This window comes from Aulonocara sp. 'chitande type north' Nkhata Bay, linkage group LG5, assembly GCF_057382095.1.
Source record: "Aulonocara sp. 'chitande type north' Nkhata Bay isolate Kocher_YH1m ecotype deep benthic linkage group LG5, A_spYH_male_GT1.1, whole genome shotgun sequence".
Taxonomy (NCBI): Eukaryota; Metazoa; Chordata; class Actinopteri; order Cichliformes; family Cichlidae; genus Aulonocara; species Aulonocara sp. 'chitande type north' Nkhata Bay.
The window spans coordinates 32,010,377-32,082,465 of NC_141348.1; the positions used below are offsets into that span (position 1 = coordinate 32,010,377).

The 72,089-nt window shown below is 40.1% G+C and overlaps 3 protein-coding genes across 3 annotated transcripts; all 3 read right to left on the bottom strand.

The window, feature by feature from the left end:
• Nucleotides 1-11,694: 11,694 nt before the first annotated feature.
• LOC147331030 (zinc finger MYM-type protein 1-like) lies at nucleotides 11,695-15,745 on the bottom strand. The gene is made up of 4 exons (XM_086294275.1): nucleotides 15,697-15,745; nucleotides 15,410-15,497; nucleotides 14,633-14,710; nucleotides 11,695-14,354 (listed from the first exon to the last, which is right to left on the bottom strand). The coding sequence occupies exons 2-4, from the start codon at nucleotides 15,444-15,446 to the stop codon at nucleotides 12,130-12,132; spliced, it is 2,340 nt and encodes a 779-aa protein (XP_086150401.1). The 5' UTR covers nucleotides 15,447-15,497; nucleotides 15,697-15,745; the 3' UTR covers nucleotides 11,695-12,129.
• An 11,397-nt stretch (nucleotides 15,746-27,142) lies between these two features.
• Nucleotides 27,143-31,673, bottom strand: LOC147331031 (zinc finger MYM-type protein 1-like). Its single transcript, XM_086294277.1, has 4 exons — nucleotides 31,625-31,673; nucleotides 31,338-31,425; nucleotides 30,561-30,638; nucleotides 27,143-30,282 (listed from the first exon to the last, which is right to left on the bottom strand). Exons 2-4 carry the CDS (start codon nucleotides 31,372-31,374, stop codon nucleotides 28,058-28,060), a joined length of 2,340 nt encoding a protein of 779 aa, XP_086150403.1. The 5' UTR covers nucleotides 31,375-31,425; nucleotides 31,625-31,673; the 3' UTR covers nucleotides 27,143-28,057.
• Nucleotides 31,674-46,106: 14,433 nt separating this feature from the next.
• Nucleotides 46,107-50,050, bottom strand: LOC147331032 (zinc finger MYM-type protein 1-like). Its single transcript, XM_086294278.1, has 4 exons — nucleotides 50,002-50,050; nucleotides 49,715-49,802; nucleotides 48,938-49,015; nucleotides 46,107-48,659 (listed from the first exon to the last, which is right to left on the bottom strand). Exons 2-4 carry the CDS (start codon nucleotides 49,749-49,751, stop codon nucleotides 46,435-46,437), a joined length of 2,340 nt encoding a protein of 779 aa, XP_086150404.1. The 5' UTR covers nucleotides 49,752-49,802; nucleotides 50,002-50,050; the 3' UTR covers nucleotides 46,107-46,434.
• Between the last annotated feature and the right edge of the window lie 22,039 nt (nucleotides 50,051-72,089).

Consider the following 72,089-nt stretch of genomic DNA (forward strand, 5'->3'; position numbering starts at 1 on the left):
TCCCCTTAATGTGGATGGGTGGATGTGGGTCAGCATTCCTCCTGTAGTCCACGATGAGCTCCTTGGTCTTCTCGGTGTTAAGCAGCAGGTTGTTTGTGTCGCACCACTCAGCCAGACGATCCACCTCCTCCCTGTAGGCGGCCTCATCGTTGTCACTGATGAGGCCAATCACCGTGGTGTCATCTGCAAACTTAATGATGGTGTTGGAACCATCAGCAGGTCTGCAGTCGTGGGTGAAGAGGGAGTAGAGGAAAGGGCTCATCACACAGCCTTGTGGTACACCGGTGTTCATTGTGATGGTAGATGAGCAGCGGTTATCCAGCCGGACATGTTGGGGGCGGTTGGTCAGGAAGTCCAGTAACCATTTGCAGATGAGGGAACTGATACCCAGGTCTGTCAGTTTCCTGATGAGTTGTGAGGGGTGGATTGTATTGAATGCTGAACTGAAGTCTATAAACAGCATTCTGGCGTAGGTGTTGTTGTTGTCCAGGTGTGAGAGGACAGAGTGCATTGCGATGGAGACTGCATCCTCTGTGCTCCTGTTCCGGCGGTATGCGAATTGGTGGGGGTCCAGGGTGGGGGGGAGACAGGATTTGAAGTGTGCTAGGACCAGTCGCTCTAAGCACTTAGTGATGATGGGGGTGAGTGCTACTGGGCGGTAATCATTGAGGCAAGATGGGTTGGAGTTTTTGGGTATCGGGACGATGGAGGTGGATTTGAAGCAGGCCGGTACCACAGCGTGGGCCAAGGACAGATTGAATATGTCTGTGAGCACTCCTGCAAGCTCCCCAGAACACGCTCTGAGAACACGCCCGGGGATGCCATCAGGGCCTGCAGCCTTGTGGACATTGATCCTGCTCAGCACCGCTCCTACATCGGTGGGGGAGAGAGGGGGAGAGAGAATAAAGGCATAAACATTAGATGGATGGGGGGAAGTTGGGCAGTTACAGCCTCATTTAGCACTGTGTTTGTATGTGACATAGTGAGTGACATAGCACTCTCTGCATTGAATCATATCTGTTATTAACCTCTGTCTCTCTTCCACAGCATGTCTTTATCCTGTCTTCCTTCTCTCACCCCAACCGGTCGCAGCAGATGGCCCCGCCCCTCCCTGAGCCTGGTTCTGCCGGAGGTTTCTTCCTGTTAAAAGGGAGTTTTTCCTTTCCACTGTCGCCAAAGTGCCTGCTCATAGGGGGTCATATGATTGTTGGGTTTTTCTCTGTATCTATGAAGCACCTTGAGGTGACTTTTGTTGTGATTTGGCGCTATATAAATAAAATTGAATTGAATTGAATTTGTATGTGCAGATACATTTCAAAACATGGAAGCAAAACTTCATTTATAGAGTTCTTAAAATAGGCAAATAGTGACTTAGCCCTTTGAGTGTTCTTGCAGAGCCTTTTGAATATCTTTTTGGCTCATTGCCTCTGTGGCCTGTTAGTAGCAATAGTTAAATTAAAATTCTTCCTAATTTACACTAATAAAATAGAACACTGCTGCATTCATCACCTGCATGTCCTTTGGAGCTCGGGGGATATATTGACTGGACTAAACCATAAATGTAATTTCATTTTTTTAATGCAATTTTTCACAAGTTTGTGATATTCAGCACATCCCAGTGGCTGACTGACGGGACTGTCCTCAAAAGCTATGTTGTCGAAGTCTTTGATGTGGCTATCAAATAAATACTAAATGACTTCACACTTCAGAAGTCTTTGCACTTGTGTCAGGGATGCTTTCTGAGCTCTAATCACTGGAGCTCTCATGTGATGAGGCCACATAGCTCTGCATTCACACTCAGGCTGAGAATGCCTCTGATGTGGCTCAAGTTATTTAGGTCTGGCCCTGTCACTTTTCCACCAATACTCAGCAACAACAGTGCCTCACAGTCTCATCATTGATGGATTAAAGAGGCAAACTTGTGACTGACCAGTTGGTTTGGATTTCTTAGGTGCTCATAGATTTTTTAAAATGAAAAAAACAACAAAGTTTCTGTTCAACAGAGAGGTACTTTTATAGAAGTTTTCTACTTTAACTGAGCGCTGAGAGTGTTTTATACTACAAGCATCATTCACACACACATTCTTACTACACAGCACACACACTCACACTCCGATGGATACGCTGAAGGCAACTCACAGTTCAGTATCTTGCCCAAGGATACTCATAGGCTGTATCCCAATACAGGGTCTGCAGCCTTAAAGTACGCAGCCTCAACGATCCTCAAGGGCCGCGTACTCAAAGACCACTAAGGCCGGAAGTGCGAGGCTTGTGAAATGGGACGGTCTAGCCTCCGTTGCGCTGCCCAGGTTGCCTAGCAACCATGATACTAACAGCTGGATACGTGTCATACAGCTTTGTTTGACAGAAATGAAGGAGAAAATCTTTTGTTCATTTGTTTGTTTCTACATGAGCTTTGATCATTCTCTGTAAGATTAAGCTCAGCTATTGAACGGCGTATATTTAAAGGCTTTAAAACCAAGTTAGTACAAACGTCACTAATGTCACATAACTTTGCCGACATGTGGCCAACAGTAATGTTTTCATGTTCTTCGTTATTAAACATTTGCACATAAATAAGTGACATCATATTCAGTAATTACTTTTCACAGTTTACTCTTCGGCCGCTCCACTTCTGCCGTCTGCGGCAGAATTCTCCGCACCGACTGCCGCGCTATGAATTGTGGGATATATGGGACCACGAAGTCTACACTGCCACAGCCTTAAAATTCAGGGAAATGAAGGACGCATTTCAGGGCCGCATTTCGAGCAGCCTTTGAATTGGGACAGCCTTCGGCGCGCCACTGTGACGTAATCGGCCTTGAAATACGTACTTTAAGGCTGCAGACCCTGAATTGGGATACAGCCATGGACTGGAATGGCCAGGGATTGAACCATCATCCTTCTGATTGGTTGGGTTGCACTTGTCTCTTAATGCAGTTACCTGTATATTGGGGAAGCATTACTCTTTGCAGTACATGGCAGTTTTAAATCATATGGTTCACAGTATGTACCACTTTAGCCACACTTTACATATATTTATGCATTTACATCACTCAGCTACAATTTATACTCAGACTAGATCGTTTTGTGTTTGACATAATATATAAAATTGCTTGAAAGGAATCTTGCAAATAGGTCAAGGTTAGGATGGCCTTCTAGGCTCTCTCTATGACACAGTATATCTTTTCCAACGTATTTCTCAGAAAACATTTCGATGTAATGATTTTTATTGCATACATCTCCAAGGTCACACTAAAATTTGAACTCAGCTCTCTGGGTTTCAAGGCCAAAGTGCTAATTATTACAGCAGAGAATCACAAAAATGGTTTGATCTAATACAGGGCAAGTCTGTACTGAAGCCTTTCCAGCTCCACTCTGTTTAGCTGACGTTTGGTGTTCATCGACTCCTGCTCAGTTTTTATCTCCAGTTATACAGCGGGTACAGTGGATTTATTACAATATGTACTGTGCGCTAAAGCATACACAAAAAAGAAAAGAGTGTGACGAGCACTATAGAGGTGTAAAGCCGGGTGTTAATTCACTTGATGGCAGCTGCTGCTGACGTGCTGGTGTGATCTTGATGTATTACTTTTACCTAGTGTGTGTGCACTACATGTCAGTACAAAACCAAAGACGTGGTCATGTACTGACAAGTAGCAGCTTTGTAGGAAAAATGGCCATTACGTGGCTAAGCATTGTAGCCAAGCGTAACAGACAGAAGGACATGTAGCACACGTAAGCAAGGCTCCATACAAGTGCTTATTTAAAAAGGCATGTGTCCCACACGCACAAAAATAGACCATTTCAAGGCTTATGAGGGCCTGGATCAATGTGTCCTTGAATGAAAAAAAAAAAACAGCTCTTTTCTTCTCACTGAAGTGCTAGAAATATTACTGACCTCCTACTTTATGTCTCTTTTTTCTGTATTTAACACTAAGCATCTGTCCTCGAATGTAGGTTCATATCCACCTGCTTAGAAAAACTGAGTAAATGGGCAGATATCAGATGTTTATAGCATATTCTCCATACTGCTACCCCAGATTTCTTTATATTTTATATTAAATATTAAAAATATAAATGGGAAATAGCTCAAGACTGCTTTAAAAAGTACAAGAAAGCCTGTCTCCTTGGAAACAAAATAAAAAGAGTTTTGCACAGTCATGTATACTATCTAACCCATCTACAGTTTCTTTTTCCATTCAGATCACTCATGTTGTAACCATGTTACCGTGTTGGTGCTATTATGTACAAAAAACCATCTGCTGACATACACCTCCTGAGGTATGAGGAGGTTGGCGGTGTCACATGCTTGACAGACTGTGAAAGAAAAGCAAGTTTGTGATACTGGCTGGTGAGAAGATGACTGTATAGATGCATGTTCTCCTGTTCCAAGTTAGTAGAGATTTGGACTTGCAAAATGAGTATTGTTAACTGGAGCATGTTTTCATCTGAACACACTGTTCCATGTGTCCTTCTGTTACTGTGGAGCAGAGAGGGAAACAGTGTGGTCTTCACCAGACTGCATATCTGCCTCGGTCCCCTTGGTCATGTTGAACAGTTAGTTATGTTTTGTATTTGGTAGTTTTTGTCTGTGTGTGCGCGCATGTGTGTGTTATAAGTTACATAACATCATGTCAGTGCTGCTTGGCAGAACACACGTGTGATCTCATTACTAAATCCCTGTGGTTCTCTTGTCTGATTGATGTACATGCACAACATTTGTGTTTGTATATGAATTGATAGCTGTTTAAAATATACTTCAGCTTTTAAAGTAATTTATTGTCATTTCATAGAGGTATCTGTAAATAAAAAAATCTCCATTCACATAGAATAGCTGAATCGTGAAAAAAAGGGCTAAATTCCAGTTTGACTAAACTCTGCCAGGTGTTTCAGGAAGACACACCATATTCAGACTACCTGCACTTTCCTTCCACCATTGTAAATAACTCCAATAAGGTAGAAAACCACAAAGACTGTGAATAAGCACAGAAATCCTCTCATAACAGTAGCAAGTATAGCCCTTTGCTTTTACTGATGCTCACAAAAAAGAGCAAATAGTTTACTTTAAGATAACAAACCAAGTGTGTGAGAGGAATAATAATAAGCTTATAGGCCATTTAAACATAAGTTCCTGAAACCGATCCACAACAATAAAAGATGATTTGTGGTTTGAGTGGCACAAAAACGCTAATAAATGAGTGTAAATAACCTAGTTCCTGTTTCTACAAAACATGACAGTATTGGATTAAGATACTTGGCCCACATTATGAATCCTCATTTTTTGTTAGAATCTGCTATTTCCAAAATCAAAAAAAAGTTTTGAATGCTATTAGTTATTTAAATGATCTAAACTATTAGTTTACATCTTGCTAATTTCCTGATATCCACCATTGCAAAGGTCACTGATCAAAACGTTGTAAAAATAGACTCGAACTGACTCAATAATTTGTGACAGCCACGAGAATCATACATGATGCCCTCATTGTTAGAGAAGGTTAAGCAGCATCTTAGGTTCACTGACATGATTCACTTTCAGATTCATTAACTTTATTCATTAATAAGCAGCAGCACAGTGAACCGCAGGGACCAGAGAGCTGCTTACTGAATGTCGAATGTCACCAAGAGCTTTTCACTGACTTTATTGAAATGTCATCATTCATTTGAAACCCATGATATATATCTAATGTTTAATACGCTCTGATAACAGCTAATAACCCAACTGCACAGATTATTAGTGGGATTTGGTAATTTGAAACAAAATAGTCTGCTAGTGGGTGTATGCAAAATAACTTTCCTGACTTACTAGTTAAAAGCAGTTTAACATAAAGATGCTTGAAACTAAATGAGTTACCTACGTTTCAAAGTTTCAAAGCAGCTTTTTTGAAAACTCTTTTGATAGATTTGAATCCTGCTACAATTACAACACACACTGTATGGACAAAAACATTTGTGTTGCATTTTGTGGTAATGTTTTTTTGTTGAATTCACAATTTACTAACATCAGCACAAAAAGTGTGTGCTAGGAGCTTCATCAGATGGGTTTTCCATAACAGCTCCTGTAGGCCAGTACTAAATCAGAATCTTTTAAATCAATCTTTTATTGCCATTATGCCAAAAGCACAACAAAATTACATTATTATCTTATACTACTTAGACTCCATCCCCCATGTGACCCTGAAAAGGAAAAGCGGTAGAGAATGGATGGATATTATAATACTGACCCGGTATTTTATTATCAGCATGTCTAAAATGTTCCTATAGTTCACATTATGTTGTCCTCTGTAACCTTTAACTTTAAATTGATGTGTTTGTCAAGAACCAGGGGAAAAACAAATGCTTTCTGTGGGTGTTTCCTTGAATACTTTAAATGCTGCTGTGCTACCAGTGTTTATGTGGTAATAGCCTGCTGGGAACCATAACTCTTCTCTTATTCACCATAGAGCTGATGATGACTGCTTATTTCTTACAGCATAAACAGATGTTAGATGTACAGAAAGGAACATCTACATTACCAGCTTATCTGTTTGCAATTCGACTGAGATGCTAACTAAAAATTACAATTATTAAGCGAAGACACACTAATATGCTGTGTTTCCATCTGCCACAAATGACCCATTGTATGAGCTGAAAAATAACAGCCCTGAGGGATCTGTTACACAAGATATCAGGACAAAATGCCAGAAAATACCAAGATGCCATGACCGTTTTATGATGACAAGGCAGTTCTGCCTGCCGAGCCCGAGAGCAGAGACCCAGGCGCTACTGTGCATGTGTGCGTGTGTGCATGCATGTGTTTATGAATGTGAATTAGAGGTGCCACTTTGTCTTAAAATTGAGATCAAAATATCATAAAAGGAACTGATGTCTGTCCCTAGTAATTTGGTCATTATGCAACCGAAAATATCTATTACAATATTCCTTGCATGCACTTGTGTTTTTCACGTTTTTTCTTTCTCATTTCTGGTCACACGCTAGAAATACTGGAATCAACCACAGGCCAGACACCATGTTGCCATAATGAGTTGGTTATTGCAAAACCAGACTGTTAGCAAACCTTTTCATGTAACAAACATGTGAAAGTAGTGTGTGGTTTGTGGTTTTATCACAATCTTCCCATGACAGAGGAATGAAGAACATTATAAACAACATTATATAATCATATGAAAAATAAAATCTTTGTGTAAATTCGGCGCCCACAACACGTAACCTGAGTTCTTTCTCATTTCACAACAGTATATAAAAAATAATTCAGGAGGTTTTTGTGGTGACTGCAGACATTCATACCTGGGAGCTGCCAGCACGACCACAGTCTTCTGCAGCAGCTTTAGTGAAGTATTTAGGAGGTACATCTCTTTACTTCTCTGGCTTCCAAACAAACAACCCACTGGTCAGACTCTTCTTAGACTTCTGCTGCTGTTTCTTCTCTCTGTTTTTGGGCTGTAATGAAGGCTTCAGAGGGTAATGAGGGTAAATTCCTCTGAAATTGACTACTGGCACATACAGCAGGAGGCACAGGACACAGCAGCCTCCTTTTTGTATTGTTTTTCCTCTGACTTTCACCAGTCAAACAGAGCTTCAAGCCATGTATTTTTGTTAAACTTTCCACTATTTCTTCTTGAATGTATTTAGCATTCTTATTATAATTTCAGAATATGATGTATAAGTTGTGACTTTTACAGAAACATGAATAATCATATCTCTTAAGTTTCTCTCAGTTGCACTGGAAAGCTATATACACTGCTCCAAAATATTAAAGGAACACTGAAAACACATCAGATCTCAATGGAAAAAAAATATGCTGGACAGCTACACAGCAAAATCTCCAGTGTTAAATTAACACTGGAGAGTGTCTATATGGGTCCACACCTCTGAGTGTTAAATACAACACTGTTGAGTGTTAAATTAACACTTTTGACAGTGTTATATGTTTAAAAGTAACCTAGTCAGTTTTGAAGATTAACAAAGACTAACACTGAGCAGTGCTGATTTTCTAACACTGGAAAATAACTCAAAATGTTAGAAATATTCCAGTGTTAGAAAATCAGCACTGCTCAGTGTTAGCCATTGTTAATCTTCAAAACTGACTAGGTTACTTTTAAACATATAACACTGTCAAAAGTGTTAATTTAACACTCAACAGTGTTGTATTTAACACTCAGAGGTGTGGACCCATATATAGACACTCTCCCGTGTTAATTTAACACTGGAGATTTTGCTGTGTATGTTGGCATAGAGTGGGTAATGTGTTATCAACGAAAGGACACCATATCATTTAAGGAAATGAAAATTATTAACCTACAGAATGCTGGATTCAAAGATACCCCAAACATAAAAGTAAAAGAAATGAGGCAAAATTTCCTTCCAGCAATCAAAAATGGTAATCAATTATTGTTATGGTCCCCATGTGCCTGTATGCATGCCTCGGGGCGTGCTCCTAATGAGAAAATGGATGGTGTCCTGGGGAATGTCCTCCCAGATCGCCACCAGTGCAACACTGAGCTCCTCGGCAGTCTAAAGTGCAACCTGGCAACATCGAATGGACCTAAACATAATGTACCAGAGGTGTTCTTTTGGATTTAGGTCAGGAGAGCATCGAGGCCAGACAGTGGAATCAATTCCATCATTCTCCAAGAACTGCCTGCATACTCCAGTCACATGAGGCCAGACATTGTTGTGCATTAGGAGACACAGCAAACCTTCTGGCAATGGCACATACTGATTTGCTTTCTTCGAGGAGTTGGAAGTTGGACAATCTATGTAACCTCTGTAGGGTCTAGGTATCACCTAATGCTATCAATGACTCTAGCAAAATGCTGAAATAGTAAAAGAAAAGAAAAAACACTCAGAAACTATAAAGAGGAAAAAAATAGCAGTGGCCTCTACCTGTAAAACCATTCCTGTTTTGAGGGTTGTCCCATTGTTGCTTCTCTAGTAGGTGTGTTGTTAATTTCATTAACACCAAAGCAGCTGGAGCTGATTCACAATCTGCTTCGCTACTTAACTGGCCAGATTAATATCCCAGACGTTTAATTGATGTGATGCCATACTTAAATTAAAAATCTTTCTATTAATTTTTTTGAGCAGTGTATATATCTACAGAACTCTTTATACATTCCTTTATATCTCTCCAGTAACGGTGAATGCATAAGATGATACTTCATGGACCATCATAATATGAGTCACATTGTTTGCAGGATTTTATTGGGACCGAGGATATGAGTCAGTACCTCTTTTTTACATGTGCCTTTAATAACGTGACTTCATATAGCCATGTGAGTGCATTTATTTTGATGTGATCACATAGACATCCTTTTATTCAGCTGAAGGGCAGCACTGACTCATGGGAGGGAAAATGTTCTAAAAATGTTTCAGAAGTGGTCAGAACTGTTTGTGCGTTACTGCGCACCCAGTGGTGAAATTATCATACACTTGTATTCTTAGAGATTAAGAGATTACGATTTCAGTTTAATGGCTTCTCTATAGAATTGTTTTACCTGTTTGGTTTTTATCAGTATTTTACTCTTATAATTTTGAATCTAATTATCCAGCAGCCTCAAGGTAAGAAAATAAACTTGATGCTGGCTGCAAAAATGGTACAGTCCCCAATGTTAGAATTTTATAGGAAAAAAAATGTTTATTCTTAAAGTCACTGTGGATACACCTTGCTAACCATTCTTGCATTCTTGTCCAAATATAGTAACTTCTGGTTCCAAAAGATGAAGACGGCTACAGGCAAAATCTTCAAGTCCATAAAATAAAATGTGGCTTCATGGTGCCTGCTGTCACTGCAGTCTGTGGGTCTCATTGCACTTTTAAATCATTAGTTACTAAAGCTACTTTGACCAGCATCAGTCGAGATCATCATTTAAAATGGAAAATGACCTACATGCTACTACACAGACAATTTGTCCATATAAGGTAAGGTCTAAATGATAAACAAATCTGCACAAACAAATTTTACATTTGCATCTTATTTTCCTAGCAAAATCGATTGTGTCTTCAGCACTTACTAATAAGTTCCCAGAATTGTTTACATCTATGTCTTGCAGACAATTTTGATTGGTGCCTTACAAAACAGCATAGAACCAAAGTACATGTGAACACACTGGTGGTCAAAAAAAAATCTTACTTTGGCCATAACCAGCCATCGACTGCTTGGATGCCAGCTTAAATGCCACAAATCTGCAAATTAGTTTTTTTTAAAGTAAGCCATGATTTTTAAGTTATAATGATAAACTGTAATAATAGTAAGATTTTCCAACACCGGCTCAGCTTCAAGAGAGCTCACTGTAGCAAAAGATTCTACCTGTGTCCAATCAGTAACCCATGAGCTTTTGGTTATTCATTAGTGGGCAGAGCTATTAATCTTTATCAACCCTATTTGTTTGCATTTTTCTCTTTGATCCTGTCAAGGGACCAAACAAGTGTGCTTTAAGACCTCAAGGAAACTGTGTATTTTTAAATTATTAATTAAAGAATCATGCTAAAAGTTGTAAACATTTTTACAACGGTACTATGTCATTGCATGAAGTATACCAACCTTACAGTTATGATAAATAATAAGCACATAACATTAATAAGGTTAACAATAAGGTTGCAACACTTGAAAGTAAACTTTTATACTTGATTTTGTGATAGCTGTAACTACACATTATAGCGTGCAGTTTAATGGAAAACAAGCTGTTACATTTTAATTAGGACGTCTGTGAGCACCTTATCAACCTTGTTAACCTTATTAACAGCCAGTGTTGGGAAGGTTACTTTTAAAATGTATTCCATTACAGAATACAGAATACATGCCCCAAAATGTATTCTGTAACGTATTCCGTTACGTTACTCAATGACAGTAACGTATTCTGAATACTTTGGATTACCTAATATATTATCATGCTTTTTACAACAACGTGAATGTACTATTGCTGTGTGATTTATTACTATTACTGAAGGTCCGCGTCTCCGAACTGTAGTAAAGGGACCTCTGACTAATACGGCGGGGTCCCTGTCGGCTTGTAGCCGAAAAATAGCTCTACTTTGTTGTGTGGGTCAACTTTTCTTGCGAGAGACAGAGAGAGGCGTTGAAAGGCTGCTCCAACGGAACTTATTGTTTTCGGAGGAAAACACGAACACGGTGTACAGTCGAGTCTTAATAGCTTACTTACAACTGGGCTCGTCAGGCACTCTTCTTGGCTGCAGTGGTTATTATTATATTTACATGCTTCCAGCTCCCGTTTTTGCTCGATGACAACTCGTACCTTTCCACTCCCCTTTTTCTCCCTCCTCGCTCACAGACACATAACGTGTATGGCAGTGCATTCTCCCTGCAACACGGACTACACTGCCCATGATGCTACATTCTTTAGAGCTATGCTTGTAGCATTCTGCCTGTTAGCTTAGCACAACAACAACAACAACGAAAAGGCGCTCTCTCACCCAGGAAACACACAGTCGCTGAGAGAGAGAGAGCGTCGCCCTGTAACCATGGCAACCGTAACGCTGCCGCCTGGAACAACAGAACGTAGCTGTCAAACAAAACCCAAACAGTCCTGACCCGCGCCAAAATTAAACAGGAAAGTACCGCAGTGTAATCCATTTATTTCAACAAAGTAACTGTATTCTAAATACCACCTTTTTAAACGGTAACTGTAACGGAATACAGTTACTCATATTTTGAATTTTAAATACGTAACGGCGGTACATGTATTCTGTTCCCCCCAGAGGCGGAGCCAGACATTGTAAACACCCGGGGCTTAGCCCTAAAGGGTAATATGCGTGCGGGGGGGGGGTGGAAATGACAAAAAAAACCTGCTGTGAAGTTGAAGATTTATTAGGCTGTGTTGTAAGCTTAAAAAAAAAAAACATAATATGAGAAAAAAAAATATCACATATGTAGCTTAAAAACAGTTTTTTACTTAAACAGCAAGGCAGAACAAAATTAGGGCTGTTTCAAGATACGGGGACTAAACCCCATTTCAACCACACGCAGAACTGATCCAGAATGAAAACAGTAGAATAACAGTTCAAAATCAAGACTACTTCAGGACTTAACCAACAAAGAACCAAAATCAAAACTAGAAGACGGTAGCACTGAAAATCATCACAGATCTGCACTACACTGACAACACCTCTTTATTGTGGTAACATGAGATTGTATCTGCGAGGCTTGAGTTTTGCAAACCTATCAATGACATTTTCAGGGTCAACATTATCCAAGTACTCCTTTTCAATAGATAATATGGCCAAATCATTCAGCCTCTCTTGTCCCATGGTTCTCCTTAGCCACATGTGGAGACGACGCAAGGCACTAAAAGAGCGCTCACAGCTGCAGCTACTGACAGGAATGGTTAGTGCAATTCTAAAGATGACCTTCAGAGTTGGGAACATGTCCTCGTCAAGCAAGTGGAAGGCAGTTGTGATGTCGCAAATGTCCTCTTTTTCCATTTTTCTTTTCATGAAGTTTTTTGCCACAACAAGTTCTTCAGGCTTTATTGTCACATGGTAGTGTGCCGCAATGGGTTTTAAGGCATCTTCGGAAAGGAATGTTGGGGAGGATGGATTGCATGCCTGAATGCCCTCCATTATTTTCTGTCCTGCCCCAGAAAATCTGTCTGCTAGCTCCTGCAACATTCGGTCCAAACAAGGAAAGAATATCTCGTACCTAAACTCTGCTGAGCTTGTGAGATTTGGTGTTGCACCACAGCTGGACTCAAGTACAAATCCTTCAAGTCTTTTCTGTTTGTGTCTTGCCCCCTGAGGAATCTGGATGTTGTAGCTTCCACAAATGTCCATGGCCTTCTCAAATATTTCCTCAGCAGCAGCCTCTGTGCGCAGTTTACTCAGTGTATCAACTACCGACATCTTGTACTCCACAGCTTTGCCCATGTCTAGCCTTTCTCCCTGCAGGTAGCGGTGCAGGCCTTCAGTGGTGCCAAGCAGCTGTGAGAACATGATTAACATGTACACAGTCTTGGGTTTTGACAGCTTGGACAAGATCCCTTTAGCAATAGGAGTGTTTGTGGCTTCGAGAGTTGCTAAAACTGCAGAAATGTTGTTGAGAAGGGCTTTGATGGAATTTACTTGGCAGGCCCATCTTGTGTTAGAGAGCTGAACAAGCTCAGATGCAAACAGTCCAAGGTCCTTTTGCAGTTCCTTAAACTTTGTGTGGTTTACCAGGGAGGTGTTAAAAAATGTGTAGACATTTTCCAAAAGTCCAAAGAAGTCAGAAGCAGCTGGAATAGCCTTGCATGTATGGCAAAGGACAAGGTTGAGCTCATGTGCATAGCAGTGCACATATACTGCTTCAGGGTGTCTCTGTCTGAAACGGGCCTGCACACCACCCACAGCACCACTCATGACAGATGCCCCATCATAGGATTGAGCAACACAAATTAAGTCACTGAGCGTGTGATACTGCAACAGCTCCTCAATAGTGTCTGTAATGCACTGTGCATCAAACCTTTCTAGTTTCCGTAGACCAAGAAAACATTCTTTGACATGGCCTTTACATGACACAAAACGTACACACACTGCAAGCTGCTCCGTGTGCCCATCTCTAGCCTCATCAGCCATAACAGAGTACATCTTAGCTTCCTTCATCTCTTTAACTATATTTCCAGTTATTTCATGTGAAATACTGGTTATCATATCATTTTGTGAAAAATGAGACACATAGGTAGTATGTGAGACAGGACTGTAATTTTTCAAAAATGGATCAAATGTTTTCAGCAGCTTCATGCACTCAAGGAAGTTCCCTTGATTATGACTGGTGGATTCCTGCTCATCGTGGCCACGGAATGGTATTCCTTGTTTTCCAAGGAAACTTGTTACAGCTAAGATCCTGTGGAGATACTGTCGTCTCTCTGAAATCTGTGCTGCGCTTGCTGATCTAAGTTGCTCAACAACGTCACCTTGGTTTTTTGTGGTCTTACAGCTGTGCCAGCAGATCATAGAAGACGAATGGCTAGAACTCTTTTCGTGCTCCCTAAAGGCATTTAAAGCCCTCTTCCAATTGCAGAACCCTGAATGACTGAGGCCATCTTTTTTTAAAGTATTCTGCTTCCCAAAAATGCGACATGAAAAACAGAAAGCCAAGTTCCTCACAACAGAATACTCCAGCCATGTAAACTGTTCAAACCAACTCTTATTAAACGCCCTCTGCTGACCTCCAAACTGGCTCAGCGGATATTGTGGGAGGACATTTTGTCTTGGACCACTTTCTAGAGTTCCTAAATCATCTCCTGCTGCTCCTTCCAGTAAACCTCCTTCAGCTGTCCTTAACGATCCACCTGCTGCTTCCTGCTGTGATGCTGTTGTGTTTTGGTTTTCTCTTGCTTTCCTGATTTCCCCTGACCTCTCTGAATGATCAGAAAGAGAATCATTACTAATTAATGATCCCTCTGTATTTGTCTTTGTGAGTCACAAGTTTGTGCCATATTATTTTTAATTCTACCAAAGTACTCTATTTAGATTCAGAAAAGTTTATATAACTAATTAGCCTTGTTGTGCAAATAAGTTTGCATAACTTAATAAATATAGAATTTGAAAAATAACAAACCTAAAAAGATACACTAGGTACTAGATATGTGTTCTGATGTTTTGGCAAACAACCATTTGACTAACATGTCTGTCTCACCTGGTTCTTGTTCCATTTCTCTTCTGTCCTCATTCTCCTCTCCATCTCCCTCTCTCACCCTCTCTCTCCCTCTTTGTGCTGACAATCAAACCAAACACCAACATCATCAAATATACAGTTGAAACCAGATATTTACATGCTCTTCAGATAAAAACACAAACACTTATTTAAGGTAAAACCTCAAATTAGACTAAATGTTTAATTTATATTTGTTAACTTTAAGAGTAAAGAGAGAAACTATCTGTATTTCTTAATTGCAAATGACACCCAAATTGTATTCAAAATTGAGCCACACTTATGGAGCTCCACAGTTCTTTTCCTGGTGTTTTGTTGACATCTCTTGATTTTCCCATGTCACAGAAACAGGCTCTGTGTTTTGCCTTATATGCAGCTGTGCCACCAATTTACTCACATGGACTCTACTAACCTATCAGAAGCTTCTTCAGCTCAGAATGGAATCGTCTGGAGTTTTCTTATTATTTAACAATAAACTTAGTGTACATGTACTCCTAAATTTGATGAAAGTGATAATAAATAGACAGATCTCTCTCTCTTTATTCTGACATTTAACTAATTCAGAATATATTTCAATATTTATCTAAAACAAAAGTTTACTCTAAATTGATGTTGTACAGTAAAAATGTTTTATGTTTTCTCCCTAAAGTGTAAATATCTGGTTACAAATGTGAATATCCTGCTGTGTACTGAAATCCCTCTTGTTTTGCATAGAAATATACTGAACAACATACAAAGCATAATATATAAAATAACATTTACCTGAGTTTTTTCTTTGAAAGAACCCTCGAATGTCCATTTTTATATTTCAGTGCATTACTGAAACCGAATTAGTCGGGGAGGGTAAGAACTGAAAATATGAAATAAACACACGTAAGCTAAGACTCTCTAAAAAATAGCATTTGTTCGGCTTTTCATTTCACCGTGTGTTGATTCACTTGAAGAGCAAATAACGTAATATTGGTCAAGTGATCAGTTTCATATCAATCTTTCGTGATGCACCGTCATATTTACATTATTTGTACGGTACGAATGATTTGCTTTGGTACCTGGTCAAACTTAAGCTCTCCTCTGTCTGCCTGGCTCCGTCTCTCAGCGCACTCACGAGCAGCAGCTGCCCCGCCCCCTCGCTCAGTCGCTTAGTGCCTGAGCTTGGATCATACCAATATCAGGGGGGGGGGATTCACGCACAGTCGTAAATTCCCACAGTGTGCACTATGTGCTTCGAATATTGTGTGTACTTTTTGTTTTATACAGTTGTCAGCCAGGCATCTAACTATGAAAAAATTACACTCCAAAATACCCCGGGCTTCTGACAAAACAACCCGGGCTTAAGCCCCGTAAGCCACCCCCCCGCTCCGCCCCTGGTTCCCCCCCAACACTGTTAACAGCAGGGTATAGTCAAAATACTGGTTACCTGGCAGAAAAGCTGGAGATTTGCAGGATGTTGCCTGCAACTCTTTAACACCTTACTGTCGCTACTACTTATTCCACAACTTGCAGTACTTTAAACTGATCTGCTTATAATTTATTTCTTTGTACTACTTCAAAATAAGCACTGAAGTGATTTTAAAGTAACACAGCAGCAGATTGAACAGCTTGGGTAAGAACTGATTTATCACAGCATGTTTTTTTGGGTATAATCGGCATGGCTGCTTTGATTGGCCTGAATGCTTGCACATGAAGCTACAGCTGACTGCTGTTGGGTAAAGTCCTTATAAGAAAAATGTGTTCTTCAGATCGGGGGATGAAATTCTAGTATTTATCTTCAATCTGATACTTAGTACTAACTAGCTGGTGTGCATTTTTACTAACTGCACTTATGAATACAGCTTGGTAATTAAACTTGCTATGGTTTAGCTGATAGTATAGCACTCACCCAAGCACATCCAAATATTGTTATATCATTTGGCTCCCAAACATCCCAAACATCTAATTGGCTACATTTTTTTACATTTTTATACACTTTACACTGTCTATACAACGTATTCAAAAAAAAGAAAAGAAAAAAAAAGACTGGAACTGATTTGTCTCTCCTGAAAAATTAGCTAAATATACCACAAAACACTTTAGTGTTACTGTGACAGCTGCCTTAGGGCATTGCAGATGGAGTTTATAGAGGTGCAGTGTGAACAGATGCATTCTGTCACTGGATTATAATCATGATAAAGCTGCTTTATGGCTCCTGTCTCTGGTCATATTGCACACCTGAGTCTAGTGTTGGTGTGTGATACTTTAGCTACTTGTATCCATGGACATGAAGTATGATAAGGTTGCAGAGCCAGGCGGAGACCTCAGAGAAATTAAAAAGGCAGGTCACATGGCAGAAAGGGCGAGTCCACGTGGCAGCACATGAATGCAAAACTGGAGATACTGCTGGCCTGGAGGTGTTTGGTTACATCACTAATTTCTGAGCAACCTCTCTCATCATGTAGTATCATCAGAGAATTAGATGAGAGCAGCTGAAAACATCCTATAAACAGATACAAGCACTTACCAATTGAATTTTGCCTCTTAAGTAGGATGCTTTCTATAGAACTTTGCGTTGATTTTTATCTTCAAGACACTTTATTGTCTTTTTTTTTTTTTTTTTTTTTTTTTTTTTGGCCTGTCCCGTTTGGCTCTTTTGCCCTCAGAATTGTTGTCTAAAGGCAAAGAAAGATGCCCAACGGATTTACTTTACCAAACTGACCATCCCAGCCTTGCCGTAATGGTCCATTTGATTCACCTTTTATTGTTTATTTTATTTTCACTTACTGAATACGGGACAGACTTGACTGGGGGAAAGAAGGGGAGAAAGAAAGAGGGAAAGAGAAACAGCTGAGAAGAGGGACGGGGGAGAAGGGCAAAAGACAAAAACCAACAGAACGGGCAGAGAAAAAAAAATGCATATATCAATCACCTGGGTCACCTGCTGAGAAAGAAAAAAGAAAGCAAGCAGAAGAGAACAAGAGTAATAGAATAAACAACATCACAATGATATATGGAAATATGACAGTAAATACTAAATGTTAAACATTATTGTGCAGCACATAAGATCAACAGAACACAGTGTGCTTTGAGGTAGGAGCCAAAAAGGGTGTAGTTTGTGGGTGTGATCACCCGTGTGTACACCTGTGAGCATGGACGCGCTTGTTTTTTGTTTTTTTTAAAAGGTTCCTTCATGTAATGATCTGCTAGAGGGTGTGGGGGGGCCACAGCCCCGTCCTCCAGGGCATGAAGCAGGTGTGGAGGAGATCAAAACTCCAGACATCCAGAGGCCCCCAGAACACAAGAGACCAAGGAAGACCAACAGAGGGGCAGCTGCGCCACTGTCCCGGAAAGAGCTGAGGAGAGTCCCAGATGAGGGCTCACTCAGCAGCCGCGGAGCAGAAGCCAGGGGGAGTTGCAGTGACGCGCCCGTGAGCTCCGCCGGCAGCCAGCTGCGCCTGAGTGACCGAGCCCCAGGCCGAGAGGCCGGGGGCACCCCACCTCCGAAGTGGCCCGAGCGAGCCCCAGGCTCCAGGCCCCGATAAGCGGCCGCCAAGGAGTGAGCCGGTGTGTACCTGGACGCCCACCCCCGGACACAAAGAACCACCAACGCACCGATATCTGAGGGGGTCCGCCACTGGCAGGGGAAGTGGTGGTAGGGGGAGATAGGCCTCCAAACCTTGGAGGTCCTGAGATGTCCCCAGAGAGGTGGCGCCTGACACCCAACCTGACATATAGACACAGACATACAGGCACACACAGATACAAACATCCATTCCCACCCTCATGCTCTCATATGCACTTACTCCACACTCAACCAACGTGGAGACAGACATAAAGAGACGTTGTACACACGATCACACTCCCCAAGAGTACTCTACAAACCGGGTCTAGGTGCCCCCGCCCCTGGAGGGGGGAACTGCACCCAGACCCAGGTGGTGTTTCCCTTTTCCCTGCGGTGGGGGGAGGCAGACCGCCCCGACTCCGCAGCAGCAGGAAGGCTCCACACTCCAGACCGCAGTCGGACGGCCAACTCCTCCTCCTAGCCCCCCTGCTCCAGCAGGTCGCAGAGAATGGGGGTGAGAGAAAACTCCAAACCTCCCTCCAGCCGCTCATTGTAGTGTTGATGCATGTGTGTTTTAAGGTGCATTTAAAACCCAGGAGGGCTTGGAGCTACCTGCCAGAGAGCAGCAGGTAAGCGCATGGTCCCTCCTGCTAGCCCTCAATGTCTATGTGTATTTAAAATTGAGAGGTGGGCAACGATGCCAGGGGTGGGGTGTACACCCTGATGGTACTTTGGACTCCGTGTATCGTGCCCACCCCCAAGATCCTATATGTATGTGTAATGAGAGTGTGAGTAATGTGAATGTCTAAGTTGTGGGATAAAATTGAGGCAGAGGCAGCCAGAAGGGGACAGGGGGGGGGGTAGCCTCCTCTGCACCCTGGTGACATACCCCTACTCCAAGGCGGTGCATGTGTGGGTGGTTGTGGTGGAGCGGGAAGAGGGAGGCAGCTGGAGATGGGGAGGGAAGGAAGGGAGGGGCAAGTGACCCCTCCCTGGGGCCAGCTCCCCCGCTGACCCCAGTAGGCACCCCCATACTCCGCGACCCGCCAGGGAAAGGGGGCCCAGGCCCATCCAGACCGGGGCCCAGTGCAGCAGCGCCGCCCAGCCCCACAGAGCCCGGGACAGTCCACCCAACCCCACCACAGAGAAAACTGCACCCACCCCACCATCCACTCATCTTCCAGACTACATAAGACAATAAACACCCAGGCTGAGATCTTCCTCCACCTCTCCTGTATCTCCCCCTCCTGCAGAGGGAGCTCCTGAGGAGAGGAAAGCTCCTGCAAGATGTGACAATCTCCCCCACCAGTTGAAGAGCCCCCCAGGTGGCTCGATGCACCGGCGGCACCCTGCTCCAGGGCTGGGCCCCCATGCACCCACCCGCCCACAACCCCGGCAACACACCAACCAGGACCCAAGCCCCCGAGGCCCGGTCCGGGTCCCAGCCCAGAGACGGAGCGCCCCCAGAACCTCACGCCCATCCCGGACCCACCCAGGGGCAGCCAGGCTACCAGGTCAGTAACCCACGTCCGTCAGCACAGACCCTCCCCTAGCCCCGCTGCACGCAGCCGCGAGGAAACAGTCACCTGAGAGCCAACAGAGCCCCTAACCGGACATGACACTTTATTGTCAGTATACAAGCATAACAAGCAGTCATTACATGCAATTCTTTATTTTATACACTTTATATGTATAGAATAATGAAACACTGATCAAGCGTAGGTAGTAAGCCTTTCTTTTGTGTGAGTGGAAGCATGCCTCTTATAGTGCTAACCCCAACCCCATTATTTATTAATTATTTCTAAACAAAACCAATTTTAATCAGGTACTGTTAACATTTTCAGCACTGAGTCAAGTTTTCATTTCATGTGTCTTTATTGTGGTGAACTTTTTTAAGAATAAAATGCTTCTCATTTACTGTTGCAGCTTCAACTTCAAATTATGTCATGTAAAGTAAATAGTAACCAAGATTGCAAATATTCTTTTTTTTAATACTTATTCTATGGATCAAGTGGACATAAACTCTTGTCCACCAGTATGGTCATGGTAATTTTTTCAAAGTGCTAGCTTACATAGTGGAAACATGATCTGTGGACTGCATTGTATTTAGTAAATCTCTTTATAGTTGTTAATTTCAGTGGCTCCAACTTTGGACCCAGCCTTTTTGTGGTGCTAACAGCCAAGTAGGTGCACCAGCATCTATTTATTTTGGGTGGAAATGTGTGGAACTGGGGGCAGCACGGTGGCACGGTGGTTAGCACTGTTGCCGCACAGCAAGAAGGTCCTGAGTTCAATTCCAACATCAGGCCGGGGGCTTTCTGTGTGGAGTTTGCATGTTCTCCCCGTGTTTGCGTGGGTTCCCTCCGGGTACTCCGGCTTCCTCCCACTGTCCAAAGACATGCAGCTTGAGGGGATAGGTTAATTGGATAATCCAAATTACCACTAGGTATGAATGTGCGAATGAATGTGAGTGCGAATGGTTGTCTGTCCCTGTGTGTTGGCCCTGCGACGGACTGGCGACCTGTCCAGGGTGTACCCTGCCTCTCGCCCTATGACAGCTGGGATAGGCTCCAGCGCCCCCCGCGACCCTGAAAAGGATAAGCGGAAGCGAATGGATGGATGGATGGATGTGTGGAACTGGTTGTAGGTTCCAGTGGAAAGGAGGTATGTGCGAGATATATGTATTATGTGACAGAGTGCTGTGTCAGGAGTAATGTCTGCAATTAAAACCTTTAATGGTATCCTCAATAAACTTTGAACTTTTGACCTTTAGAGGCAGTTCACTGAAATCTGTTTAGAGCAAACAAAAACGGGATTCTGACCCAGAAACACTAATCCTGTGTGGGTGGAGGTTTTAAAAATGTTTGTGCATTTAGAAAACAAAAAGCAATAGCAGAAGAGAAAAAGAAGAGAAAACATTTACTTTAGCAGTCGGGCAATGAACTGATTAGCTGCACAGCCCCATTTGCAGAAGCACACAGTGTACTAAGGATTCATTGGTTTTCCTGTCTGACCACATTTCCCCTATCTGTTTATTATTGTCTGGTAAAAAATGTATTATTTGCAAAATATATGAAATTATAGACTTATAACTGCACTTACAGTCATCAGCAGACTTCGAAAACATGTGCTGCTCTAGAGTTGTAGACAAGGTTTTTGCATGACAATGGCATGAGCCAGAGGCTGGAGCAGCATGTGGTGTAGTAAATATGTCAAAGCTTGTTAATATTTGCAGGTCTTGGCTTGTTATGACCACTGCAACAATACTGTACATGTCTGATGGTGTTAGTTTCAAACTGCTTGCTTCCTATTCAAGCCTTTGTCAAAGTCTGCAACAGCACAGTGCTCTGGGTTAATGGCATGTATGCTGCAATTATCAGAGACAAGTTGACAGGAGTTATTTCCGCTTGAAAAATATGAAAAAAAAACAACATGTTTTTCATTGGCACTAATGCCTTGTAATTGCTACTTGCTGACATCAACCTCATGCGGATAGACATCTTAATACTAGGATCGTCTAGAAATACTAGAATACCATTTGTTGCTTCTATACGTAACAGTTTGCATTTTCCATACAAGCCCACTGACAATTGTTCTATGTGTTGTTCTATAAATTCTATGTGCTGGAACTATTTCTGGTCATTAGGTTACCTCCTCAAGGTTTAAAATGGGCTGAATTATTTTGCCTTTGTAGAAATCAAGTAAATGATGTGATCACCATAGAGATGAAACACTACACATATAATGGTGGATTTACACCATTGAGCCTTGCTCTCAAAAACTGACATAAATGTAACATTGTCTGTGAAGTTGGATTTAAGAAATAAATGCTGAAAGTTAAAATTTTCAAACATGTTTAGCGCCATCGTCTGTCGTTACGGAACATGACATCATGTGGTTGTTTGGTTGGTTGCTTCTAATAGACTTATATTCATTTATGTTAGTTAACTAAGAGAATCAATAACTCAGAGAAAGAGAATGACACTAAAACTAAAAATCAGTCTAAGTGGATCATAGGGCTGCATCGACACCGATCTAATGAAGGCAATCCAGGACCGCTGGGAGACGACCTTACCTGCTGCAGCTCCGCTCCGGACACGAAAGGAGGAAAACAACAACAACTGACCAGCACCAGTCTGTCCATACCCTAACAGTTGTGACAACAGTGTATGTGAAAAATAAATAATAAATCCATTTAAAACTAATTTAAATCCATTTACATGCAGCTAGTTTCTGTTTTTCATCATCACAAAAGAAAAAGTCACTCAAGTAATTCTTTCTTGCTTTTCCTCTTGCGAGAATAAATACTAAACATAGAACTAGTTACGTCTGATAAGATGAAAGTGGTATATTGTACATTTTTCTAGGAAAACTGATGGACTAATTTAACTAGTAAAATACATGTGTCCCAGCCCTTAATAAAAAAGGGTGGAAGTAGAGCCTGAAAATATGGTATGGGTGAACACCGGCATTGGATAATCATGGCTTATCACCGTCTGTTTCTTCAGCACCTGTGGGAGTTTAAATGGACAGCAGTACTACAGCCTCAGGAGATATAACAGCAGTGTGATATTTTTATCTAGTCTCATACGCTTGCATTTAGAGGCAAATCAGTTTTAATTTCATTTTCTTAGAGCAACCCTGCTGAAAACATATATATGTTTAAACAAAGCTATAGTAAATGGCAAATAGGCTGGAGTCTTGCCAGAGGATAGTTCAGCATGAAGATTAGAGGACCCAGGGACTGAAGCACTCACTTTATAAACCCGAAATGATAGTTAAAACTGAACAGTGCCTGTGGTTAGGCCTAAATGCTATTTTCAAAAAGAAAAGAAAAACACATCTGCAGAGTAAATAGGGCATGCACTACAGCTTAGGCAAGTCGTGGTAGAATATTTTGTTCATTTTAGAGGACTGGCTTGCCTCTAGTCTGCACCCATTTTTCCCAGTTCCCAGAAGAAGAGACCACACACTGTAGGCACATTGTGTACCAAACCAGAAACCCACCAAAGTGAAATATGCCAATGTTTTGCTTTTCATCCAAAAATAAAAATAAAAAAATTGAAAGAAATTTAGATTCAGATGTTACATAGTTGTCAGTTAAAAGCTGTTTACATAATTTGCTGGTTCTGATATCATGTGGCTTCTTAATATTTGCAGCCTGGTAATACATGTATAATCCTGGCAATAAATTTGTTTAAATCTATAGTTTTTAGTTTGAATTTGTTTTTGTTTTTTACCAGTTGTGGTGCACGGGTGGTCACCATGACAACTAATTTTATGGATGATATTCTTTTTTACTAAATTGACCGTAATTAACTTGATTTTGGTCATTTAACACAAAACACAGCATTTACAGTAAAAGTTGGTAAGCCAAAAATGAACAGTGAACTTAAAAACAGTTGAAGAATGTTGATTAAAGTGGGAAGCTTTGGCAGATGAATTCATATATTTGTATGATTAAGGAGCTAGTAATATATTTTCTTTTCATGACTTTGAAAAAAAAGGAGTGGTTTTATGGGACTGAATCTTAAACAAATATTTCTTGGGAACTCAACCACTTGTTTTTTATGGGCGAGTGTGTTTTTTCTTGTTAAATTGACGTGGTCGCACAATTTTCTGAAATTTTCAGCAGCTGCTTGATGGAGCTGTTTTGACTGTGCAGCTTTATGGCAACTGGCTGCCCAGAGTGTCATTGTGCCGCCACAAGGTCTATGTGAAACAGGGATTAAAGTATGCACTGCAGTTAGCCATGTGGTCTGCCACATGGAAGGAGTGAAGAAAATCCAAAAATGTAGCTGTAAGCTAAGCTTTAAATTGGCTCTCTTTTCTTCCTTACATTAATGATTCTTCTCCTTGACTTTAATCCTTACCTTGGGTGCCTCAATTGTTCTAACTGCTGATGCAATTGTTGATATCATGTTTCATAATATAAATTTATTAGATTTAGGTTGGCACAAAAGTAAACATCCTTAACAGTTGGGATTGGAATTGATAAGAATTTAAGGATGCCTATTCTGTTATTGATATCATGTATCGATTAAATTCTTCATTGGGTCCCCATTGCCTCACTCAACAATAAAACAACATCACATTCATGCAGATTAGGTGCATGTTGTGGGTCAAATGTTTGTGCATGTTGGAGGTATTTCCCTCTTGGTTGTGATCAGTGTTGGGGTCGTTATTCAAAAAAGTAATTATTACACATATTGCACAGAACAATAAAAGTAATCAAGTACATTACCTAATTACTCCAAGGAGAGAGTAATTCATTATACTACTTGTTACATTACGTTCATGTTATTCTGTAAAATAATTGAAACACACTAACTATCATTTAACGATATAAACAGGCCACACACCAACACAAATCCCTACAGCTATCCCGACAACGTGATCCTATGCATTCATTTCCCTTTAAGCAAAACAATCTGACCATCCTGGGCAAATAGTAAACAAAATTTTCAACCATCTTGGCTGAGGTATCATGTGAGCGTCTCCTGACATTAGCATAGCCATAGTCATTTGCATTACACTTTTAGTATGAAACAAATAACAAAGAGCAGCTTTGCAAGAAATTTGTGAAATAAAAAACCTCAAGTTGCACACATGGAAAAAAAAAAGTTGCGCACATAGAACCAGGCAGTACACAAACCAATAAACAAGTCTGCGTTTCTACAACAACATCAAACTGTAAGCTGATTTAAACACAACTTCTGTATTTAGTTTTTAAGTCTCATACGTTGGTCAATCCAATTGCCACAAAGTCTGTTCCACAAAACACCTTAATTATAATTATGATGATTATAAATCTACCTTTGTATATTTGGGTACTGTGCAATAAGAGCATATATTTTCAAATGAGTAATGACGGTATGTTTCTGTCATTGTGACTGATTCTGCTACATATTGGTGGATATGCTGGCTGATCTTCATGGTGGCACACCGGGGGCATAGATTGGATGTGTTTCTAGAGCCAGAACTTTTTTGACATCTCAAATCTTTCAGGAAAGCACTTGTTGTTACTGTGCTCAGCAGCCCACCCACTGAAAATTCTAGTTTTTAAACTTTGTCTTAACTCATACAACACATTCCAAGTGTCTGGATGTGTTGCAAGTGGATTTTGTTACCTTTGGAAGGAGACAGATTAGCCCACAGACTGCTAACTGTAGTCTCCAGAGGAATCAAATGATACATGATGTAGCTGATATGCTCTACTCCTTAGTAGTTTCCTAGAATTGGCCTTCCTGGTAAGCCCCCAGAGAAGTTACCAAGAAGGCTCCCATTCTGACTTTCTCAGTGTTGTAGGTAAAAGAGCACTGTTTACTTTTTAATGAATACTAAATCATGTGTAGAGTCAAAGTAGAGATGATTTATCTCTGCAGGGAAAGCTAATTTCTCTCAGGGAACAATAACAGAAATTATATGATTGTAAGGAGCATACTTGATATATCTAAAAGCAAAACAAAACAAAAACAAAAAAAACACATCACCTGGCAATAAAAACATTAAAAAAACATGATCAGTTTCATAAAATCATTGCTTGTTTTTTTCTTATCACCTCTATCTTAATAATAATTGGAGGATTAAGAAATAAAAAGCACTAAGCAGTCACAGCTGTTATTTTGTTGACCCTTAATATTCTCCTAGTGCAGAGGCCACCAGCAGACAGGCTGAAAGTTATTGGTAGTGTAATGTATTTATGCTGGGGAGAATGAAGGTATATGAATTTAATCTTGTTTCAGTGTTGTGTTCCACATATTAACTCAACACCCACTTGACAAATAACTTCTGCAGTTCACAAATAAAACTGATTAGACTCAGATTTCTCCATCGACATTGTCTGTGACCAACAATGTAAAATATGCACTTGATATCACAAGCTCATGTACACAACACTGAGACGCAAATAAGAAACAACAAAATCATTTACAGGAATGCCAGGAAGGTTAATGAAACAAGGAACTTTCTGTTATGTAACCGAGCTCTTGTGTAGCCGCAGGCATTTGTTTACTTGAAATTCTGGCAGGAGCAATATGTTGATGCAGAACTTTATTTTGATACATACATACAACAAGCAGAGCCTGATGGTTGAGGTCATAAGCATAAACTCAATCCAATCAAACCTTTAACCATATGCACTTGAAGTATTTGAATATAAAAATGTAAATAAATTCACACATATAATATTTATGAATGTCGTCACATTATCATGTCTGGATAAAACATAAAACAACATTTTATTGAAAACAAAGCATAAACGAACGAAAAACCAATCTTTTGGTAGGTTAAGACTTCAGTACAGTATTTATATTTGGCTTGTGCACAGGTCGTAGAGTCAGATTTAGCATTAGCTGTTGAGGATTGTACCTTATTATACCTTTATGTGCAGAAACAATGTCACATTGGTGTCAATAATTACTGTTATGGTAAACTGAGTGGTACTTGTATAGCAAGTTTCTACTCCAAGAATCCAAAACACAAGCCTCAATCATCTGATCACAGACATTCGTACAAGTGCTTTTTCTAAGTGCTTTTAATCTAACATTCACACAGACACACACACTGATGGATGCTTTGGTTTCAGTATTGTACACAAGGATACTTTGACTTGGTGATTGGAGGTGCCACGGCGCAAACCACTGACCTTCCAATTGGTGGACACCTTGTGCTACTTTCTGCCACCTGTGACAGCTCTCCACCTAATTTGCAACCAGAAAATCAGAACACTAAGTAATATGCTAATACTAGGAACTTTGTCAGGAAACAACATCCTCAGTCTGTGGATGCATTGCACAGACAGGGTGACTGTGGCTAGTGTTATGTAATATACAAATGAGTTACAAGAACTTTACTTAACCAAAACTGGAGCGCAGACTTCCTGTTAACTGCATAATAATAGAAATCATTTGTTAGATAAAAGCTCCTCCTTGAATCGCTACCTTATCGTGGTGGAGGGGTTTGTGTGTCCCAGGGATCCCAGGGGCTATGTTGTCTGGGGGCTTTTTTTGAAAACCTGTGCAAGTTATTGTAAGGAGTTTATGATTGAGGCAGTCTAACTATAGACAAAACAGCTTACATGTGAAAAAGAAATTTTAACGTGTGTGTGTGGATTGTGGTTTGGGACAGTCATTTTTCCACCCTGCTGATATAAAACCAAATGAAAATTCAGTAAACAGGAGTGGGGGGAAAAAAGCAGTTCAGAAATGTTTTTATCTTCAGGCGGCAATAAAGCTCCACTGTGGGAAAGAGACCTGAAATGTGAGTGGTTAGGTTTGGAAGCTACGGATGTTTTTGTAGAACTAATAAGACCACAAACACCAAGACAAACAAATCATTGACAACAGGATGGTTTGGGATGACTAATTGCAGTGTTACTCGAATATAACGTTAACGTTACTTTTCAGGCGAAGATTTTTTTTATTACATAAGGAAGTAAAAGTAAAAATAAGTCTTTCAAGCAGAGGCGGAGCCAGACATTGTAAACACCCGGGGCTTAGCCCTAAAGGGTAATATGCGTGCGGGGGGGGGGTGGAAATGACAAAAAAAACCTGCTGTGAAGTTGAAGATTTATTAGGCTGTGTTGTAAGCTTAAAAAAAAAAAACATAATATGAGAAAAAAAAATATCACATATGTAGCTTAAAAACAGTTTTTTACTTAAACAGCAAGGCAGAACAAAATTAGGGCTGTTTCAAGATACGGGGACTAAACCCCATTTCAACCACACGCAGAACTGATCCAGAATGAAAACAGTAGAATAACAGTTCAAAATCAAGACTACTTCAGGACTTAACCAACAAAGAACCAAAATCAAAACTAGAAGACGGTAGCACTGAAAATCATCACAGATCTGCACTACACTGACAACACCTCTTTATTGTGGTAACATGAGATTGTATCTGCGAGGCTTGAGTTTTGCAAACCTATCAATGACATTTTCAGGGTCAACATTATCCAAGTACTCCTTTTCAATAGATAATATGGCCAAATCATTCAGCCTCTCTTGTCCCATGGTTCTCCTTAGCCACATGTGGAGACGACGCAAGGCACTAAAAGAGCGCTCACAGCTGCAGCTACTGACAGGAATGGTTAGTGCAATTCTAAAGATGACCTTCAGAGTTGGGAACATGTCCTCGTCAAGCAAGTGGAAGGCAGTTGTGATGTCGCAAATGTCCTCTTTTTCCATTTTTCTTTTCATGAAGTTTTTTGCCACAACAAGTTCTTCAGGCTTTATTGTCACATGGTAGTGTGCCGCAATGGGTTTTAAGGCATCTTCGGAAAGGAATGTTGGGGAGGATGGATTGCATGCCTGAATGCCCTCCATTATTTTCTGTCCTGCCCCAGAAAATCTGTCTGCTAGCTCCTGCAACATTCGGTCCAAACAAGGAAAGAATATCTCGTACCTAAACTCTGCTGAGCTTGTGAGATTTGGTGTTGCACCACAGCTGGACTCAAGTACAAATCCTTCAAGTCTTTTCTGTTTGTGTCTTGCCCCCTGAGGAATCTGGATGTTGTAGCTTCCACAAATGTCCATGGCCTTCTCAAATATTTCCTCAGCAGCAGCCTCTGTGCGCAGTTTACTCAGTGTATCAACTACCGACATCTTGTACTCCACAGCTTTGCCCATGTCTAGCCTTTCTCCCTGCAGGTAGCGGTGCAGGCCTTCAGTGGTGCCAAGCAGCTGTGAGAACATGATTAACATGTACACAGTCTTGGGTTTTGACAGCTTGGACAAGATCCCTTTAGCAATAGGAGTGTTTGTGGCTTCGAGAGTTGCTAAAACTGCAGAAATGTTGTTGAGAAGGGCTTTGATGGAATTTACTTGGCAGGCCCATCTTGTGTTAGAGAGCTGAACAAGCTCAGATGCAAACAGTCCAAGGTCCTTTTGCAGTTCCTTAAACTTTGTGTGGTTTACCAGGGAGGTGTTAAAAAATGTGTAGACATTTTCCAAAAGTCCAAAGAAGTCAGAAGCAGCTGGAATAGCCTTGCATGTATGGCAAAGGACAAGGTTGAGCTCATGTGCATAGCAGTGCACATATACTGCTTCAGGGTGTCTCTGTCTGAAACGGGCCTGCACACCACCCACAGCACCACTCATGACAGATGCCCCATCATAGGATTGAGCAACACAAATTAAGTCACTGAGCGTGTGATACTGCAACAGCTCCTCAATAGTGTCTGTAATGCACTGTGCATCAAACCTTTCTAGTTTCCGTAGACCAAGAAAACATTCTTTGACATGGCCTTTACATGACACAAAACGTACACACACTGCAAGCTGCTCCGTGTGCCCATCTCTAGCCTCATCAGCCATAACAGAGTACATCTTAGCTTCCTTCATCTCTTTAACTATATTTCCAGTTATTTCATGTGAAATACTGGTTATCATATCATTTTGTGAAAAATGAGACACATAGGTAGTATGTGAGACAGGACTGTAATTTTTCAAAAATGGATCAAATGTTTTCAGCAGCTTCATGCACTCAAGGAAGTTCCCTTGATTATGACTGGTGGATTCCTGCTCATCGTGGCCACGGAATGGTATTCCTTGTTTTCCAAGGAAACTTGTTACAGCTAAGATCCTGTGGAGATACTGTCGTCTCTCTGAAATCTGTGCTGCGCTTGCTGATCTAAGTTGCTCAACAACGTCACCTTGGTTTTTTGTGGTCTTACAGCTGTGCCAGCAGATCATAGAAGACGAATGGCTAGAACTCTTTTCGTGCTCCCTAAAGGCATTTAAAGCCCTCTTCCAATTGCAGAACCCTGAATGACTGAGGCCATCTTTTTTTAAAGTATTCTGCTTCCCAAAAATGCGACATGAAAAACAGAAAGCCAAGTTCCTCACAACAGAATACTCCAGCCATGTAAACTGTTCAAACCAACTCTTATTAAACGCCCTCTGCTGACCTCCAAACTGGCTCAGCGGATATTGTGGGAGGACATTTTGTCTTGGACCACTTTCTAGAGTTCCTAAATCATCTCCTGCTGCTCCTTCCAGTAAACCTCCTTCAGCTGTCCTTAACGATCCACCTGCTGCTTCCTGCTGTGATGCTGTTGTGTTTTGGTTTTCTCTTGCTTTCCTGATTTCCCCTGACCTCTCTGAATGATCAGAAAGAGAATCATTACTAATTAATGATCCCTCTGTATTTGTCTTTGTGAGTCACAAGTTTGTGCCATATTATTTTTAATTCTACCAAAGTACTCTATTTAGATTCAGAAAAGTTTATATAACTAATTAGCCTTGTTGTGCAAATAAGTTTGCATAACTTAATAAATATAGAATTTGAAAAATAACAAACCTAAAAAGATACACTAGGTACTAGATATGTGTTCTGATGTTTTGGCAAACAACCATTTGACTAACATGTCTGTCTCACCTGGTTCTTGTTCCATTTCTCTTCTGTCCTCATTCTCCTCTCCATCTCCCTCTCTCACCCTCTCTCTCCCTCTTTGTGCTGACAATCAAACCAAACACCAACATCATCAAATATACAGTTGAAACCAGATATTTACATGCTCTTCAGATAAAAACACAAACACTTATTTAAGGTAAAACCTCAAATTAGACTAAATGTTTAATTTATATTTGTTAACTTTAAGAGTAAAGAGAGAAACTATCTGTATTTCTTAATTGCAAATGACACCCAAATTGTATTCAAAATTGAGCCACACTTATGGAGCTCCACAGTTCTTTTCCTGGTGTTTTGTTGACATCTCTTGATTTTCCCATGTCACAGAAACAGGCTCTGTGTTTTGCCTTATATGCAGCTGTGCCACCAATTTACTCACATGGACTCTACTAACCTATCAGAAGCTTCTTCAGCTCAGAATGGAATCGTCTGGAGTTTTCTTATTATTTAACAATAAACTTAGTGTACATGTACTCCTAAATTTGATGAAAGTGATAATAAATAGACAGATCTCTCTCTCTTTATTCTGACATTTAACTAATTCAGAATATATTTCAATATTTATCTAAAACAAAAGTTTACTCTAAATTGATGTTGTACAGTAAAAATGTTTTATGTTTTCTCCCTAAAGTGTAAATATCTGGTTACAAATGTGAATATCCTGCTGTGTACTGAAATCCCTCTTGTTTTGCATAGAAATATACTGAACAACATACAAAGCATAATATATAAAATAACATTTACCTGAGTTTTTTCTTTGAAAGAACCCTCGAATGTCCATTTTTATATTTCAGTGCATTACTGAAACCGAATTAGTCGGGGAGGGTAAGAACTGAAAATATGAAATAAACACACGTAAGCTAAGACTCTCTAAAAAATAGCATTTGTTCGGCTTTTCATTTCACCGTGTGTTGATTCACTTGAAGAGCAAATAACGTAATATTGGTCAAGTGATCAGTTTCATATCAATCTTTCGTGATGCACCGTCATATTTACATTATTTGTACGGTACGAATGATTTGCTTTGGTACCTGGTCAAACTTAAGCTCTCCTCTGTCTGCCTGGCTCCGTCTCTCAGCGCACTCACGAGCAGCAGCTGCCCCGCCCCCTCGCTCAGTCGCTTAGTGCCTGAGCTTGGATCATACCAATATCAGGGGGGGGGGATTCACGCACAGTCGTAAATTCCCACAGTGTGCACTATGTGCTTCGAATATTGTGTGTACTTTTTGTTTTATACAGTTGTCAGCCAGGCATCTAACTATGAAAAAATTACACTCCAAAATACCCCGGGCTTCTGACAAAACAACCCGGGCTTAAGCCCCGTAAGCCACCCCCCCGCTCCGCCCCTGCTTTCAAGTACTGCCAGCCTTAGTGTTGGTTGTCAGTATGGGAAACCGAGCGTATGACTCAAATTGTCAAACTGAACAGCAAGTGGTCTGGAATGTTAATTGGGTTAGTGTTTGGCCTCTCCTTCTTCTTATGATGTGTATAATCAGCTATCTGTTGCAAATGGCAGCTTGATTTGATTTAAATTGATATGAGAGTGTAAAGTGTCTTGTTGGTCTGTTATAATGAAGCTGGTTAAGGATTGTTTTAGGTCTTTAATCTATTGTCACAGTCCTGGCTGTATGCAAGTCTGAATGCTTGTGGTGGATTTGGCTTGCTTCTTGGACGATTCATTATTTTCTGTCTTCTGGTTACAGTGTAATGGCACTGACAAAGTGTTTAGGTCAAGAGCTGTAATTGGCTTTATGCACGAAACTATCCATTATACAACTCTCTAACCACAGTATTTACTGCTTTCTAGGCAGTAAAACTGAAATCCTCACTGAGACAGAGGAAAAAAAAGATGTATACACACAAACAGGTCAGCTCAGTTATGCTGGTGGATGGCTTTGTGGATAAGCCTCTTGAAATGAAAAAGCTAAACGTGCCCTCAAAACTTTGATTAATTTCAGACTAAAATTAAATGACAGCTGCAAATTAATAATTATGTTGTTGTTCAGAATACAGCATTTATTTAACTTGCTTCAAACTACTATTTATTAGAGCAATTTATGTAATGAGCAATTTATGTCTAATCTCTTGGGTTAGGATTAGCAATTTTTAATCATAAATATTTTACGTACTGAACCAAGTGAAAAGTGTTTGACTCACAGCTAGCAACATGAAATTTCAATTTAACTTCAGGGAGATTTGAAGTTGATATGCTTAAACGACACTCATTTGTAGGTACCGTTCTGCACTGTGAAGGAATTACAAACACACTTAAGCTCTAGCTAGCAGGTATACCATGTTTCTATTCCCATTCTCCTATTTTCCTTTCTTTTGTAATCCACATCTCCCTGATATGTGATGATCCTTTCCCCCTCAACAGGTTAGTAGGTCAGAACACTCATCACATCAGAGTGCACCCATTCTGTGCAGTTGTGTATGCACACACAAACACACACACACAGATGTCTGGTCTGATTACAGGTGACCTATATTGCTCTCTGTGATTCAGGGTGATGCTGTGATTTTCAGCACTCTCACAGAAAACAACTTCCTCTTGTCTTTTTTCAAGCACAAAATGATGAATTGCCCAAACTCTTACATATATATATTTGAACCAGAAAAGACTGAACATCTGTCTAAGTGTTTTGTCAAGCTTTGTTGAATCTGACAGGTTTTATAAAACTGAACCTAGATAACTACACAAACATGATTGTGTCACATGATAATCTGATAATTAAGACCTATTTAAAACATTGTTTATTATTTTTAATGCACTGATATAAATCTCTTTCTAGCTTAGCAAAACAACACCTTTCTTGCATTTTCTTTTCCAATTGCTCAGCCAAGTAAAATGTGGCTTTCCTGCAGAGTTCTTTGTGGACCTAACCTCCTCATCCTAACTTCAGTAATACTTAAACAAACAAGTTATTGCCATCTAATATCTTGTTCGCAGCAGGGAGTAGGCAGAGGAGAGGGAGATTTTGCATGAGGGATTATGTATCCGGGGAGAAGCAAAGCAATTCTTTCTTCCTGTTTAGGCTGTTGTCATATCATATTAGCTCTTTAAGAAATAAAAATATTGACTCACTCTCCTTTTAAAAATGGCTTCTTTTTTTTAAAAAAAAGCTCTCTCAGTTATCTCTAGAAAATTCCTGCAGTAAAGTAAGCAAACAAAACCTCTTATTGACACATACAGCGATGCTAAACTTCAACACTAGACACCAGCAGGTCCAGAGCAACATATCGTTCCAGAGAGAGTAGTGGTTCCACTGAGTTGAGCCTGTCTCTAAAGGGGGGCTTTGTACAGTAAAGGTACAGTAAAGGCTACTTGAGAAGCAGGCATGCTTCTCATTGAACACTTGCTTTGGTTTCTACTTTGGAAGAATCTTGCAAAAGTTATGTAATGAACCTGGAAGACAAACACTGCTTGTTTACACTGCAGACACTAAGCAATATACCCTTCAGGCTTCAGTCTGTCTTTAGTTGTTACTGGGTTAGTCACCCAAAATAATGAAGCACCATACACTGAATATGAATATTTGAAAGATGCCAAAGTTCTTTATGGGGCTGCAAAGTCTGGTGTATAATTAATTGTTTGTGCATTTGGTAAAAATTGTTGTTTTAATTGGTGTTTAATAGTCTGAGCATGTGGTTATAGCCACAGTGGAATACAGACCACTGCTGTTAATCAGTTTCTAGCAGAGTGCAGAATAAAAGGCTAATTTGTTATGTTTACTTCCACTGTGCAAAAATTTGTTTACACATAAAAATGTCTTTGTTATTGAGTTGATGTAGGCATTATGCATTATGCAAAGCTAAATATATACATTGCACAGTAAGTTCTCAAAGCTATCCCTAGTGAGGTGTATGTCTTATACAGATTACAATAATGCTGCATTTGCATGGCTATGAAACACAATATGGTTTGTGTGTGTGTGTCTGTTTATTTCTTATATTTGGCTGATATTGGAAGTACATCTATTTTGACACTGCTCACTCAAACTGAACAGTTGATTGAATGTTTTACAGCCAGCACTCATATCATAGAGGCCCTGTTTACCCAGCGCATTCTTCCACCCACCTCAGCTGTCAGCAGACCAGCCGCACTGGTATAACTTTACACTCAGCTGACTGATGGCAAAATGAAACTGCCCATTTACTGCTCTCCTCCCTTCTCTTATTCATGTAGTTACACTGTTGAGGTGGATCATTTTCCTCAGCACACCCCTTCTCTTGTCCTCTTTGGCCTGTCAACTTCTGTTAAGGATAGCAAGTAACTGAAACTGTCTGAAAATGTGACAGTGTGGTTACAGGCCTCCAGCTCCTGTTTCTAAAAAATGCTGAATAATGATTTTCAAATGGGAAATTTTTGTTTTGACTTTGTTTCAAACTGACTAGGGTTGGCATTCACTTAGCTTTAGCATCACTTTGGGTTCTTGGCTAGCTTAGCTTTAGCATGCTATCTGTGCAGATACTTGCAAACAGCTAAAGTTGTGTTAACAGCATAATGCAGTTGTTTCTGTCCTGGATGTTGTTTCCACTTTACCATCCCACTATTGATCTTTTGTGCAGTAAAAATAAAAGTAATGTCTTTATCGACACTATAAACTGCACCACTATTTTGCCCCTACTTTCTAGTAGTTAAATTACTGCATTACTAAAAAAATGTAATGTGATAACAATAAGTGTTACTTATATAAGTAAGTGGTACTTATTAAGTAACCTCTACAAGCTCTCTTCCACAAGCTCTCTACTCTTACTGTAGATCACAATGTCATCCGCAAACATCAAAGTCCATAGAGACTACTGACTGACCTCATTTGTCAACCTCTCCATCACCACTGCAAACAAGAAGGGGCTCAGAGCAGATCCCTGCTGTAACCACAGCCCTACCTTGAACCCTTATGTCATTCCTACCACAAACCTCATCACTGCCTTGCCTACATGTCCTGCTCCACCCTCACATGCTTCTCCCCCAGTCCTGGCTTCTTCATGCAGTACCACTTTCTCCAAGACATCTTAATTTCTAGGGGAGAAAGCCTGTATGTCATGCTGACTTAATGCCTTTTGCAGCTATTGTGTTATAGTTGAAGACAGAGCTTTTTTATTTATTGTTTACATTAATTACTTTTTTAGATTGACACTGTTGTTTTTCTTTTGTTTTTGTGTTTTTTGTGGACAAGTGTAACAACAGTCTGTGTCTTTTGTTTAAACATGTTCCTCATCAAAAGTAATTTCTCTCTTACGGTGTCAAATTGCTGAACTGCTCTTTCTGGCTCTTTTGTATTTCCTCTGCCTGATAAGAATTTCAGCAAAACTGTTTATACCTCATATGGATATGGATGTTTGGCTATTTACACAGCTTTGTATACTTGATTCTTCTAATATCAAGGCTGAGAAATAAAAGCCTTGTAGCATTTTTCCATACGGTCCGTCTCACATGTATTATTACCCTGTTGCTGTTCATCATATCTTTTTTCACTGCTTTAGGGGATAATAAAATGTTAAATGTAATAAAATTAAACTGAAACCAGTTGTTGAATCAGTGTCTTTGAGGCACATTTGTACTGTTCCATCCATAAAATCATAAATATTCTAATAACAACTAGATGAAGTGTGAAATGCTGTAAAATGTAAAAAAGCAAAGCTAAGAAGGGGTAAGCATTTTTTACATTCATTACATCTTCTATCCAGTTGCACTCACAGTTACGCTATGTTGTATTTGCAACTAACAGTAAATCTACAGCCATACATTTTTGTTGACTGGAGAGCCTCTTTTCAGCCACAACATCAACAGCATATACCTAATATTGTCTTGGAAACACTTTGGTAAGAGGCTGCAGATCTTTTGGGCTGACTTTGCCCTGACTTTGTGTTAAACTAATCCTAAAGTAATAATGGTATTTCTAACTACTGATATACCACAACTTTATCCTTTCAACAGCTGCTGAAAGTTAGGGAACCTAGCTGCTATCGGATATTTATATAGAGATCCTCCAGCTTCAAACTGTATCACCCTTCAAGGACCTGCAGTTCAAAAAAGCACCCCTCCGACAGCCAAACCCATCTGTCCTCTGATTGGATTGTTACATTTGTGATTGACATGACATTCACCAATCAGATGAAAGGACGAAAAATAGGGTCAAAGTTCGTACTTGTAACTTGTAGGGTTTATTTTGGCTAAGTCCACACACAAATTCTTTTTACACATACAAATCTTTTTTACACACACACACACACACACACACAAATTCTTTTTACACATACAAATCCTGATTTACAAGTATAAAACTGATTTACAAGTACAAAATATTTATGACCACATTTTGAGCCCATAAAAATGTCCTTGTCTTTGGGAAGTGTAGTTACCTTGGGAGTAGACTGGACAGAGGTACCTGTTCTGGAGTTTGGTGCGTGATACATTGAAAACATACACAGGTATGATGGGACCCAAGGCTTTAAAACTGAAGACTTTATCATATTGAGACAATAAATGTTACTCAATTCACTTGTCTGTTGGTTTTTAATGTTGTGGCTTATTAGTGTAAATGCAACATCAAAGTGTTCAGGGCTCTAAAATATCACTAATTCTACTTCTTTTTAGACAGCAGCTGCAACAGCTACTGCATATCCTGCCCCATTGACTTCAACCATGTATCACTGGACAATACACTACCAACATTCAAACAATATGTGGACTGTCCCACCAGGGGAGAGAAAACTTTAGACTTACTGTATGCTAACGTCAAGGATGCATACAGCTCCTCCTCCCTCCCCCCACTTGGTAGGTCAGATCATAACCTGATTCACCTCACCCCCCGCTATGTGCCAATTGTGAGGAGGGAACCTGTGACCACCAGGACTGTTAGGAGGTGGTCAGAGGAGGCAATAGCGGAACTACAGGGCTGTTTCGAGGTGACCGACTGGGAAACACTCTGTGAGCCTCACGCCGAGGACATCAATGGGCTTACTGAGTGTATCACAGACTACATAACTTTCTGCACCGACTCCATTGTTCCAGCTCAGACTGTTCATTGTTACCCAAATAACAAGCCGTGGGTGACTAAGGACATCAAAGCCCTCCTCAACAACAAGAAGAGGGCTTTCAGAGGGGGCAACAAAGAGGAGGTGAGGAAGGTCCAGGTGTTACTAAAGGACAAGATCAGAGAGGCTAAGGACAATTACAGGAGGAAGCTGGAGTGGAAACTCCAGCAGAACAGCATGAGAGAGGTGTGGAGGGGCATGAAGACCATCACTGGATTCAGGCCAACCAACAGCAGGGGAGCTGAGGGAGGTGAGAATAGAGCCGACGAGTTGAATCTGTTTTTCAATAGATTCGACACCACAGTGTCTGCTCCCACCCCCACAACCTCACCTGCAGTCAGCCTGGAATCCAGAGCCACACCACTGTGCCAGCCTCTCTCTTCACATGTTGCCTCCTGTGAGATTCCTGACACCCCTCCCCCACCCATCACCTTCACTCAATACCAGGTTGAGATGCAAATGAGGAGACTTCACTCAGGCAAGTCTGCTGGACCAGACGGAGTGAGTCCCCTTGTCCTCAAGGCCTGTGCCCCCCAGCTGTGTGGAGTCTTTCATAAACTGTTTATGCTGAGTCTGAGTCTGCAGAGGGTCCCGGTGATGTGGAAGACATCATGCCTCGTCCCTGTACCAAAGACGCCTCGTCCCAGTGGCCCCCAGGATTACAGGCCCGTGGCACTGACCTCCCACATCATGAAGACCCTGGAAAGGCTCATCCTGGACCAGCTGCGACCCATAGTAAGACCACATCTGGATCCCCTTCAGTTCGCTTATCAGCCTCGTCTCGGAACAGAGGACGCCATCATCTACCTGCTCAATCGTGTCTACACCCATCTGGACCAGCCGGCGAGCACTGTGAGGGTCATGTTTTTTGACTTTTCCAGTGCTTTCAACACCATCAGGCCGACCCTCCTGGGTGATAAGTTAGCAGCGATGCAGGTGGATGCTTCTCTGGTGTCCTGGATTGTTGATTACCTGACAGGAAGACCACAATATGTACGTCTCCCACAGTGTGTGACTGACAAGGTGATTAGCAACACAGGGGCACCACAGGGGACTGTCCTCTCCCCCTTCCTCTTCACCCTCTACACCACAGACTTCAGCCACTGCACAGAGACCTGCCATCTTCAGAAGTTTTCTGATGACTCTGCGGTGGTTGGATGCATCAGCAGGGATGATGAGACAGAGTACCGGGCTGTGGTCGACTCCTTTGTCACGTGGTGTGAGCAGAATCATCTGCAGCTCAACGTGGCAAAGACCAAGGAACTGATCGTGGACTTCAGGAAGACCAGGAAACACTTGACCCCTGTTTCAATCCAGGGGGTCAGTGTTGACATTGTGGAGGACTATAAATACCTTGGAGTACACATTGACAATAAACTGGACTGGGCTAAAAACACCACAGCACTTTACAGGAAGGGCCAGAGTCGTCTCTATTTTTTGAGGCGACTGAGGTCCTTCAACATCTGCCAGAAAATGCTGAGGATTTTCTATGAGTCTGTGGTGGCCAGTGCGATCCTCTATGCTGTTGCATGCTGGGGGAGCAGGCTGAGGGTCGCAGATGCCAACAGACTTAATAAACTGATCCGTAAGGCCAGCAATGTTGTGGGGATGGAGCTGGACTCCCTCAAGGTGGTGTCGGAGAGGCGGATGCTGTCCAAGATAAAGACAATGTTGGATAACACCTCCCACCCACTCCATGACATGTTGGTCAGTCACAGGAGCTCGTTCAGTGAGAGACTGAGATTACCGAAAAGCACCACTGAACGACACAGGAAATCATTCCTGCCTGTGGCCATCTCCCTGTACAACGCATCCACTTAACACACTGTTTGCTGCTACAACTACACATGTTTCTTTTCCAAATATTTATTTATAAGTGACTTATGTATGTATGTATGTATATATATGTATATATTGTACTATTCTTAGTTAGTGTATTGTCTGTCTTGTCTTAATGTTGGTTTAAAATGGAGCACTGTAACAAAAAATAATTTCCCCCAGGGATCAATAAAGTATTCTGATTCTGATTCTGATTGATTCTGATAAGATTAAACCCAGCCGAGATGCTGCAACACAGCTGGATGAAAAGATGTAAAGACACACTACAGTACTTTTTTGCCATCTGTTTTGCTAATACATTATACTTATGCATTTATTTATGGATTCCTGTTGTGGAATGTATGAGACATATTCCTGTGCTCTTTAGTTACCATGCAGGATTTTACTTTTTACTTATTGGTGCTGTCTTTGAGCTCGAGTCTTAAATTTATATCTTGGGTTAGTTGGCTGCATTCTGTGACTTTGCTGATTCAGGAAGACAGAACACAGTGACCTGGCACATGGTTGGTGTAACTCTTTGGCTCTTAATTTTGCTCCATGAAGGCTTATAGTTGTGACACTTTTGTTGTGTCCGCAAATAATACTGAGTTGAAGTGTTTTGTTTGCTAAAGTTGTAATCTATTCTGTTCATTATATCTGCAATTAAAAACATGAAAAATAGATGTTTAGACAAATTAGACTAAATTAGACAAAATGTGTTTGGATGAACAAGAGTAAGTTGTGTGTGGAATGTAGATGGACTTAGATGCAGACCACTGCAGGCAAAACTTTAGACAAAAAGTGAGCCATGAGCAAAAAACACAAACACAACACACTGGGACACATCGCTGGGCTGATGTGTCGATATAATTCTATTTTATTATCATAATTATTTTCTTTTTGACACTATAATTATGCTGGCCATGGGCCAAGTTGAAGGGCTGTTGTGCATGTCTCTGAAAAAGCTGGGGCAGAAAAGCTAAGAGAGAAAATGAAAAAGAAACTAGAAACAAATGCAGCAAAATGTGTCAAATTAACCAATATGTCGGAGCAGCTGCAGCTTCTGCTGATCCATGAACAATAGTACCTGCAAAACCTAGTAAAATTAGTGAAATTATTCCTATTATATAATGCGATTATGTGACTTATTATTGCTATATTTCTGTGTTTTCCATATAGTACTGCACTGTTTTGACCAATCATTGTGGGCCATTTGGACAAGAAATGCCAGAGCTGACTGTTTTGTCCTGGTCCGGACCTGATGCAATGCAACACCTTAACAAAGTACACAGGGCGTACTGACTATATAAGCAGCAGAAGGGTACAAGACATCGGTACAGAGAATCAGGAAAATACAATGGTAAAGAAAGGAAGCATCGAAACAAGAAGGATGTACAACCAGAAACGGCTTAACAGGTCTGAAAGAAAGTGACTGGACTTCCTTTTTTTTTTCTTTCATGAAGACCATTCACCTCTCATCCCGAGCCTTTTTATTTAAAAATTTGCCATGGAAAAAAATAAAGAGTGCTAAAGAAAACAGGTCAGGGAGTTCAACATGATATTATGCTTTGTATGTTTAAATAAGAAATGCAGATTTGTCCTTAATGCCAGTGCACTTTTTTTTCTCCACACATTCTTTCCCACTCTCTTCAGGATGCATTCTCACCCCCCAGCTGTGGTCAGTACCGATCAGTTACACTGATGTTTGTGTCTGTGCGTGTTCTGTGTTGTGAAGCTTGACTCACATATCTTTAATACATTTAAAGACATGACATTGTGACTGTCAGCTTGACCTAAAACTCGTATATGATTGTAATTCCCATGTCCCCAAGAGATGACTGAACAAAGAGAGGATCCAATTTCTGTATGTTATCTCAGAACCTGAACTGTCTCCAAGACCAGTAGACTACATTAAGACCCGCAGCACCATTCTATGGATTTAGACCACTGTGCTACTTCAAATGTTTTGAATAAAATAAAGGAGAATATAACTGAACTTCAACACTAGAGTAACAAATTTCACCTGAGGATTTACTTTAGGTGATGCACAGTATGGGTATTTCTGAGACAAAAACAAAGCAATTTTCACCTCAGCAGGGGTGATTCATGAGGACAGAAATTCATCTGCAGCTGTTCCAAGCTGAAGTGTAATGTATTGTCCTCTACTACAGAACATGCCACCTCAAACAGTGCATCACACAGTCACATTATAACAAGTCAAAGAAGAAAGAGTCATATATGCGTGCGTGTGTGTGTGCGTGCGTGCGATCCTCAAACTCAGGTTGTCATGGCCGTTTGAGAGTTTTGTGCAGTCTTTTGGTTGATCCTAGGAGGGCACTGGTCTGAACAGAGACCTCTGATATGGTTCTCTTCTGCACTTTGTCATCCACTATATCTGGTTGGTTGGCCAACAGCTGCTTGTCTGTCTGGAACTGGAAGTTCCACAGGTGCTTCCCTGTTGCTCTCAGCCACCTTTGGTGGTATCTTTTCTGTCACTTCTAAACTATATGCGGCACAGATGTTTCTGTATTCTAAGTGCATTATTCCCATATGCTTCAATAAGACAGTCATAGTCCATGTTCCACAGAAACACCAGCTCATCAGCTTTAATGACTATCAGCCCATAGCCCTTATTCATCAAAACTTTCATCACATCCTCCCTGCCTGTCACCATGGACCGTCTACTATTTGCACACCGCCCCAGCAAATCCACAGATGACACCATTGTCCACTTGCTCCTCTCCATTTTTGCCCACTTGGACACAATGAAAGGGGCTTATTCTAGACTGCTATTTATAGATTACAGTTCAGTATTTAACATGATATTTCCCTTCAGGCTGGCAAATAACTGAGTGACCTTAGCTTGGAGATCCCATGTAGTTGGATCCTAAGTTTCCAGACTTGGTGATCATACTGGCTGACCACCAAGTGGCTTCTCACCTTCAGCACTGTACTCCCCCAAGATTTTGAGTTGAGCCTTCTTCTCTACTCCCTCTCCCTATGACTGTGTGGCTGCGTCATCACCATCTGAAAGGGCAGCTGCACCTGATGGACCACTTGACCTTCAGCAGGATAGTCCATTCACCTGAGAGAAGTGCCAACCCCAGCCGTCACATTGAGCAGGTCATAATCATCCAGGCGGATCATAAGGGATTCCAGTCACTCTAACAGAAGACTGTTCTCTATGCTCCCATCAGGGAGACACTACCATGTGCTCTGATTGATTGATTGATTAGCATTCAAATATCTCAGTGAATACAGAATAAAGATTACCACAAAGCAAGAAAGCACGAGAAAAGGCTAATCAAAAGGTATTGGCTGAAGCATATGCTTATTACGCCAACCCTTTTAACAAAAGATTTTTTAGCATGCAGCTCATATACATAGGGCTCGAAGCAAAGAGTAAAAGAAAACAAAGCAAACAAACAAACAAACAAAAACAAAACAAACAGACATCAAAAAAAACTTTCCACCTCAGATGAGTAACTACATTAACTTAAATTTCATTAAAATAATCAAAGCAAAATAAGCAAGAGTTTCAGTATTATTATTTTGGCTCCTTTCATTCTTGATTTATATATTTTTCTAATACTCTATTTTTAAACACATTTTTAAACAAGGAAAATGAACTACAACTTTTTAATCACTGTCATAACTACTCACAAGTTAACTCCTCTAACAGAAACACATCTCTGCTTTATGTTTGTACTTATCTTGTTTTTCTAAAGAAATCTGTTCCCCTTAAGTCATATTGACTCTCTGTGACTTTAAACAGCTTCTGAGTACTGCGGCAAAGCAAGTTATTTTGTGCTTTATACATTACCTGTGCCATTTTATATTCAACTAAATCATAAAATTTCAGGGTATTCAGATTAATAAACAAAATGTTAGTTGGTTCTATGTACTTTGATTGATTTATAATTCTTATAGCTCTTTTGTAACTTGAAACTAGGAAGAGTATTTGTTTTATATGCATTACCCCATATCTCTAGACAATAAGTCATATATGGAAGCAACAGTGCTGGCTATGAAGACAGTAAGAAGGAAGTAATGAGGAGGGGCTTATACTCCTAGACCATCAGGGCAAGTTCACCTGACCCACTATCTACCACTAGTCAACTAAGTCCTTGACTATAGTTGTGATACTAGTTAGGTAAGTTAGTGAATATTTGAATAAATAACTAAATAAATGAAATTCATCTCCATTTGTCTTCTTCAGTGTCTTCTTTATTTGTGTACAGGTGGACTTTTACATATGCATTTAAATGCACTTTATATTTATACAATGATATATGTGGCAAATAAATCTGAATTTGAAAAAAAAATGTTGAAAAAGAATAACATGGTCTCTATTTACATCCTTTATATAAAATCTATGGTTTCATCCCAAGAAAGCTGTGTTCAATGCATTTTGACAAACACTTCACGAGGTACCTCGAGAACAATGAAAACTGTCATCTGAGCAGAATTTTCACTAGATCCCACAAAAGTAGTCGAGTCAGGAACACCTTTTTTAGCTTGAGGTGGTCTCTGCACAGTTTTTACAACACACACTGTGTTCTTTCAAACATGATGTTGGACAACAGAATGAATGTATAAGTATTATCTTCCCTCATACTTCAAAAAAGAGCTCAGCCTTAGGGAATAACCCACACTTGGTATCATGGGAAAAGCAAAATGTAAGGGCTCTGATACCCTCAACTGAAACTTGAGGATGGTATTCCTTCACCTCCATTGCATGCATGTTAGTCTTTTATTGCAGTATAAAAGGCAACAGGTACGATGCAAACTAATTTCCCATGCAATCCACTAGAGAAGCAATGAATGTTGCCATATTGCCTGAAAGAGTAAATGAAAGTATTTTTGGTTGTTTTGTTTTGTCTTCTCTTGCAAGTTTTAGTCTAACCTATAGGTGAAATAAACAAAAAAGCTTTGAATCCAGTAAGGCAACTGAAAGATAGCTCTAAATCAGCTCTAAGTTCATCTTGCACTGTACCAAGAACCTAAGGGCATTGGGTTGAACATTCTGTAAAGGTTCTGATGAAAGGTTGCTCTGCTGTGAGATTAATGGCTTTTATGGTCAGCCCATATTATTCTGCCTCAGCAAGAGCTAGGCTATTTAAAAAAATGTTTTTTTTTTTTTTTACTGAAACCCCCCCACCCCTCCAAAAAAAACCCAAATAAACTGGAAAGTGTTAGTTCAATTCTGGCAATTAGAGAGGTCAGGATTTATCCTGGGCAATAAAATCTGGCTCACAGCCAATTTTACCAGTTTTTACAAGAGTTTGGGTTTAGGTCAGAGGAAGCCAGGTCAGCACAAACCTCTTTTAGCAATACTTTTTCACAATTATTTTCAAATAACTTGGTAGATATGCTATTCTCTTGAGATTCAGTGTTACTCGAAAAAACAATCAAACAATGCAAAATGGAACGACTTTATGCCCTTTCTACATGTAGATGCACGACCTTGTATGAACTGAGGATGAGAGATGTGTGAAGGTTTTGGCCTTACTACTGTAGAATGTTGTTGACTCTTGTGAAAGCACAATGGGACACAGTACTGTGCCAGCTTGGCAACCTGCTATTTTGATCAGACTTCGGTAGGTGTTAAATTATATGACAGTCATGTGTGGGGGTGAGATTGTGTGAAATAAACTTTCAGAGTGAGCTAGAGGTGAAAAAAAAGAGAAAAAAACGGACGAAATGCTGACAAGTGCTAGTTGTTTCTAAGTGATCCAAATGGCTGTGATGATGTGATCTCATATTCTGTTCCAAGGACGGTCATAGAAACACACGGCAGTAACGAGTAATATGATCTTCCAGAATGCTAGTTAAATAGTTCACTCATTTGTTATTTAGTTCTGAGAAGCAGCTATGTCATGTGGCTGTTGTATAGAAAAAGCCCAATGAATGAAAAACTAGAATAAAAAGGATTTTACATGCTGCAACAAACATGAATCAATTTTATTGGAATTCCATGTGAAAGACCAATACAAAGTGTTGTACACGTGAGAAGTGGAACGAAAATCATACATGATTCCAAACATTTCTTACAAATAGATAACTGCAAAGTGGGATGACAGAAGTTGGAGTCACTTGATTTAAATTTTAACTGGCACAATTTGCTTCTGGCATAATTGTCAGTCAGCATGGAAGCTGAGGTTGCAGAGGTTTAAAATGTTATGTTTTAGTTAATCTATTATATCTAATAATCTTTTTCCCCCCCTCAAGGAGATAGTGACTATTAACAAAAACAAAACATTTGAGCACTTTAAAGCTTCAGAAAACATATATATATATATATGTGTGTGTATATGTATATATATATATGTATATATATATATATATATATATATATATATATATATATGTATGTATATATATATATATATATATATATATATATATATACACATATATATATATATATATATGTGTGTATATATTAGGAGTGCAACAATACTCGTATCGATATTGAACCGTTCGATACAGTGCTTTCGGTTTGGTACGATATGTATGAATAATATATAATATTTTTAATTTATTTATTATCAACTTTCCTTCTGACCAGAGGCGGAGCCAGACATTGTAAACACCCGGGGCTTAGCCCTAAAGGGTAATATGCGTGCGGGGGGGGGGTGGAAATGACAAAAAAAACCTGCTGTGAAGTTGAAGATTTATTAGGCTGTGTTGTAAGCTTAAAAAAAAAAAACATAATATGAGAAAAAAAAATATCACATATGTAGCTTAAAAACAGTTTTTTACTTAAACAGCAAGGCAGAACAAAATTAGGGCTGTTTCAAGATACGGGGACTAAACCCCATTTCAACCACACGCAGAACTGATCCAGAATGAAAACAGTAGAATAACAGTTCAAAATCAAGACTACTTCAGGACTTAACCAACAAAGAACCAAAATCAAAACTAGAAGACGGTAGCACTGAAAATCATCACAGATCTGCACTACACTGACAACACCTCTTTATTGTGGTAACATGAGATTGTATCTGCGAGGCTTGAGTTTTGCAAACCTATCAATGACATTTTCAGGGTCAACATTATCCAAGTACTCCTTTTCAATAGATAATATGGCCAAATCATTCAGCCTCTCTTGTCCCATGGTTCTCCTTAGCCACATGTGGAGACGACGCAAGGCACTAAAAGAGCGCTCACAGCTGCAGCTACTGACAGGAATGGTTAGTGCAATTCTAAAGATGACCTTCAGAGTTGGGAACATGTCCTCGTCAAGCAAGTGGAAGGCAGTTGTGATGTCGCAAATGTCCTCTTTTTCCATTTTTCTTTTCATGAAGTTTTTTGCCACAACAAGTTCTTCAGGCTTTATTGTCACATGGTAGTGTGCCGCAATGGGTTTTAAGGCATCTTCGGAAAGGAATGTTGGGGAGGATGGATTGCATGCCTGAATGCCCTCCATTATTTTCTGTCCTGCCCCAGAAAATCTGTCTGCTAGCTCCTGCAACATTCGGTCCAAACAAGGAAAGAATATCTCGTACCTAAACTCTGCTGAGCTTGTGAGATTTGGTGTTGCACCACAGCTGGACTCAAGTACAAATCCTTCAAGTCTTTTCTGTTTGTGTCTTGCCCCCTGAGGAATCTGGATGTTGTAGCTTCCACAAATGTCCATGGCCTTCTCAAATATTTCCTCAGCAGCAGCCTCTGTGCGCAGTTTACTCAGTGTATCAACTACCGACATCTTGTACTCCACAGCTTTGCCCATGTCTAGCCTTTCTCCCTGCAGGTAGCGGTGCAGGCCTTCAGTGGTGCCAAGCAGCTGTGAGAACATGATTAACATGTACACAGTCTTGGGTTTTGACAGCTTGGACAAGATCCCTTTAGCAATAGGAGTGTTTGTGGCTTCGAGAGTTGCTAAAACTGCAGAAATGTTGTTGAGAAGGGCTTTGATGGAATTTACTTGGCAGGCCCATCTTGTGTTAGAGAGCTGAACAAGCTCAGATGCAAACAGTCCAAGGTCCTTTTGCAGTTCCTTAAACTTTGTGTGGTTTACCAGGGAGGTGTTAAAAAATGTGTAGACATTTTCCAAAAGTCCAAAGAAGTCAGAAGCAGCTGGAATAGCCTTGCATGTATGGCAAAGGACAAGGTTGAGCTCATGTGCATAGCAGTGCACATATACTGCTTCAGGGTGTCTCTGTCTGAAACGGGCCTGCACACCACCCACAGCACCACTCATGACAGATGCCCCATCATAGGATTGAGCAACACAAATTAAGTCACTGAGCGTGTGATACTGCAACAGCTCCTCAATAGTGTCTGTAATGCACTGTGCATCAAACCTTTCTAGTTTCCGTAGACCAAGAAAACATTCTTTGACATGGCCTTTACATGACACAAAACGTACACACACTGCAAGCTGCTCCGTGTGCCCATCTCTAGCCTCATCAGCCATAACAGAGTACATCTTAGCTTCCTTCATCTCTTTAACTATATTTCCAGTTATTTCATGTGAAATACTGGTTATCATATCATTTTGTGAAAAATGAGACACATAGGTAGTATGTGAGACAGGACTGTAATTTTTCAAAAATGGATCAAATGTTTTCAGCAGCTTCATGCACTCAAGGAAGTTCCCTTGATTATGACTGGTGGATTCCTGCTCATCGTGGCCACGGAATGGTATTCCTTGTTTTCCAAGGAAACTTGTTACAGCTAAGATCCTGTGGAGATACTGTCGTCTCTCTGAAATCTGTGCTGCGCTTGCTGATCTAAGTTGCTCAACAACGTCACCTTGGTTTTTTGTGGTCTTACAGCTGTGCCAGCAGATCATAGAAGACGAATGGCTAGAACTCTTTTCGTGCTCCCTAAAGGCATTTAAAGCCCTCTTCCAATTGCAGAACCCTGAATGACTGAGGCCATCTTTTTTTAAAGTATTCTGCTTCCCAAAAATGCGACATGAAAAACAGAAAGCCAAGTTCCTCACAACAGAATACTCCAGCCATGTAAACTGTTCAAACCAACTCTTATTAAACGCCCTCTGCTGACCTCCAAACTGGCTCAGCGGATATTGTGGGAGGACATTTTGTCTTGGACCACTTTCTAGAGTTCCTAAATCATCTCCTGCTGCTCCTTCCAGTAAACCTCCTTCAGCTGTCCTTAACGATCCACCTGCTGCTTCCTGCTGTGATGCTGTTGTGTTTTGGTTTTCTCTTGCTTTCCTGATTTCCCCTGACCTCTCTGAATGATCAGAAAGAGAATCATTACTAATTAATGATCCCTCTGTATTTGTCTTTGTGAGTCACAAGTTTGTGCCATATTATTTTTAATTCTACCAAAGTACTCTATTTAGATTCAGAAAAGTTTATATAACTAATTAGCCTTGTTGTGCAAATAAGTTTGCATAACTTAATAAATATAGAATTTGAAAAATAACAAACCTAAAAAGATACACTAGGTACTAGATATGTGTTCTGATGTTTTGGCAAACAACCATTTGACTAACATGTCTGTCTCACCTGGTTCTTGTTCCATTTCTCTTCTGTCCTCATTCTCCTCTCCATCTCCCTCTCTCACCCTCTCTCTCCCTCTTTGTGCTGACAATCAAACCAAACACCAACATCATCAAATATACAGTTGAAACCAGATATTTACATGCTCTTCAGATAAAAACACAAACACTTATTTAAGGTAAAACCTCAAATTAGACTAAATGTTTAATTTATATTTGTTAACTTTAAGAGTAAAGAGAGAAACTATCTGTATTTCTTAATTGCAAATGACACCCAAATTGTATTCAAAATTGAGCCACACTTATGGAGCTCCACAGTTCTTTTCCTGGTGTTTTGTTGACATCTCTTGATTTTCCCATGTCACAGAAACAGGCTCTGTGTTTTGCCTTATATGCAGCTGTGCCACCAATTTACTCACATGGACTCTACTAACCTATCAGAAGCTTCTTCAGCTCAGAATGGAATCGTCTGGAGTTTTCTTATTATTTAACAATAAACTTAGTGTACATGTACTCCTAAATTTGATGAAAGTGATAATAAATAGACAGATCTCTCTCTCTTTATTCTGACATTTAACTAATTCAGAATATATTTCAATATTTATCTAAAACAAAAGTTTACTCTAAATTGATGTTGTACAGTAAAAATGTTTTATGTTTTCTCCCTAAAGTGTAAATATCTGGTTACAAATGTGAATATCCTGCTGTGTACTGAAATCCCTCTTGTTTTGCATAGAAATATACTGAACAACATACAAAGCATAATATATAAAATAACATTTACCTGAGTTTTTTCTTTGAAAGAACCCTCGAATGTCCATTTTTATATTTCAGTGCATTACTGAAACCGAATTAGTCGGGGAGGGTAAGAACTGAAAATATGAAATAAACACACGTAAGCTAAGACTCTCTAAAAAATAGCATTTGTTCGGCTTTTCATTTCACCGTGTGTTGATTCACTTGAAGAGCAAATAACGTAATATTGGTCAAGTGATCAGTTTCATATCAATCTTTCGTGATGCACCGTCATATTTACATTATTTGTACGGTACGAATGATTTGCTTTGGTACCTGGTCAAACTTAAGCTCTCCTCTGTCTGCCTGGCTCCGTCTCTCAGCGCACTCACGAGCAGCAGCTGCCCCGCCCCCTCGCTCAGTCGCTTAGTGCCTGAGCTTGGATCATACCAATATCAGGGGGGGGGGATTCACGCACAGTCGTAAATTCCCACAGTGTGCACTATGTGCTTCGAATATTGTGTGTACTTTTTGTTTTATACAGTTGTCAGCCAGGCATCTAACTATGAAAAAATTACACTCCAAAATACCCCGGGCTTCTGACAAAACAACCCGGGCTTAAGCCCCGTAAGCCACCCCCCCGCTCCGCCCCTGCTTCTGACGATGCTGTCTGTGTTGAGCGCTCAGTGGATCTGCGCTCGACAGTGCAGCCTAGGCGGAATAGTCCAACGCAGATTCACTGAGCGCAGGGCAAGCTAGCGAAACAGAAGTTAAGCTCTCCTTGCAACATGGCAAATTGAACCTCCCCCACCCTCATTCAGATCTGGCGTTTGAAACTAGACAAAGAAAAAAAAGAACAGCAACAAAACTCCAAACCCAGATTGTAGCTGTTTTTTTCCCCCCTTCCTGCTAACTGTACACTTTTGGTTTTCATGTGACATATGACCCTGAAGGTGTACAGTGGACTAAAGTAAAACAGTATGTATGTTGGATGTGCCACACAATGCTCAATTACATGGGTGGGAACTAGTGCGTTAGCGCAGTTAGCTCGTTAACGTGTTGGCCGTCCAGCCCCACGCACGGGGCGATCCCCGGTAGCTCGTTAACGGAGATTTGCCGTGTTGTGGCGTTAACGTCATTTCAGATTAACGCTGACAGCACTAGTGGGAACACAACAAATATGACTGCACATTTATACCGACATCATCCTAGTGCAAAGACAAGTGGAAGCAGACAAAAACAACAAGCATGCATGCTACAAACTTTACCCGAGTCATTTAGACATCCGTTAGCACGTGATTCTCCTTATGGGGACCTGATATGTTTAATATGCTGCTGAGAATATAGCCCAGAAGAAGTGTATAGTATAGCTTTTATTTTGGAAAGAGCCATTTCTCTGTAATAAACTCTCTTTTCCAAAGATGAGTGATTTCTCAATCAGATATATATATATTTTTTATTACTTTGTTGTTTCAGCAACATTAAATTTAAAAACTGTACTTTTGAGTTAAAATATATATTTATAATTTTAATAAATGACAAATTAAAAAAGCATGAACATTTTTTTTTGTATCGAAAAAATATTGACACCAAAGTATCGAACTGAACCGAACCGTGAATTTTGTGTATCGTTGCACCCCTAATATATATGTATGTATATATATATATATATATATATATATATATATATATATATATATATATATATATATATTAACGACATTAACGACTTTATATATGTATGTAATGATAGTAAAGGGGAAAAGCAATTAAATTTGCGAAACAGATTTAAATAAATAAAGGAATTAAATAATAATGACGACATGTTGAGTGACAGGGAGTGAAAAGAGGTGACTGGAGAAGTGCTCAGTGCATCACAGTGTATCACATGATGTCCTGCAGTAGTCTGAGCTGGTAACACTAGATCTAAGAGATGGTTCAGGGTCACCTTATCCAGTCCTAACTATAAGCCTTATTGAAAAGGAAAGTTTTGAGTCTAATCTTAAAAGTAGAGCGGGTGCCTGTTTCCTAAATCCAAACTGGGTGCTGGTTGCACAGAAGAAGGGCCTAAAAGCTGAAGGTTCTGCTTCCCATTCTATTTTTAGAAACTCTAGAAACCACAGGTCTTCAAGTGAAGTGCTCTTTCAGGATAATATGGTACTACGAGGTCTTAAAAGTATGATGGGGTCTGATTATTCAAGACTTTGTATGTGAGGAGAAAGATTATAGATTTGATTCTGGATTTAACAATCAACTGGAGACTTTTCAAGGAACTTTCAAAGCAGCCTGATAATAATAAATTACAATAGTTCAACCTAAAAGTAATAAATACATTGCGCAGATAAAAGAAAGCACCCGTGTCTGTTTATGTATTCTATTTAGATGTCATTTGGTACAATAATAATCTGAATGAAATAGAATGAAATAGAAATTATGTTACAGCACTTTCAGAAAGACACCTGGTGTGCTGGAATTGTTTTTCCAGTGTTTCCACTGTGTCATCCAATACTGGAAAATCAAATGCTAAGAAATGGTCAGGAATAGGGATGGGTACCGGTTCTGACATAAACGGTAGTAACCAGACCGAAAAGCAGCGCACATTTCGGTGCTTTTTTTCCCTGAGCTGTGATACACTTCTAGCCAATCATTTTGCGTTTCCGAGGATAGTAGGTGGGTCCAGGTACGTACGTTCTTTTAGAGCAGAGCTACAGATTAAAAATGCCCAAGGCGAAGTGGTCAAAAGTCTGGCTGTACTTCACAGCAAAATATGCAAACTCAGCAGCCTGCAACAAGTGCTTTAAGCTGATACTGTGATACTGTCAAAGGAGGTAACACCTCAAATCCGATGAAATACCTGGCGACGCATAGCGGGCTTTTTTTTAAAAGCCGAAAAATGCGCCGCATTTCATAGCTTGCTGCGAGACCTCACACTGTGCACATCTACTGCGGGTGTGGTGCCTGTTATCAGACCCGGAGTTAGCAACATCCCCAAAAACACGAAGAGGAGAGTCCTGACCCCTAGCTCTGCCAGTGTAGCAGAAATGATGAGGATGATGATGGCAGCAGCAGCCGTTCTTCTCTGCGTGAGTAGCTTAATGTTGTTCGTGTGTAATTTACGTTGAGTAGGCTAACCACGTTATTACATTAATGCATGTAAGGTGAACTAGCAAACATCATCATAGCTACATGCGGCTGTCTTCTTGTTTGATGGCAGATACTCCCTTCACCCTGACCAAAAAGGCTAAAATGACCAAAGAAAAAGAGGGAAACGGCTAAACATGAGAGGTTTTTGGATAAAGTTTGTGTTTTTTCCATTGTTTAAGCACTGCTTCCAGCCAAGAATGATACCATATATGCCCCATAGCTGCAGAAAAGGTTAACATTGTTATCTTTTTACAAAAAACCAGCTGAACATGAGAGGTTTTTGGACCAATTTTGTGTTCTCCATTCTTTAAGCACCGGTTTGAGCACCGTTTGAGCACCGGCACCGTTTCAAAAGTACCGATTTGGCACCGGTATCAGATAAAACCTAAACGATACCCATCCCTAGTCAGGAAAAAACAAATGTTCAGGAAAGTCTTCAGTCTTCAGTTTCTATGCCACCTATCCGGACAAGATCCCCCAATGAGGCTGTAACTCTTCTACTTCCTCCTGAAGTGTGCAAACAGTATAGTGAAGGATTCATCTGTTAAGAGGAAGAACTAAAATTAAAAAGTTTATAAAAAATCCAAGTCACATAACAGTTTGGTTCTAGAGAAAAGGTCACTCAGGTATGATAAAGTATCATAACAAGCCTTTAAATTCATTGTAATGGTTGGGCTGGGTCCTATCTCAGCTGTCACAGGGCAAGAGGCAGGGTACACCCTGGTCACCATTCGAATATTAAACATTATATTAAACATAAACTTTATATTCCAGACAACGCCCTATGATGTACCACAGTCAGGGCATTTCCACTGGCAACATCTTTACTGAAATATGCTGTTTGTCTTCTCTTCATTCCTGTATTGACATCGCCCTGGGAGCATATACAAACCTTAGCAGAAATTATGGAATCCCCACACTTGGAGGATGTTCATTTAGCTGTTTTGCTTCGAAGCAAAAAAATAAGAAATCATAGACATTACACTAAACAGTTTTTACTTCTATGCTTTTCTTTTCTAAGCATGTTTTGTTTGAACTTGCTTCAAACAGCTGAGAAAGAAAAAAAACACCTTTTGCCAAACTTCAATTTCCTTTGTGAAGGATTGAACAGATTTCTATAATCCTTTCAATCCGTTCAATTGTATAATCCTTTGTTTTAACTGACAGCTGTCTTGTTCCTTTTAGTCAGCCAGGTCTAAGATCTCATTATGGCCTGGAAACAGTCTTTTAAAGACAGACTATTTTGTGGGTAAAATTAATGTATTTTAAAATGCTAGAAAATATATATGTATATCATTTAAATGACAAGCTATGCGTTTCCAAGATCAAAACTTGATTCCACTGTTTACAATCAATGTTATTGCTGGGTGTTACTGAAGATCTGAAGCTTGTCTGGGGTGGGCACAAAGCCTGCTAAACCCCCTGCCTGCTGCAAATCATCTGTGGAATGCTATGGTGACAGACGGCACCATATGCTAGTCAGAAGGTTACCTAAACCACAGTCTATAGTAAGTAGCAAATTTCAGTACTAAGCACCATGTGGTATATTTGCACTTTAAAACTGGTAATTTATTTATAGTTAAATATATACATTATATTATATTGTTATAATATATGTTGTTTCTTTTCATCAGTGGCTTCAGGCAACTGTTGTTGTGACGTGGCACTATATAAATAAAATTGAAGTAACTTGAATTAACATACAAACAAAAGGAAATATCTGACTTTGAAGTACTCAAAGGTTTTGAGATATACAATAACAATACAATTCATTCATTGTGCGCTGATTCTGAGCAGCTGGTTATTAGTTTCAAAGCAAGAAAAGTGGGAAGATATAAAAACAACAGAAAATATGCATTACTTGTTTTGAAATGTGGTACTTTCCTTCAGCAGTGCAGTGGAGAAAACCTCAGCAGCAAAACATCAGCGGTCTCAGACGAGAGTTGATCCAATTCTCCTGGCTGAACAAAAGTTCTGTAAAGGAGGAACTAGCTACATATATATTAACTACCTACATTACTGTTTACGCAAATGACTTGGTCTGCACTGAAAGCCAGTCCTGAAATTTTTGGGGGTAGTAATCAGTGGTTCCCAACCACAGACTGGAAACAGTGAGACAGAGACCAGGAAACAATATCACCACAAGCTCAATTCTGAGGTTTTCTTTCTTTTCAGCTACTGTAATTTGTAACCTACAGATTATATCAATAGGGTCATGAAGGACAGTTTCATTAGTTCACACACAAAAAACTCAGCTTTAAATATCAGCGATATGAACAAGGGTATATTGTATTGATTTTTTTTCTTTCATACTATTCTGTTATATCAAAACGCGAAGCAATGGCTCCTTTTGGGGATTGTTCTCTGCAGGGTAAACACACTATGAAAGCTCAACAATGCAAACCTTTCAAACATGTTCCTGTTTCAGATTTATTGTTATATAAAAGAGAATACCAAGAGCAATGGCACAAATCAACCTGGAATGCCGAGCTAAAATCATTTACAGTATTTTTATGACTTCTTTGTACTTTCTGGGAAATTCCACAGACATACAAACAGCTATAAAACATCAATAAAATTTAAAAAAAATTCCGTGTAAATTTCATTCTCTTTTCTATCTTAGATTTAAGTTTAACATCAGCGTTCGAGTATGTTGCTCTACATTAAGTCTTTCGAGTCCCTTGCACAGGTAACACTATTATCTATCTAAACTCACACAAATTTGAAACAGCTTTGAAATTTGAAAAACCTATTCTTACCCAAACAAGGATCAGATGTTGCTTCTCAGCCATTGATTTTCCCCCTTTGTATATTTTATTTATATTTGTCTCTGTATTTATATATGTGTGTGTGTGTGTGTGTGTGTGTGTATATATATATATATATATATATATATATATATATATATAACAATTCTGTAACTGTAACTTCGGTCGTTGCTGTGCTTTTTGGAAGTCGAATTTCCCAGAGGAACCCACCCGAGGGATTAATAAAGTTCTATCTTATCTTATCTTATCTATCTTATCTTAAATACACAAAGCTGTACTAAGTAAGCCAATTCATTTCTTTATTCATACTCAAAGAGCGAGACAGTTACGTAGGCTTAAAAATTAATAAAACAATTGACCTACTTTTATTCCTGTAACCTGGGAAGACATAAATGGATGATACCCAGCAAATAATCTGAGCAGCAAATAATTTTAAAACCTTTGCTTGTTTGTACAACTTTGACATCTCTGGAGAATTAGAAACTGTTTACCAGTCATGGATCACCAATTTCTATCTCTATTTGTGGAGGCTAGCATTGGCCCCAGTGACCCCTTGCTAGCCTGCAGTCTGTGGACATAATGACTGGAATGTGTTACCCATGCAGCGATGACAGCTTAAATGCACTGACACACACACACATACACACACACACATTCTAAGATGTCAGTAACACCAGATGGACATGAGATCCTTAAATGTTCTGGTAGTTTTCCACGTCAGTCAAAAACACCATGACTACTATAATTTCCTGAATGTTTGTGAATAATTGAGTTATTAAGCCTTAAACAGAAGTATTTGCTTGATTGACTGATTGATAGCTCTTCACCCTATTGCACTTGAAAACTAAGCTGCTTCTCTCTCTCTCTCTCTCTCTCTCTCTCTCTCTCTCACATACACACACACACACACACACACACACACACACACACATTTGACCCTTATTTTATTTGGCTCTAACATCTGATAAGTTAGCAGTTTCAAAATATTATATAAGCACTTTTCGCATGGCATGGCATTACATTTCTGCTGGCTGCTTCTGCTGCTATGTTAATAATAAAAAAAAATGTGGTCTAAAGGGCAAAACAGGAAGTGTGCAAAGTGTGCACTGTTTTACTGTGTGATTTTCTGGGAACAGCACATGTTTGAGGGAATTTAAGTGGAAGTATGTAATAAATCTCCTGTGGATTGATATGATGAGGTCTATGACTTGCATTACAATGTATAGTAGGGCTGGGCGATATATCGAGTTTTTTAAAAATATCGATATATTTTCATACGAGATATAAGATGTGACAGTATCCTTTATATCGATATAGTCTGTGTTACGTTATAATTATACTTGTGGAGCCACAATTTTGCCTCTCTTTCGTCCACTTTTGTCTCTACGCAACGTTACTCGGCCTCGCCTCTCCTTCACTGAACACAACTCCCCCTCCTCCCACATAGCTTCACCTGCAGGCAGCGACAAGATTGACACGGCAAATCTCCGTTAGCGAGTTGTGGGGCTGGACGGCGTCAACGTGTTAGCGAGCTAACCGCGCTAACGAGCTAACCACGCTAACGACATGCCCACAGGGGCTGCACGGCCTAAAATCCTTTCATTTTCTCAAAAGTTGACAGCGCGCCTTATGTATCAATTCTGGTTGTGCTTGATGACCGCGAACCGATTTTATGTGGTACACGGCGCTCAGCAATCTGTCAAAAAATGTTTTAGTACGACTTTGGTAAGCTACGGAGCTGCAGCGCTTGATGGATTGTCAGAGCATTACGGCTACCGTAGTCTGGAGGCTCGCGGAGTGATACGTAAGGTGCTTCAACGTAATATTACCGTATTGTGTGTGTATAAGGACCATAAATGGCACCTGTTAAGAGACATGGTTACGAAGCGGATTTCAAACTCAAGGCTGTCAGTCACGCAGTAGAAGTTGGGAACAGAGCAGCTGTGAAATCTGTCTTTGTTATTATGCTCAGCGTCTGTTAGTTTACATTTTGACCGCACAATGATGAGCTTTTTGTTATGCACAAAAAAAACATTGTTTTATTTTATTTATGGAGCATGATTATTTTATAAATGCTGATAATTTATTTTTGAGTAATTTCTTCATGTAAATCTACGCTGTATGTAAATAAAAATGCCTGTGTGACATCTGGGACACAGTGTGACTAAGAACTCTCTTTTTGTTCTTAACTTATGGCTTTAAAAAGAAATCGAGATATATATCTTATATCGCCACCCAGCTAAATATCGAGATATGAATTTTGGGTCATATCGCCCAGCCCTAATGTATAGCACAGATAAGATAGTGTCCTTGTTCTAGCATAATTTCCTGATGTTAACTACTGCAGAAATCAGACTTCAGAGTTAGTGTTGATATGATAAGGGAACTTATAAGTCTTTGTGTGTGTGTGTGTGTGTGTGTGTGTGTGCGCGCTTGTGTGCGTACCATGTTTATATATCTTTGTGGGGACCAACAACGCTGTGGGGAACTGTCATTTATGGGACAAATGGGACGATGCCTGTCCCCAGTTTGAAGGCATTTTTGAGACTCAAAATATAGTTTTAGTGTCAGGGTTACAATTAGGTTATGGTTAGGTTTGGGCTAAGGTTTAGGGTAAGCGGCTAGGGAAAGCATTATATCAATTAGATATCCTCACTAAGATATGAAAACCAGTGTGTGTGTAGGTGTGTGGGTGTGTATACTACTGCCTATAAACTTTTACAAAAAATCCATCTTGTGGGTTTTATCACAATATTTCTCCAAAGTAGAAAATGAAGCTAAAAGCTGGTCACAGCTGTCTCCAAACGTACACCAGTCCCCATAACCTTCAACTTCACTCCCAGATCCTTCCTATCATTAAAGCCATGTGCAGAATTATCTAATTATGCTGATGATAACCTCCTTTATCAGCCTGGTATTCTCCTACCGGTAATTTTTATTTATATAGTTATATTCTATAGTTATATGGAAGATGGCGCCAGTGTGTTCGGCAGGCCATCTCCACTGCTCTCTGCTGCTTCTTACCTTTCTGCTAATATGCTATTCAGGTGGCTCTGCATTGCTAACCTATGACCGGCTTACTCTTCTAAGTCTCTGGCCACCCTATACTTACGGGTCATACTTCCATGCAAGGGCGTAGATTTGGCATGGACGGAAGGGACATGTCCCCACCAATAATTTGATCTCTTCGAGTAAAGAAAAACTACCCTGATAGAAAGAAAAAACGATGTGTCAACGTCACATTCGCCCAGCGGTGCAGAAAGAGTTAAATTATGTTCTCTACTGGAGTCCTACGTCATGAGACAAATATGGCCAATGTGATTGGCTGCGCCTTTCAGGGAGCTCTGTTTAGTTTTAGCAGCGGCAAGCCTGCGCTGCCAGGAGGAGAGGAGGACGGCAGCAAAAAGGAAGAACCTGGATATAAGAAAGTATTTTTCAAAGAAACCTGTAAGTCACTTAAAGCCAAGTTCACTCATAAAATGTGTCCGTCATAATAACATTACAGGCTAGGCTAGGCTTTGGCCCACATCAGTCTAAAACTGTATGTAATCATGAATAACGTGTTTTGGAAACTAAATGCACAACAGGTAGCACTATTAGTTATCTCAGTCTCCCACAGTAGCATTTCTAATTTTGATTGAAACGGTCAGAGAAAACGGCAGCCTCGAGCAAGCCAGGATATTAGTTTACAGAGGCTGTTAAGATTATATGTCTAACGTTAAATGTTGGTGACACAATAATTTCATCCTAATGGTACTGACATATTCACAGGGTTAATTTTTGAGACAAAATATCATGAGGTAGTCATGATTTTGCAAATATTCCAACCAACACAAAGCTCAGAGAGTAATGGTGATACAAGATCAAGGTGACTAAGGCAGCTCTGCCATGTTGTAGCTCGGACAGAGGTGAAGATGCGAGGTCACAGGTGACTGACTGATGATTTGGTGCTATAGATTAACTAGTATTTATTATCATGACAATTGTTAGGCTGCTGATGTAAATTGATTCATTAGTGTATATTTGACAAAGAATCTGGATTGACATGTCTCACTTTTTATATGGCATGAATCAATGTGTTATTTTATCAGGTGGCAATATGTCCTAGTGCAGTCAGAGGGGAAGAGCCAGGGCCAAAGGTGAGGCACATCAAGCACATTATGATAATAATAATATGCCAGCAGTTTATCTCAGTTAACGAGAGGAGAAGGCATGTGTGTGGCCTCTTCACATAGTGGACATTGAGTTGTTGTGTGGGACACCAGTAAAAGCATGTAGAATAGCATATGTAGGCAAGTATATTTCTCCTTTTTTATCAAGAAGCAAAGACAAAAAGGGGAAAAAAAGAAACAGGGCAGGGTTCGGTAGTTGAATCATCCGTCCCCACCAATGCCAAAACCAAATTTACGCCCTTGCTTCCATGGATCGGACCCGTGGTGGAATTTAGGAGATACCACTCTGCCACGGATGGATCACCTCTCAGGAACGTACCTCCGATCTCCGCTTCCTTCGCACAGGAGATGCTACAGGAAAAGGGGTAAACGGAGTGGTGTCTGTGTCCGCATTAAGGCTTACCTAAAGGCACGGTATGTGGCTGGCATCGACGTCGATGTGGATGCTCTCCGCTTTCCCCCGACTTTCTGGGAGCACTTTACCTTTAGATTGTTTAGCCATTGATGAATTCGCCATGCTGAGTTGCAGGCCCGCCCTGCCGCCCCAGTGGTTTACTCGCTGGCTCGATGTTGGATCAAGCCTCCTAAAGGCGGCGTGTGCTATGGCAACCTATGCCGCCCGAGATGTGTTTCCAACTGCGACTCGGCATCTTCGACTCGGATGGAGCTATTAAATGTTAGGTCGCTGACCAATAAGACTTTTATTGTGAGCGATTTTTTTTACTGCTACAGGACTGGATTTACTATTCATGACGGAAACTCGGATTCGTCCCGGTGAGTCTTTCCCTTTCTCAGAGCTCCTTCCTCCGAATTGTGCCTTTTTTTTAGCTCACCGAGACCTTCGGGCAGGGGTGGAGGACTGGCAGTGGTCTTTAAGAATAAATTCCGAGTACGGGACCTGCCTTCCCCTATGTTCCCTAGCTTTGAAGCTCAGCTGCTGGAACTTGCTGATTTACCGTCCCCCGAAATATAATAAGAATTTCAATAATTTTCATTTCATTAACGACTTTGGTGACTTTTTAGCATCTCTTTACCTAAATTATGATGGTGTTCTTATCACTGGCGATTTTAACATTCACATTTGTTGTAAAGATGATGTTTTTGCCAAGGATTTTCTAGCCTTAGTTCACTCTTTTAATCTTATCCAGTGGGTTAATGCACCTACCCACCTTCAAGGACATACTCTTGATTAGATTTTTTCTTATGGACTGGACATTTGTATCAGGGACATCAGCAACATTGGAATCTCCGATCATTTCCCAGTCATCTTTGATGTTGAGTTATGCAAATTGGACCAGAACTTTGAGGGTCCTCGACGTCTTGTGCGCATAATCAATCCTGGGACTGGGGCTGAATTTTCGGCTGCTTTCTCTAAATCTGTTCTCCCTGACTTTGATCGTTCTACACCCTCTTCAGTTGATGATTTTGCTAACTCCTTTCTCTCTACCTGCTCCTCTTTACTGGACGTTGTGGCCCCTATGAAAGTAAAACGGCCTAGAAGCTGCTCTCAGCTGTGGCTAAATGACTCTTTACGTGCTTTACGACGCGTTTGCCACCCAGCTGAGAGACGGTGGAAAAAAGATAGGCTCCAGGTGTCTTTTGATATCCTTCGCAGTACCCGCCTGGAATTTCAGAAATCTGCTAAGTTGGCTAAAGTGGCTTTTCTGTCAAGTGTCATTGCGGATAATAGTCACAACCCACATATTTTATTTAAGACTTCTAACTCATTGATCAATCCTTGTCCTGAAACGCCTAGGATTGGCTTCCTTAGCCCTTTGTGAAATTTTTTTAACTAATTTTACAGGCAGAATCTTATCTCTAAGAGTCTCACACCCTCACACTGACTCAGGGCGCCCTGTGGTGTTAATTTTGCTTAATTTGTCCTCTGCGTTTGATTTGGTGGACCATAATGTCCTTTTAATGAGGCTTGAGCATCTGGTGGGCATCACGGGCAGTGCCCTTAGCTGGTTTAAATCCTATCTCTCAGAAAGGTCCTTTTCTGTCACCATGGGTACCTACGCCTCCTCCATTGCCCCTACATACCACGTAAGGACCTGGAGAAACTTATCCATGCCTTTGTTACATCAAGATTAGATTACTATAATTCCCTTTATACTGGTCTCCATTCTGCCCTTGTTCACAAACTGCAGCTCGTTCAAAATGCGGCTGCGCGTCTCTTAACTGGAACTGGCAGGTTTGAGTCTATTACTCCAGTTCTTTCTGACCTGCACTGGCTCCCTATTAAATTTCGTATTGATTTTAAAATCTTATTGCTCACTTTTAAAATCATAAATAACACCGCGCCCAGCTATCTTAGGATCTCCTCAGCTTTTGTAGCCCTGGGAGAGCGCTTAGATCAGCAGGCCAAATGCTCCTGGTGCGACCTAGATCTCGGCTCAAGACCAGAGGTGACCGCGCATTCGCCGCTGTCGCACCCTACCTCTGGAATAACCTCCCTCTAGCTATTCAGGCGTCTGATTCAATTCAATCTTTTAAATCTCGATTAAAAACTTATTTGTTTAGCCTTGCTTTCCCCGCCTTCTAGAGCCCGCATTTTTGGTGTACTGTAAGTTATCTTTTTCGCTTTATTAATGTTTATAATGTTTTAACTTTCAGCCTTTCGGGTTGTGCCTACTGTGCCTGGTGTATTATTGGTTAGTTATGTCACCCGCCTGTTAGTATATTTTATTTGTATTTTGTGTTTTGTATTTTGTATTTGTATTTATTATTGCTCTAACTTGTTCTGTGAAGCACTTTGGCATACCTGTGGTTTTTTAAATGTGCTATATAAATAAAATTGTATTGTATTGTATTCTGTCACAACAAAAACCTTGGCTTGGGCTTAATGTACCTTTTTTTCCACAAGCACACACCTTACTTTATACACTGGAAGTGGGAGATTGAAGGATATCATTTCATTTTTTTAATCCACTCCCACTTATATTAGTTATTTACTTGGTGCACACACATATTGTCTACATAGGATTCCTGCAAAGGCGCATGTGCCTTTTAAGTTATCTCCGAACACTAATGGCATGGTGCTCTAAAACACTCAGCTTAATACTGTATCTTAGACATCTTAATCTTCACTAACAGACCAGAAGCTCTCATGTTGTTTGGTTTTGAATTATCAATATTCATTATATTCTGAATTCTCAGGGATACCCACAGACAGATGAACAAATAGCTTTAGATGGCTTACATATCTGTAAGTCCATCTGAAGCAGAGCCCTACAGAATCAACCACTTTTCTTGGAGAGACACAATAATTTATGTGAACACACATGAAAAGTATCAACCAATTAGTGATGGGATTCCCGGCTCTTTTTAGAGAATGGGCTCTTTCGGCTCACTAAAAAGAGCCGGCTCTTTCGGTTCCGAACCGGCTCTTCAAGTTGTTTTGTAGCTTTAATTAATTTATTAATAACAATAATACAAAATTATGCACAAAAGGAATTACTAATGTAAAAAAAGTGGTTTTATTTATATATGTTTATATATAAATATATGCAATGGCCCCTAGAGACACAACACGTACAAACTCCAAAGCACATTTCTAGCATGAACTGAACTTCCAAAACAGAGCTACCTAGATCACTTAAATTACACAATTGAAAGCATATGTGTATTGTTTGTGTATTTATACACAAGCATTCATATATATAGTCAAATAATTTAAAAAAAGAAGTTCATTTACCTGTTACTGCCACACACCAAATCCGGTCAGTGGTACTTGCTGGCTTGTGTAGCCACTAAGTAACAAAAGCTCAACATTGCGCCTAGCATCCTGGAGCACTTCTGTTGTCTTTTGTACGTGTTTTGAGTTTTTATGTGCTTCTGAGTTTTTACGTATTTTGGAGTTTGTACGTGCTTAGGAATTTGTACGTGCTTAGGAGTTTGTACGTGTTTTGGAGTTTGAATGTGTTTTGTCTGTAGGGGCCATAAATATAAATATACCTTTATTTATTCACTCCACATAAAATGTAATAAATAAATAAATCATATATTACAAAAATCAACTATTCGCATTTCAACTTTTAACTATTTAAATTTTCAGCTTTTTGAAACAACACAAAACACTGCAAACCACAACACAATTAAATATAAATTATAATATGAAAACAAAAAGAACATGCATATTCTCTGTCATATGGACCTGCATGAATAAACTTTCTGAATCCTTTATCATCTGCAATTGAAAATAGTTGTGGATGATTACTATACCTTTCTAATGTGACGTTGTTGTCCCTGGCTCTTTCTGTCTCTCCCTCCTGTTCTGTTCCTGTGCTACTGAGTGTAACTACCGCCCCTCCCCCCTCTTCCCAGCGTAAAGCACAAGGCTCGCATGCTGAGTGAAGCGGAAAAAAAATGCGAGAGAGGCTGAGAGAAAGAAAAAAAAACCTCCACGGCTCGCGATAAGGAGCCAGCTCGCGTCGTTCACGTCTGTTTATAGTTGGTTAGGGCTGCTATGATTAGTCGACTGTCAAAATCGTCAACGAGTGATTTAATAGTCGACGCGTCGTTTGAAGCTTTGTAAGATCACAAAAGACGCAGGAATAAGTAGTAGGATTTAAGAGTGTAATAACGGACTGAAACAGAAGATGGCAACACTGCATGTACAAGGATGCCAGCTGCCGTTAAACCCCGAAGAAGAAGTAGCTCTGTCCCAGAATTCATAGCGCAGCCCAGCTCAGTTTCCAACAATGGCGGCAGCTAGTTAGTTTTAATATTACTCTTATTATTCTTTCCGGGTCACAAAATAAACCTTTAACATATTTTCAGGCGAGAATGTAGCTGTGTAAACTTCAAATATCTGCTCAGTTTATCAAGACACCGCATATTTTCAAAAGCGCTCCGACGTTTTCGGAGACGTCTGTTACCCACCAGCTCGAGCTAGCCGGGGGCTAGGCTCACTAGAGCCTGTGAGAACACCGGACTCCCGGCAAATGGTTTTCAAACCCACCACCGTCTTTCGCTACTCAGGTTAAACATACACAAGTCACTTAGATAACTTAAAATGTTATTGTTTGGCTTTTTTTAGTATTTTATTTGTTCCTGAGTAAATCGGTTTGGCTGAGATTAAAGTTATAGTTTTTACACAGCTGAATAAACGTCAAGCAGACAACTGGTTATCAGAAGTGTGAGATGCTCGAGAATATACTCCAATTTCCTGTTATATTTTAGATAGCAAGGAGCAGATGGCTGCGTTTATTAAACTCCACCGAAACAATCTGCAAATTTCATTAAAATTTAATAAACTATCATCTTGTCTTTATTTTTAGTTAGCACATACCTTAAACCAGCGGTCCCCAACCTTTTTTGCGCCACGGACCGATTTATGCCCGACAATATTTTCACGGACCGGCCTTTAAGGTGTCGCGGATAAATACAACAAAATAAAACTAGTACCGGTACCGAAAAAAAGAAGATTTATTCATAACACACGTGAAAAGACCCAGGAAAACCGAGTAAACAATAAAAACGATAACAAAATAACACTGAAAACCGATAAAAACCCTGAAAACCATACATTTCACACCTGAGCCTCAACTCTCGCGGCCCGGTACCAAACGACTCACGGACCGGTACCGGTCCAAGGCCCGGGGGTTGGGGACCGCTGCCTTAAACACTTAAAGCTGTAAGCTAATGATAGTTATATAAGAGCAGATGCATGCTGGTGCAATAAGTTGTACGTTTTACGTCCAATGGATGCATGATCTGATTAATCGACTAATCGCGAAGATAATCGGTGACTAGTCGACTATCAAAATAATCATTTGTGGCAGCCCTATAGTTGGTCCACTCTAGACCTCCCCATCATTTAAATATAAAGAAATTTGTTTTCTGACAAATTATTAAATAATTCAAAAACCTGCAAGCTGATTTGTTACAAGAGCAATGTCTTTACAACAAGTGTTGCTGGAAGAGAGATCAACTGAGAAAAATAATAACAAAACACATTTAACCAAGTGTAACTGTTACGACGGCGTCAGGGAGGGAGTAACATACATGAGCCCCCCAACACAAAACTGACTAAAGCAAAAGGTTTTAATTACAAACTTTAAACAGAAAACCGACAGGGCTGTGCAACAGACCACTGGGCAGACAATTATTACATAAAGAAAGAACAGTCACAAGTAAAAGTTAAAGGGTAACTAAGGCAGGCTGGCCGCACACAAAATAAAAGCTAGGGTTTTAACTAAGGCAAGCCAGTGTCACAAAATCCTACTCACAGCCAGCTAGCAGCTCAAAACTCTAATCAGGCTAAGTTTAAAGCATGCACCAAGGTTCGACAAAGTTCAGCAATATGAATAAGTTCAACAAAGATCGACGAGGGAGGCACGAAGGGCAAACTGCATGTTCAATCCTAAGCAGCAGCTACTGAGTGAAGGACCTCCAGCCTTTTGTAGCCACAGGTGGGTACGATCAGCCACTGATTGCCTCTTGGAGCATCATGGGATCCCGGGGCAGCCAATCGTCCGTGTGGTCTGGCACACTTCATTCTGCATAAGAGAGGGTTGGCACGGGTCTCCCAGTAACCAATCACACACGAGTCCTGGAACACATTGATTTACCTAGAGGAAGGCGGGGCCACCGGAGGCCGTAACAGTAACACATACTGGGAATGTTTGCTCACTGGTATGTATAGTGTTTGATTGTAAAGGGACCAGGCTGTGTTTGAAGTGCAAAGCAATCTGTCAAAATACTTTTCTTCTTTCCCTTTCTTTCAGTGACAGGTTCCTTGCTGTAACAGTTATGCAAATTCATTGCTGTGCAAATGATAAATATATTCGTACACAGCTAACCTTCATCATTAATAAAATAAAATAAAAAATACATTTACAAAGCACTGACTTAGCTCTGAAATAATGTACATAGTACAATCCACTCCAGACTGGGATCAACATGTTTTTGTTTTGTTTTTTGTTTGTTTTTTTCAATAAGATTAGACATGTTGGAACATTATCGATGAAAGCTGCAGGTCTATTGTGTACATTTTCTGAACAGAAAGTAGCTACAGTTGCCTTTATAAGACATTCGTGCGTTGACTTTTTTCCCCCTAACCGCTAGAAAATGGCTATGAAATCATATGAATTCCAGGGTTTTCTTCCTAAATTTTCGTCCTATGAGCTGATCTTTCTGCATGTATCATACAATATGACTACAAATCGAATAGTTTGAAGAAATTAAAATTTAACCGTGGGACATGAGCACTACTTGCTAGTTTGAAAAGTTAAACTTTGGTGAGGAACATAAAAGAAAGTCTGAATTCTTGGACAACATAGTCTGTTTTGGTGAAATAATTTTGCTTTGCTCAAAAGGGATCTCCACAGTAAATGCTAAAGATGTTGGGTTACAATTTTAGATATGAAAGCCTGTAGATACACCAAGACACTGGGTAACAAGAAGTAGGAATCTTCCCACATGATTTCATTTTTTACTCACGATTAACACAGCAGGTCCTCAGGAAGAAATAAGCATGCAGGGGCTTTACCTGACTTCCATCAAGTAGAACACCTCAGGGCATATTAAAATGAAACGTGTGGGAACACGGCCCACTCAACAACGAGCAGTTGAAAATAACTGTCTCTGAGAGATAGCAGGTAGTATATTGTTACATTTTAACTACATGTACTAACGTTAATAAACGTTTTGCGCTTTTATCTTTTTCAGCCATCATCACAGAGCTCTACTCTCTGTAATACTAAAACTTACTCCAAGTAAAAAATAATCCAAGTAACTAGAGAGAAAAATGGGATTTTCACAACTTAAAGGCTTTTGCAGGTGATTCATTGTGGTTTAGCTTGTATGAACTGTTTTAAGTAAGACTCTTACTGTTTCGCAAATCTTATCATGACTTGAGCAATGCCGCAAAGTTGGAAACCATAGCATCCATGTTTTTGTCTTCGCTGTTTTCTTTCTCTTCTCCTTTGCCATTTTTTTTGAGAAAACACTGAGCTGGTAGCAAGACTGCTTTATTTCAATATATTCATGTACAGAAAATTCAACAAGGAACAAGGAAACAAAATCACATTCTAATAAGAGATCAACCATGAAAAAAGAAATCATTGTAATTCTCATACACACACAAAAAACATGTTGTTACAAAGTACTGATGATGCGTCACAGCAGAGAAAAACTTGCTCTTAGTCATGAGGTTCCTTGTCTGCTGTGGCCTAAGGTTCAGTGAGTAGAAACGTTCCTTTAACACACTGTTTAGTAGGAAATTGTTAGGATGCCCGGGTCGTTGACCCAGAGGTTTGAGTTTACTATATTATTTATCATTTCTAGTCTTTGGTTTCTTTGTTTGTGTTCTATCTTATGGTTTACGTCTCGGTTCCCTCTGTTGCAGTGCCTGCGTGTGAGTCTGTGTCTTTTGTTCAGTCTGTGTTGTTTCCTGTTTTACTTTGAAAGTCCGTGTCTCATGTAAATGTGTCTGGTTTTGCTTCCTTTGTCTTGTTAGGCCTGATTTGCCCCAGCTGTGTTTCCCTCCTGTTGTCCATTCCCTGATTGCTCCCTCTATGTATTTAAGCCCTGTGTTTCAGTTTGTTGGTGTTGTGATCTACCCTAGTCTTGCTGTCTGTTCTGGCTGTTTGCGAGTTCAGGTTATTGGTGTTTTGAGTTTATTATTTGTATTTCCAGTTTTGCTAGTTCTGTTTGCCTCCTAGCAATAAATCTGAGTCTTTCGCTACTCAGGTTAAACATACACAAGTCACTTAGACAACTTGAAAATGTTATTGTTTGGCTTTTTTTAGTATTTTATTTGTTCCTGAGTAAATCGGTTTGGCTGAGATTAAAGTTACAGTTTTTATACATATGAATAAATGTCAAGCAGACAACCGGTTATCAGAAGTGTTTGAGTTTACTTTCTGCCTCCGAGTGTCTGCACATTGGGTCCTCCTTACCACCACTTCTGCCTGCACACAGCTTTCACATGACAGAAATAAGCTGCAGAGCTTACCCCTGCCCTCCATGTATGCCAATTCAAGTTCAACTGAAGCATGACAGGTTTATATATTATGTATTTTGCATGTGTTTGAACGTGTGCTTTTGTCTTGAGGTTTGCTAAGAGCACATTTAGACAGTTCAAGATGTACTGCTCCTCTTTCCCTAGTTCACTATCACTGTTTATCCACATCCTTTAAATAACACTCCCACACATTTGATCAGCAGATCAGTTTTATTTCCTTATTTAACTTCTCGGTTTTTTGAGGGGGTTTTTTTTTCCCTCCAACTCCTTGTTTTTGTTCCCCAACACTGTTTGCGTTTGCCAAGCTGTCCCCTGGGTAAAACTGTCAAAAAGAAGCTTAGAAAGTAGCTTTAACTGAGTTCCTGTCTTGTTGTTGTTGTTGCCTACGCTGCTGTTGACGTTCTTCAACGGTTGAGGTCACGTTGTTTTTGTCACTAGGTGCATTGTTTTGGTTTTGTTTTGAGCAACTGTGGGACACACAGAACTGTCATTGTGTTGTCGTTTACAGCTGAATATTTCATAAAATAACCACAAAAAAGAATATGAAGTAGTGATAATCAATGAAGAAAGTCACATACATAAACAAAAATAAGTCTCCTATACCAATAAGGTATGAGAGATTCATTTGGGGGGTTGCATTTTAAAATATCTTATACCAGTATGACCGTACCATATTCTTTTGCGTACCCAGTTCAGTGGAAACAAAAAACTGGTGCCAGATTGGTTGTCACTGTAACTATGGACACAGTTATCTGTAAATACAGTGTAATGCATACACACAAGCACAGAGAGAGAGGCTTCCATCCTATGGCAAACACTGATCAGTTTACTTCATTGTTTTAATTGTGCAAATTGTGTTTATGTTAATTGAAATATGTTACTATAGATATATATTAGGGGTGCAACGATACACAAAATTCACGATTCGGTTCGATACTTTGGTGTCACGGTTCAATATTTTTTCGATACAAAAAAATGTTCATGCCTTTTTAATTTGTCATTTATTAAAATTATAAATATATATTTTAACTCAAAAGTAATGTTGCTGAAACAACAAAATAATAATAAAAAAAAAACTATCTGATCGAGAAATCACTCATCCTTGGAAAAGAGAGTTTATTACAGAAAAATGGCTCTTTCCAAAATATACGCTTCTTCTGGGGTATATTCTCAGCAGCATATTAAACATTTCAGGTCCCCATAAGGAGAATCATGTGCTAACGGATGTCTAAATGACTCGGGTAAAGTTTGTAGCATGCGTGCTTGTTGTTTTTGTCTGCTTCCACTTTGCACTAGGATGATGTCGGCGGAAATGTGCAGTCATATTCGTTGTGTTCCCACTAGTGCTGTCAGCATTAATCTTGTTAAAATGACATTAATGCCATAACGCAGCAAATCTCTGTTAACTCGTTAACAGAGATTTGCTGCGTTATGGCATTTGCCAGAGTTAATGGATCGCCCCGTACGTGGGGCTGGACGGCGTCAACACGTTAACAAGCAAGCTAACTGCGCTACCGCACTAGTTCCCACCAACTGAGCATTGCGTGGCACATCCGACATACTGTTTTACTTTTGTCCATGACGCGCTTACCTTCAGGGTCATGCTTCACATGAAAATTAAGATAGTTCCAAACTCCTGATCTGAATGAGGGTGGGGGAGGTTCAGTTTCGGGTAGCGTTGAGGCAGTTGCCATGTTGCAACGAGCTTAGCTTCTGTCTTGCTAGCTTGCGCTATGCTCAGTGGATCTGCACTCGACAGTGCAGCCTAGGCGGAGTAGTCGGACGCAGATCCACTGAGCGCTCAACACAGACAGCATCGTCAGAAGAATAGTTGATAAAATAAAAAATAAATTTGTATTGTTCGATACATATGCGTACCGAACCGAAAGCACTGTATCGAACGGTTCAATATCGATACGAGTATCGTTGCAACCCTAATATATACATATAGTCCTTGAATACATGAAGAAAGAAACAGACATTTGTTGTGGAAACACATCACTCACATTGTCTTCACACCTTGGCTGTTGATTGTTTACCTAAATCTGTGGAACTGGTCTGTTTTTGTAATCCTCACAGTGAACTGCACCTTGCTTGTTACTTTATTGGTTACTTCCTCTTTCCTGATTGTGAAGTGGGATGTATGAGGAATAATGAAAAACCATGTCAAAATAGCAGAATTATTTCCACATAAAACATATACAACTTAAAATAGACTTTAAACCACAGTGTGGTGTCTGCGGCGGCTACCACCTAGCGTGTAATTGTACAGGATGGGCCATTTATATGGATACACCGTAATAAAATGGGAATGGTTGGTGATATTAAAGTCCTGTCTGTGGCACATTAGTATATGTGAGGGGGCAAACTCCTCAAGATGGGTGGTGACCATGGTGGCCATTTAGAAGTCGGCCATCTTGGATACAACTTTTGTTTTTTCAATAGGAAGAGGGCCATGTGACACATCAAACTTATTGGTAATGTCACAAGAAAAACAATGGTGTGCTTGGTTTCAACGTAACTTTATTCTTTCATGAGTTATTTAAAAGTTTCTCTTTGTTCACAGCCATTGACATGTCGAAGAGGTTAACACGTGAAGAGCGGATCGAAATTGTGTTGATATCTGGTGAACGCAGTAACCGGGTCATTGCAGCAGATTTCAATGCAAGACACCCTACGAGACCACCCATCTCCCATGCTACAGTCAGCAAACTGCTTGCTAAGTTTCGTGAAACTGGTTCAGTGTTGGATTTGCCAAAATGTGGACGCAAGAAAACTGTCACTAATGAAGAAACATCAGTGGCTGTCCTAGCTTCATTCAGCAAGAGCCCATAGCGTAGCACTTTCTCATGTTTGGGAGAAGTGAAGATGGGTCCAAGATTTTCAATTACAATTCCATTAATACATTGGGAACAAAATTGTTGTGGGCATAGATAAGAACGTCAACTTGTTTCTTTTTTTTTTTCATTAATTTTTTGTATTTAGTCAGATAATTGGCTTCCATCCACTTACTGCTTCTAGTAAGTGTGACCTGTTTGTTAATTTGTTATAATAACATGTATATATTATCTCGCTTAGTGCACTTTATGTGTATGAGTATATTTACTGTATATAGCAACCAAGAAAAAAGTGTAATTATCTTTTTTATATGTATTATTATATTTAACAGTTTAAAAGTAAAGACTTCTTGAAATTCATATTCAATTCAATATTCATCTATAATTCTGAAAATATTTTTTGAACCAATTGTTTTGTCCGCTGCATTTTCTTTAGTAATTGTGGAGGAAATGGTAAACATGGCAAAACGTAATACCCCATATAGATTGTTTAAGCAAAGAAACAGTTGTCATGTCTGTCTGTATCTGTTTC

Bases quoted from the DNA above. Each gene is read 5' to 3' on its own strand.
- LOC147331031 (XM_086294277.1), bottom strand. From the start codon at position 31,374: ATGGACATTCGAGGGTTCTTTCAAAGAAAAAACTCAG. The intron at 30,639-31,337 runs GTAAATGTTATT...TTTGATTGTCAG, and splicing joins CTTTCAAAGAAAAAACTCAG to CACAAAGAGGGAGAGAGAGG. The intron at 30,283-30,560 runs GTGAGACAGACA...CTGATCATTCAG, and splicing joins AGAAATGGAACAAGAACCAG to AGAGGTCAGGGGAAATCAGG.
- LOC147331032 (XM_086294278.1), bottom strand. From the start codon at position 49,751: ATGGACATTCGAGGGTTCTTTCAAAGAAAAAACTCAG. The intron at 49,016-49,714 runs GTAAATGTTATT...TTTGATTGTCAG, and splicing joins CTTTCAAAGAAAAAACTCAG to CACAAAGAGGGAGAGAGAGG. The intron at 48,660-48,937 runs GTGAGACAGACA...CTGATCATTCAG, and splicing joins AGAAATGGAACAAGAACCAG to AGAGGTCAGGGGAAATCAGG.
- LOC147331030 (XM_086294275.1), bottom strand. From the start codon at position 15,446: ATGGACATTCGAGGGTTCTTTCAAAGAAAAAACTCAG. The intron at 14,711-15,409 runs GTAAATGTTATT...TTTGATTGTCAG, and splicing joins CTTTCAAAGAAAAAACTCAG to CACAAAGAGGGAGAGAGAGG. The intron at 14,355-14,632 runs GTGAGACAGACA...CTGATCATTCAG, and splicing joins AGAAATGGAACAAGAACCAG to AGAGGTCAGGGGAAATCAGG.